General features: G+C 44.8%; 3 protein-coding genes and 1 pseudogene across 3 annotated transcripts; 1 reads left to right on the top strand and 3 right to left on the bottom strand.

The window, feature by feature from the left end:
* The window catches only part of LOC128470948 (myosin heavy chain, skeletal muscle-like), an 11,228-nt pseudogene extending 3,386 nt beyond the window's left edge, over positions 1-7,842 (top strand).
* A 1,736-nt stretch (positions 7,843-9,578) lies between these two features.
* Positions 9,579-21,367, bottom strand: LOC128471198 (myosin-1B-like). The gene is made up of 39 exons (XM_053453075.1): positions 21,159-21,367; positions 20,919-21,062; positions 20,412-20,568; positions 20,203-20,230; positions 19,935-20,043; positions 19,621-19,713; positions 19,428-19,491; positions 19,248-19,346; positions 19,032-19,135; positions 18,785-18,923; positions 18,497-18,615; positions 18,243-18,392; positions 17,962-18,132; positions 17,485-17,794; positions 16,613-16,680; positions 16,430-16,517; positions 16,213-16,330; positions 15,983-16,106; positions 15,691-15,827; positions 15,355-15,610; positions 14,836-15,078; positions 14,554-14,730; positions 14,217-14,362; positions 13,989-14,079; positions 13,523-13,912; positions 13,298-13,424; positions 13,085-13,203; positions 12,746-12,942; positions 12,389-12,572; positions 12,044-12,209; positions 11,762-11,886; positions 11,374-11,682; positions 11,088-11,291; positions 10,865-10,990; positions 10,520-10,690; positions 10,309-10,413; positions 10,119-10,214; positions 9,873-10,004; positions 9,579-9,714 (listed from the first exon to the last, which is right to left on the bottom strand). The coding sequence occupies exons 1-39, from the start codon at positions 21,357-21,359 to the stop codon at positions 9,700-9,702; spliced, it is 5,802 nt and encodes a 1,933-aa protein (XP_053309050.1). The 5' UTR covers positions 21,360-21,367; the 3' UTR covers positions 9,579-9,699.
* Positions 21,368-30,321: 8,954 nt separating this feature from the next.
* LOC128471200 (myosin-1B-like) lies at positions 30,322-43,057 on the bottom strand. The gene is made up of 39 exons (XM_053453077.1): positions 43,019-43,057; positions 42,384-42,600; positions 42,143-42,286; positions 41,633-41,789; positions 41,182-41,209; positions 40,735-40,843; positions 40,507-40,599; positions 40,151-40,214; positions 39,967-40,065; positions 39,732-39,835; positions 39,472-39,610; positions 39,163-39,281; positions 38,909-39,058; positions 38,628-38,798; positions 38,157-38,466; positions 37,962-38,029; positions 37,780-37,867; positions 37,545-37,662; positions 37,221-37,344; positions 36,999-37,135; positions 36,663-36,918; positions 36,230-36,472; positions 35,965-36,141; positions 35,737-35,882; positions 35,411-35,501; positions 34,667-35,056; positions 34,447-34,573; positions 34,076-34,194; positions 33,798-33,994; positions 33,441-33,624; positions 32,895-33,060; positions 32,664-32,788; positions 32,253-32,561; positions 31,963-32,166; positions 31,741-31,866; positions 31,481-31,651; positions 31,164-31,268; positions 30,947-31,042; positions 30,322-30,471 (listed from the first exon to the last, which is right to left on the bottom strand). Exons 2-39 carry the CDS (start codon positions 42,585-42,587, stop codon positions 30,322-30,324), a joined length of 5,808 nt encoding a protein of 1,935 aa, XP_053309052.1. The 5' UTR covers positions 42,588-42,600; positions 43,019-43,057.
* A 6,954-nt stretch (positions 43,058-50,011) lies between these two features.
* LOC128471197 (myosin-4) lies at positions 50,012-65,272 on the bottom strand. Its single transcript, XM_053453074.1, has 39 exons — positions 65,241-65,272; positions 63,896-64,143; positions 62,595-62,738; positions 62,341-62,497; positions 62,182-62,209; positions 61,821-61,929; positions 61,593-61,685; positions 61,214-61,277; positions 60,833-60,931; positions 60,359-60,462; positions 60,054-60,192; positions 59,748-59,866; positions 59,408-59,557; positions 58,812-58,982; positions 58,342-58,651; positions 58,082-58,149; positions 57,772-57,859; positions 57,483-57,600; positions 57,131-57,254; positions 56,907-57,043; positions 56,469-56,724; positions 56,057-56,299; positions 55,739-55,915; positions 55,510-55,655; positions 55,019-55,109; positions 54,541-54,930; positions 54,246-54,372; positions 53,969-54,087; positions 53,561-53,757; positions 53,187-53,370; positions 52,615-52,780; positions 52,322-52,446; positions 51,911-52,219; positions 51,622-51,825; positions 51,408-51,533; positions 51,154-51,324; positions 50,872-50,976; positions 50,641-50,736; positions 50,012-50,285 (listed from the first exon to the last, which is right to left on the bottom strand). Exons 2-39 carry the CDS (start codon positions 64,097-64,099, stop codon positions 50,133-50,135), a joined length of 5,811 nt encoding a protein of 1,936 aa, XP_053309049.1. The 5' UTR covers positions 64,100-64,143; positions 65,241-65,272; the 3' UTR covers positions 50,012-50,132.
* Positions 65,273-70,616: the final 5,344 nt, after the last annotated feature.

The raw sequence follows: 70,616 nt of genomic DNA, 5'->3' as shown, positions 1-70,616 counted from the left end.
ACCCTCCTCTTCGTTCCGCCCGATCTTCGCGGAGAGCGCCGTGAAGCAGGTGGTATTTTTTTATATTAAACAATCACCGCCGTCTGCTGTACTTTGACGCTCCGTGTTCCTCATCTCAGTACATAAGTTCTGATCCGGGTGCAGAACACTAAATGTCCACCTGGGGGCAGCAATGAACAGCGAATGAATTCACTCGCCGTGAATCCGCCCATAAGGTTTATTATACAGACGACCTGTAAGGAACCCGGTCCATGCTGATGACTGAAAGGACCCAGCGCGCCCAAAGATGGCGTTCAGGAGTCATTGCGCGGTCGCAGAGATGGACAGGGCCTGGTGCGGGGCGACCGCACTCACCCGGGTGTTGAGTATCTAGGGCTGTGCAGCCAGATATACCAGCGGACGTAGTCCAGAACAAAGTGAAATCCTGCAGGCACCCTGGAACAGGCATGAGACATAGCACAAGACTCATGTGCGGGATGCTGCAGGCTGGGAGTGCGGAAGCTAAGCAGAGTATATTGCTGAAACATAGGGAGACCGGGCAAGAAACATAACCAGACAAGATATACATGTTACAGGGCACTACAGCGAACAAGACACAGAATAAACATAACCAGACAAGATATACATGTTACAGGGCACTACAGCGAACAAGACACAGAATAAACATAACCAGACAAGATATACATGTTACAGGGCACAACAGCGAACAAGACAAGGAATAAACATAACCAGACAAGATATACACGTTACAGGGCACAACAGGGAACAAGACAGGACACCCCGCTGCCGGCGATACAAGACAGGACACCCCGCTGCCGGCGATACAAGACAGGACACCCCGCTGCCGGCGATACAAGACAGGACACCCCGCTGCCGGCGATACAAGACAGGACACCCCGCTGCCGGCGATACAAGACAGGACACCCCGCTGCCGGCGATACAAGACAGGACACCCCGCTGCCGGCGATACAAGACAGGGCACCCCGCTGCCGGCGATACAAGACAGGGCACCCCGCTGCCGGCGATACAAGACAGGGCACCCCGCTGGCGGCGATACAAGACAGGGCACCCCGCTGGCGGCGATACAGGACAGGGCACCCCGCTGCCGGGGATACAGGACAGGGCACCCCGCTGCCGGGGATACAGGGCAGGACACCCCGCTGCCGGGGATACAGGACAGGGCACCCCGCTGCCGGCGATACAGGACAGGACACCCCGCTGCCGGCGATACAAGACAGGGCACCCCGCTGCCGGCGATACAAGACAGGGCACCCCGCTGGCGGCGATACAAGACAGGGCACCCCGCTGCCGGGGATACAGGACAGGGCACCCCGCTGCCGGGGATACAGGGCAGGACACCCCGCTGCCGGGGATACAGGGCAGGACACACACATAAATACAGGACTATAAGATAACTATTGGAGATCCCGTCACATCTTATGGCCATAGTATCTTTAGCCCACCACTACGCCAAAGCACTCCAATGACGGTGCGGCCTAACGCTAATCCCTGCTGACAGCGGCACTAAACACTCCAAACACGTATCAGAGAGACATACCTGCGGACAGCAGACAGACAAACAGAACACGCGGGAGGGGTGCACCTTATAAAGGAAACAGAGCTGACGCAAAGAGCAGGACTGGAAACAAGGAATGGGAGATCAGAACAGAGCAAACGGAAATCCAGGAACGGAGTGAAGCAAAACAGAGAAACTAACAAGAGTGAGATATGCAGCTCCGCGGCCTGGGTAGGATCATGACACCACCCATGTGGCCCTGTTTAGCTGTGCCAGTCTCTCTACCAAACCTCTATGTCCCTTTTTCCTCCCCTGATGCTCTTCTTTTCTAGGAGCTGGGTTTGGGGCATCACCGGGTTCTACAGCCCTTAAAGCCTCAATAATGTGTATAGAAGCGGCTTTGTGAATTAAACGGGGTAAATAAACCCCATTATTCTTTTTCTACATGCTTTGAATTTCCCGTTGCCTTCTTAAATTGCATTTAAATGGGGTATTTGTTATTTTTGGGGGGTTTCTCAGGAACCTTTGTGGAAGACAGAAGACTAAACTCGGGGCTTTTGTTTTCCTCACTTATGTTGAGATTTGTAAGAAAAAATGTGACATTTTTGTAAATGTTAGGAAATACTCTAAAGCTGAAGTTCCCATTAACTTCCTAAATAAACCCACATAAATCAGGCCGTGATTAATACAAAGCGTTGTGACAGAAGCCACTCTTGGCTGCTCGCTGACGCTTTAGTGTAGATGATGATAAGCGCTAATGCAGCTCCTGGCGAGCGCGTCGAGGAAGAGCTTATGGGGTAATCGCTGCAGCTGCCGCCCCGATCTGTCTCTTCCCCGCGTGTTCAGAACTTCTAAAGCCGGATCTGGAGCAAAGCGGGGCGGTCACCGTGGAAACCAGATCTGCTCCATTTTTGTTTTAATAAACATGGCTTTAGCACCTAAATGAGAAATATTTGGATTGGAGGAAACTTTCTGGATTCTCTTCTAGAAAACGAATCTGGAGCCGATTCCTTCGCTGATCTCACAACCCCGGGTCTGGCTTTAGGGGGCCGCATAGTCCAGAGATCTGGAAGGCTTGGGCTGGCTTTAGGGGGCTTCATGTCCTCTTTATACGGACAGCTGGCTCGGAGCTGGCTCCCCTGAGACCGTGCTGATAATCCCCCACTGATTGCTGGAATCCCGTCCAGGGGGGCCGTTTACACGGAAGATACCCCTCCTAGAGGCAGGTTGCTTACTGGGCTCCTGGCTCTGAGAGCGTAACTGGATCTGGTAATAAATACCCCGGTTTGGGACTGGCAGGCCCCGTACGTTGGCGCTCCATGTGCCAGCCCTATTAATACCGACTTTAGCACCATTCTGGGAATGTAACCGAGCGAGGGAGGCGCCAGCTCCTGAAAAACCTGTCCCTGCCGGACCCCCCTACGGCATTCCCCAAAAACAGCTCCGATGTTAGTCACAGGAAGAAAAATATAATCAGTCCGTTATAAGCAATTCCAGCCTGAACGCCACAGATTGAAGGTGGTAGATCAGTGGAACAGCCTCCCAGCAGAAGTGGTAGAGGGTAATACAGTGAGGGGTATTAAACATGCATGGGATAGACATACGGCTCCCGAATCTAAGACGAGACCAACGACTGATTAAGGTTCCATGGAAACATTTAAATACTTAAAGGAAATGAACACGATAAACAAAGATAATTTATTGAAAAGAGGAAAACCGGAACAACTAGAGGACATAGTCTTAAGCTAGAGGGCCAAAGGTTTAACATCAGGAAATTGTACTTTACTAAAAGGGTAGTAGATGCATGGAATAGCCTTCCAGCAGAAGTGGTAGAGATTTATACAGTAAAGGCGGTTTTGCTTGCAGGTCGTTACTGGTCGCACACTGGCCACCCATAACCCATCACACAAGGGCCACCCATTACCCATCGCACAAGGGCCACCCATAACCCATCGCACAATGGCCACCCATTACCCATCACACAAGGGCCACCCATTACCCATCACACACTGGCCACCCATTACCCATCGCACACTGGCCACTCATTACCCATCGCACAAGGGCCACCCATAACCCATCGCACAATGGCCACCCATTACCCATCACACAAGGGCCACCCATTACCCATCACACACTGGCCACCCATTACCCATCGCACACTGGCCACTCATTACCCATCGCACACTGGCCACCCATTACCCATCGCACACTGGCCACTCATTACCCATCGCACACTGGCCACCCATAACCCATCGCACAAGAGCCACCCATAACCCATCGTACACTGGCCACCCATTACCCATCGCACACTGGCCTCCCATAACCCATCGCACACTGGCCACACATAACCCATCGCACACTGGCCACCCATAACCCATCACACAAGGGCCACCCATTACCCATCGCACAAGGGCCACCCATAACCCATCGCACAATGGCCACCCATTACCCATCACACAAGGGCCACCCATTACCCATCACACACTGGCCACCCATTACCCATCGCACACTGGCCACTCATTACCCATCGCACAAGGGCCACCCATAACCCATCGCACAATGGCCACCCATTACCCATCACACAAGGGCCACCCATTACCCATCACACACTGGCCACCCATTACCCATCGCACACTGGCCACTCATTACCCATCGCACACTGGCCACCCATTACCCATCGCACACTGGCCACTCATTACCCATCGCACACTGGCCACCCATAACCCATCGCACAAGAGCCACCCATAACCCATCGTACACTGGCCACCCATTACCCATCGCACACTGGCCTCCCATAACCCATCGCACAAGGGCCACTCATTACCCATCACACAAGAGCCACCCATAACCCATCGCACACTGGCCACCCATAACCCATCGCACAAGGGCCACCCATAACCCATCGCACAAGAGCCACCCATAACCCATCGTACACTGGCCACCCATAACCCATCGCACAAGGGCCACCCATAACCCATCGCACACTGGCCACCCATAACCCATCGCACAAGGGCCACCCATAACCCATCGCACACTGGCCACCCATTACCCATCGCACACTGGCCACTCATTACCCATCGCACACTGGCCACCCATTACCCATCGCACACTGGCCACCCATAACCCATCGCACAAGGGCCACTCATTACCCATCGCACAAGAGCCACCCATAACCCATCGCACAAGGGCCACCCATAACCCATCGCACAAGGGCCACCCATAACCCATCGCACAAGAGCCACCCATAACCCATCGTACACTGGCCACCCATAACCCATCGTACACTGGCCACCCATAACCCATCGCACAAGGGCCACCCATTACCCATCGCACACTGGCCACCCATAACCCATCGCACAAGGGCCACCCATAACCCATCGCACAAGGGCCACCCATGTGACTTTTCTAGTCAGCCTCTTAACGGCGCGTTGTGTTTTTACGATGTGGTTTTATGTAGGGAAGCCTGGAACGCGAAGGCGCGAATGTCCTGCGGATTGAGCTGGAGCTGAACCAGGTGAAATCAGAGGTTGATAGAAAAGTAGCGGAAAAGAATGAGGAAATCGAGCAGATTAAACCCAACAGCCAGAGAGTGATTGACGCCCTTAATAGCTCCCTTGAGTCTGAAATCAGAAGCAGAAAAGATGCCCTCCGTGCCAAGAAAAAGATGGAAGGAGACCTTAATGAGATGGAGATTCGGCTGGGTCATGCCAGCCGCCAACTGGCAGAGTCTCAGAAGCAACTAAAAAGCGTCCAGGCTCAGCCGAAGGTTCGTCGTGCCCCAGCATGGATGTAGCCATATTAACCCATACGTTCCCCCAAAAGCCTGCCCTCGTTCCCACCCTTCAGGCCGGTGAGTCGTTGGGTATGGGATGCCATCGAGTGATTTATTCATAACCCAGTAAGAGATTGTTATTTGTGGTCAGGTTCATCCTGCTGTCAGGGATGGCTTCGTTTAAATTGGGACAACCGGTTCCTCTCCAGACCTTCAGCTTGGGTTCTATATCACTGTGAGGTCCCGTTTAAAGACCCCAAACCTTGTTCCTTGAGCCTTCTTTGCTTGCCCTCTGTGACTGCCTGTGACCCTCTGTCTATAGTATATACCACCCTGCATGGGTGATTTTCCTGATTTTGATGCATTTATTTTACTGTTGGGAAGACCAGGTGATGATTGCAGACCTGACTCGTGCCAATGAAGATCTGAAGGAGAATCTAGGTTTGGCCGAGCGCCGGAATCTCCTCCAACAATCCGCGATTGAGGAGCTGACGAAAAGGCTCGCAAACTGGCGGAGCGGGAGCTCCTCGATGCCAGCTAACGCGTGCAGCTCTTACACACGCAGGTGCTTTCACTTATTAACACCATTAACGGCTCCTTCCATGGCACGACCGCTTTACGCGCAGCGGCTGGGGATGACGTTGGCCTCGAAGCAGTCCCCGGCGCCGGCTAAGGATTCAAGTCAGTCGCCAAAAGCATTTGATGAAACATTTTTGTTTTTAAGGATGGTAGAACAGCGGCCTGAAAGTGACGAATCCCACCTTCAGTCCGAGGTGGAGAAACGCCGAAGGAAACGCCAAGAAAGCCATTACTGACGTCAGCTGTTTATATGTTGGGGAGTGCGATCTATGAAACAAACGTACGGCTTTCCCAAGAACCTCGCTGCACAGAAAAAAATGGGGGAGAATCACACAATAAACATGAAAACCGCTTCACGCAAATTTACAAACCAAATCCGCTTTAAGTGCTGTGAAAAAAATAAGGTTTTTTTCCTTCATATCGGAGCCCATCGCAGGCCTTGTCCTGTTTGCTCTCATTCTGTGGATTTATGAAGAGCATTAGCGGGTCGAGCGTTCCCTCCGAGGCCGCGCGTATTACATTTCTCCTGCCACCGCGTCGCTCGGGATGTTTGTATCGCTCGCCAAGTCGTCTGGGACGTGCTGTACGGAGCGCAGATTTCACACGCTGCAAAATTTAATGGCCTCTCCCACCGGGGTGCCTCGTTGGTACTTTATTTAATGTTTGCTCTCTAGACTTATTATCCCGCCTGTCCAAAAGTAACAGTAAAGGCTTTAAAGAAAGTGTTTTGAATGATTCATGTTGCTTTAGGTGTCCTGTTGTGATGTAAACCATTGGTGGTCCGAGAGTTGTGCAAGTTAAACACCTCCAAAGGTCTGAGAAACGACCTTAAACTGGAAATAAATGGTAATTTTTGGATTATTGAATTTCTATTCCACTTTGTAAAGGGCGCCATGATGTCCGAGGAGCTGAAGAAGGTGCAGGACACCAGTGCTCACCTCGAGAGCATGAAGAAGAACCTGGATGAGACCGTGAAGGATCTCCAGCACCGCCTGGATGAGGCCGAGCAGCTGGCGCTGAAAGGAGGCAAAAAGCAAATCCAGAAACTGGAGGCCAGGGTGAGTTCGTTGAGAGTGTGAGTGTTCCTCACGTCCCAGCCAAGACGTCAGTAATGCAGCCTCCTTTCCTATTCGCTCCGATGCATCTTTAACCCTAAACTTCTGTCCACCTGCGCTCAGAGCCGCTCTCGGGCAGATTTTGTAATCGTTTCAGGTACGTGAACTTGAAAACGAGCTGGAGGCCGAACAGAAACAGAATAATGAAAAAGTCAAAGGTTTCCGTAAAGTGGAAAGAAAACTCAAAGAACTAACGTATCAGGTGGGTGGCGACATATCTGCGTGTCAGGTTTCCTAAAACATCATCGGAAATTCCTTGCGCACCAAGATCGACGCCGTATATGTACGTCCGGAAATTCTGGTGACGTTCGTTTGTCTCTCCTCTCGCAGTCAGAAGAGGATCGGAAGAATGTTTTGAGACTGCAAGACTTGGTGGATAAATTACAAGCAAAAGTCAAATCTTACAAGAGGCAGGCTAAAGAATCGCTAGGTATTGGGGGAAATTGACGTACATCGGCCAACCAGCTGCTTCAGTCGAAGGGCAAGAGGGCAAAAGATCCTAAAACATATTAACACAAATTAAGTCATTCGTTGTGTATCCAGAATCAGAATCAACTGCAAACCCCAACCTTTAGAAAAGGTCAAGAAATAAAAGAAAAAGAATTCTGTGCTTCACAAACTGATGCTGCTATGGCAACAGGAAATGTTTCCAATAAAGTGTAAGCAGTATATAGCAGTATATATTTAAGACAGCGTGGTTTCCCTTTTAGGAAGAACAAACCAACGTTCATCTTTCCAAACTGGGGAAACTTCAGCACGACCTGGACGAGGCCGAGGAACGCGCGGACATCGCCGAATCCCAACCGAACAAGCTCAGGGCCAAGAGTCGGGACTTCGGTGGGAAGAGGAGCGAGCTGTGAAAACGATGAGGGTAAAAAAAAAGCCAAAAAGGGTGAGTCTTATTCCAAAATCCTGCTGCACAGAGTCTGTCTGGTTGGATCAAGGCTGCTGTTAGATTTGCTTTGCTACGTGTTGGTCCCGTTGACTATTGCGCATGTTTTCTTGTGCCAGAATGCGGGCATTCGTTCATCTAACAGATCTGGTGTTTTTGCACGGAGGCAGCTTTGTTCGGCCTTCAGTTTTTCTCATCTTGTTCTGCGCATGGTTTCATGGGTAAAGCCTCTGCTGGAGGCCGGCTGCTTGTCCTTCAGACTTTGTGACTTCATAACGCGACAGGGAATCGGGTATGTGGCGGTTGGGTAACCCGGCGCGTTTTCATGTCCCCTCACAGGTTAAAGGTGAAGCTGAATTTGCACTGGCGTGGCTGTGGTTCCAGAAATTATTCGTTTTTTTGAATGTTTTTGTAATGTGAAATAAAGCTGGATTTGTTCAGTGACATCACGCGCTATTTGATTGTGAGGTGCGACACTCCTTGTGATTGTTTACATGGGAATACAATAACTTCTAGAAGATCACACGTCACGTGTGAGCGGACACCGTGCGCTGAAAAGGTGTGAAAGTCGTGTTTTTACTATTATTTTATTTCCCGCAGACACCGAGGTCGGTGTGCAGACAGAGCGGTTTCCGTAGGGCCTCTGAAAAGAGCACTGTGAGGGACCAGACAATATCAGAAAGAGACACCCAATTATCAGCAGAGAGCGACCACAAGAAAAGAGAGGTCCTCACCAAAGAGGAATATATATAGGAACGTAAACAGCCCAACGGTTACAGTTGTTTTTTACATGTGTGTTTCCTGATCACACGCCAACACGTGAGAAGTCTCCTGATCACACACCAACACGTGAGAAGTCTCCTGATCACACACCAACACGTGAGAAGTCTCCTGATCACACGCCAACACGTGAGAAGTCTCCTGATCACACGCCAACACGTGAGAAGTCTCCTGATCACACACCAACACGTGACAAGTCTCCTGATCACACGCCAACACGTGAGAAGTCTCCTGATCACACGCCAACACGTGACAAGTCTCCTGATCACACGCCAATACGTGAGAAGTCTCCTGATCACACACACCAACACGTGAGAAGTCTCCTGATCACACGCCAACACGTGAGAAGTCTCCTGATCACATGCCAACACGTGACAAGTCTCCTGATCACACGCCAATACGTGAGAAGTCTCCTGATCACACACACCAACACGTGAGAAGTCTCCTGATCACACGCCAACACGTGACAAGTCTCCTGATCACACACCAACACGTGAGAAGTCTCCTGATCACACGCCAACACATGAGAAGTCTCCTGATCACACGCCAACACGTGAGAAGTCTCCTGATCACACACCAACATGTGAGAAGTCTCCTGATCACACACCAACACGTGAGAAGTCTCCTGATCACACACACCAACACGTGAGAAGTCTCCTGATCACACACCAACATGTGAGAAGTCTCCTGATCACACGCCAACACGTGAGAAGTCTCCTGATCACACGCCAACACGTGAGAAGTCTCCTGATCACGCTCACATTCCCCACAGGCTCTTAGTGAAACAGATTTTTGACTTGCTGATGGCTTTAACCTTGTGCAGATACTTTAAACACCCATGTGCTCAGAGGGCAGCCATGTTACCCCGCGTGCTAACCCTTAGAACCCCTTTAGAAACTGGAAGAAAAGACATGACACCAAGGACACCGTCTGCTAGAAATTTATTTGCGTCTAGAGCCTAGGATGCCACATGGCGTGTTCCCTATTTACAAAGCAGGACATATTTTATGAACATCCTTTGTAAATCTCTCCACCTCGATCCGCTTCACTCTTCTACTTTCTGAAAGTGAAAAAACAAATAAAAAATAGAGTTAAAATAAATCCGACACAACATTTGGTGTTTGCACTCTCTCCCCAGCCTACAGAGACTGGTAGAAGCATTAAATAGACAGATGTTTGGGGTTAGCCATCGGAGACATCCGAGACAAAGCATCTCACCTTGCCGATGTCCCGGCTCTTGGCTCTCAGCTTGTTGACCTGCGATTCTGCGATATCCGCGCGTTCCTCTGCCTCTTCCAGCTCATGTTGAGTCTTTCTGAATCTGGACATGTGGACATTAGCTTGTTCCTCCTAGGAGATAGTGGGGAGAGCAGAACGATTGACGGCATTCATGTCGATATGAGCCTTAATCTCCCAAGCAATAGATAAATAATGGGTTAATAGACCTCAAAATATGATACTTACCGACTCCTCTGCCTGCCTCTTGTAAGCCTTCACCTTCAGTTGCAATTTGTCCACTAAGTCTTGCAACCTAAACACGTTCTTCTTGTCTTCTTCAGACTGTAAGAAATAAATTAGAACATGTGAGTGTTCAAGGGCAGATCAATTGCTTCTAAAGGCGTTGTGTATGTATGGAAGGCTGGATCTTATGTACCTGGTAGGTCAGTTCTTTGACTCTTCTCTCATACTTTCTCACGCCCTTGATGGCTTCAGAGCCTCTCTTCTGTTCAGCTTCAAGCTCATTTTCCAATTCACGCACCTAGGATAATAAAAAATCTAGTATCTGATACAATTCGCGAGCTTCAGTAGCCATTTTACTATTTTTCTACATTCCACGTTTTATAAGCCACAAATTTGATCCATACCCTGGCCTCCAGTTTCTGGAGCTGTTTCTTGCCTCCTTTCAGCGCCAGCTGCTCGGCCTCATCCAGCCGGTGCTGGAGATCCTTCACGGTCTGATCCAGGTTCTTCTTCATCCTCTCGAGGTGAGCGCTGGTGTCCTGCTCCTTCTTCAGCTCCTCGGCCATCATGGCAGCCTGGTATATGAAACAGTCACCAGAAAATCCATTAGACATTCTACAGAGCATTTTTTTTGAGTGAATAGTTAGAAATTAGGAAAATAGTTTTGTTCTAGATATAAATCTATGGATTTAAACTCTTCTTTGAATAGACATTTAATATCGTTTGATTAAAAGAAAAGCTGTACTTACATCTGTAATTGCCTTCTTGGCTTTTTCATCTGCGTTCCTTGCCTCCTGGACAGCCTCTTCTACCTCATTTTGAAGTTGAGCTATATCAGACTCAATCTTCTTTTTGGTGTTTATTAGGCTGGTATTCTGTTTGGTTAAAACAAAATAAAAAATAGAATTGTTTAGGGCTCAAAACTATTTTTTTTAATAGTAATTCATGACTATGCAATCGAGCGACGCTCACCTGGGAGTGGAGAAGTTGGACGCGTTCAGAGGCGTCCAGAAGCTCGTGTTCTGCCACCTTCCGAGAACGCTCCGTCTGTTCCAGGGCAGACCTAATCTCCTCGATTTCTGCAGTCATGAGATTGTTGCGTCTTTCAACGATGGCCAGCTGTTCCTTCAGGTCATCGTTTGCCCTTTGAGAATCGTCCAGGTGCAGTTGGGCATCCTGCATTCAACAAAAGTCATGAAGTCATCAAACCAGTTTAGATATAAGGCGCTACAACGTGAGGTGTTTTCTGCCAGAATACCTTAAGTTGTCCTTGCACGTTTCTGAGCTGCTTCTGGGCTTCTGCGGCCTGACGGTTGGCATGGCTGAGCTGGATCTCCATTTCGTTAAGATCTCCCTCCATCTTCTTCTTTAGCCTGAGGGCATCATTCCTGCTCCTAATCTCGGCATCCAGAGAACTCTGCATGGACTCCAGAGCCCTCTGACTGTTCCTCTTCAGCTGTTCAATCTCTTCATCTTTCTCTGCAATTTTTCTGTCCACTTCAGACTTGATTTGATTTAACTCAAGTTGGATACGAAGGATCTTGGCCTCTTCGTGTTCCAGAGAGCCCTTGATGGATATTGATATTTAGAAATACCGGATAATTCTGTGCTTTTTGTGTCTTCACCATTTTTAATGCTACACTTACCTCTGCCTCTTCCAGGGCTGACTGGAGATCAGATTTCTCCTGTTCCACCTGCTTCTTAGACTTCTCAATTTCATGAATGGCTTTGCCTGTCTCAGAAATTTGTTCGGTCAGGTCAGAAATCTCATCTGGAACACAAATGAAAGACGGATTATGAAATTGTAAAAATGCAGATGATCTTCCTTTAGATCTTCTCTAAGGCTGCAATGCAAGCTGCAGTATGGGTAGTAAGTGGTTCCTGAAAAAAAGGCAGACAGCTCATTAGCTAATCTTTCCCAAACTTACGTTGCAGGTTCTTATTTTCTCTCTTGATAGTCTCCAGATGATCCAAGGCTTCTTCATAGGAGTTCTTCATCTTGAAGACCTCGGTGCCCAGAGCCCGAGCCTCCTTCAGAGAGGCCTCCAGCTCCGCCTGAGCTTCCTCGTACTTCTGCTTCCATTCAGCCAGGACCTGAGCAACAAAACCCATGATCAGCACAACTGGAATAAGCCCATGAGGAATACACATGTGCCTTGCGTCAGTGGGATTTTACATAAAAAATATCTATATTACGGAACTTTTAAGGACACCCTCTACCTCACGTTTGTTCCTGACTAACTCACGGTTATGTGTTTGTGTTACGGACAAACCTTGTCAAAGTTCCTCTGTTTCTTATCGAGGGCCGCGCAGGCAGAGTTAGAGCGCTCTACGTCCACCATCAGATCTTCCACCTCTCCTTGGAGCCTCTGTTTTGTCTTCTCCAGAGACGCACACTTGGAGTTGACGGCCTCAATTTGTTCTTCGGCGTCCTGGAGGCGCTGGGCAAGTTTCTTCCTGTTATATTAAAGGACAGGAGGTAATCTCATGATATAATCACAAGCTATAGTTCTTCTCAATATACAGTATGTCCTTGGGCGGCAGTACAGAAATTTCTGGTCTAATAAGAGGAAGCAAACCAACTAGATTAAGCAATTAGATCCAAACCTAGATTTTTATGGTACACATACTTGGCTTCCTCCAGTTCCTCTGTGCGCTGAATAGCGTCCGTCTCGTATTTCGTCCTCCATTGGGCGACTTCTCCATTGGCCTTGGACAGGGCTCTCTGGAGCTCGGCCTTGGCTTCCTGCTCCTCCTCATATTGCTCCCTGAGCAGATCGCAGTCGTGGCGGGCAGATTGGAGACCATGAGCGAGGGCGTTCTTGGCCTAGCGGGTGATAGCACCATTAGAACTATCTTCATGAATATTCATTGATTTAGCATTAGTATTTCAACAATGATAGGGAAAAATATTATCTTTGCTTATATGGTTGTCATTTAGTGTGTGGTCTTTGTCTAATTGAAAATACCTTTACTTCCTCTTCCAGGAGCCGTTTCAGCTCCTCTGTTTGTTGAGTGAACGCCTGTTTTCCTCTGGAAAGCTGAGAAATTAAAGATTCCTTTTCCTCCAGCTGCCGGGAGTATTCACCTAAAAAAAAAAAAAAAAAAAATACAGTAAAGTATTTAATTCGCTCTCCGGTATGCATCAACCGCCATAGAATTACGCGCAGTACAGCAATTACCGTTTTCTGTTTGAAGACGCGCTTTCTGAGCATTTAAGTCGTTAATGACTCGAATGTGCTCATCCTCCTTAGTCTTCACTTCATTGTATTGGTCCTCTAGTGCTCTGCACATTTTCTCAAAATTTGACTATTGAACAGTAAAAAAAAAAAAACAGGTCAGTAGTTTGGACTAGCCTTTTTCTGGGTTGAAGGATAATTGATCTGTTCTATGTCATTTTTACGCACTCTGGCTTTGGAAACAGACTCCATGTTGCTGGCCAGGTCGTCGATCTCCATCTTCAGCTCGCTCTTCTCCTTTTCCAGCTTCTGCTTCACACGCTGGAGGTTATCGATCTGTTCTCCGAGTTCCGCCGAGCTGTCGGCATGCTTCTTTCGGAGAGCGGCCGCTGTGGCTTCGTGTTGTAGGGTGGCCTCTTCCAGATCACGGCGCATTTTCTGGAACTCGGCCTCGCGCTTCTTGTTCATCTCGATCTGAGCAGAGGTTGCTCCACCGGCTTCCTCCAGACGCTCGCTGATCTCCTCGAGCTCCCTGGAGAGGTCTGAGCGCTGTTTCTCGGCCTTGGCTCTCGCTGCCCGTTCCGCCTCGATTTCCTCTTCCAGTTCCTCGATACGGGCCTAAATGCATAATAATCTGATTAATAGATGTCCTAAATCATTTATAAATCTACCATAAACATTGTAAGCTTTTAACCTGAAGCTCTTTGATTTTCTTGTGCAGCTGAGCAGTGGCAGCTTGTTCATCTTCAATCTTGCTTTGCAGTTGGTTGACTTCAAATTCCTTCCTGTTTAATAAGAAGTTATTACATATAATGTCCTTATTTATACTCGGATATATGTACGGCGTTTGACACCTGTTTTCTGACCATAAGAGCCTCATGTGGTCTCTATGCATTCACTGCACATAAAGGTCTTTTCTTACTTTTTGACTTTTTCATCCAGTTGCTGTTTGTCGTTTTCCAAGTCCATAGTAGACTCCTGGGCCAGCTTCAGATCACCCTCCAGCTTCCTCTTGGCTCTCTCTAAATCCATGCGAAGCTTCTTCTCTTGCTCGAGAGAACCCTCCAGCTGTTGGAAGATTGAACATTTAATGCATTAACGGTTGCACATACCACCTATATTTTCCGCATTTACAGTGAGGCTAAAATACAAAAGAGAAGACTTAGATTTGATCTTTTGTCCACCTGAACACTCCTCATGTGGCATCATACAGCAGAATTGGGACATTCCGTTTAGAATATTGCAATGTAAGTACGTACATCATCCACTTGTTGCTCCAGCTTGGTTTTGGCTTTGGTGAGAGTGTTGACTTTGTCTTCTTCAGCTTGCAGGTCATCCAAGGTCTGCTGGTGGGCTTCCTGAAGGGCTTTCTTCTCCTTGGTCAGTTTGGCGATGCTCTCGTCCAAAACAGCCATTTCTTCTGTTAGATTTTTCACCTACGTTAGAAGACATTTAGATTAATTTAACCTAAAATATTATATTACATAAAACAATGATCCTTGAATCTAGCATATTAAGATGTAACCAGGAAGATGCATTACTTTGTTCTCTGTGGCGTGTTTCTCCTTCTCAACCTTGGCCAAAGTCAACTCAAGGTCGTCGATGTCTTTCTTCAGTTCAGAACATTCGTCCTCCAGTTTCCTCTTCTTAGCCGTCAGCTCGGCGTTGGATTCCTCTTCTTCTTCAAGCCTCTCATTGATCTCTTTGACTTTTGCTTCAAGCTGAATCTTGGCTTTGATGAGGCCTTCGCATCTTTCTTCAGCATCTGACAAATTTTCTGATTCCTGCAGACATTTTATTTACAGAATTACTATAGGTTTGTCCAAAAGAATGGCGCAGTCAACAAGTAAATGGACAATCGTTATGCTGAAGTTTTTCCTGTAACTATTTTTTGCTTATTTTTAATGATACTTTCGGCTGATGAATTTAATAGCAATCTGCCTGTCATTGGAGCATTTATGGAGAAATGGACCTGTCTCCAGCACTTTTCTAAATTATAGTATACATTTATTTAAAAAAAGCAGTTGGGGAATATTATCTACTCATGATAACAAACTCACAGATGTAACTTGAAGCTGTAGGTCATTCTTCTCTTGAAGAACGGAGACCATTTTCTCCTCAAGCTCCTTCCTTTTAGCTTCTGACTTTGCCAGAAGCTCTTTTGTCTTCTCAAACTCTTCCTTCATGTTTTGCATCTCCTTCTCGGACTCGGCGCTCTTCAGGAGAGGCTTGATCTTGAAGTAGAGCTTCATCCATGGCCAGTGCTTGACGTTCATGAAGGCGCGGACGTTGTACTGAATGCAGAAGACGGACTCCCTGGAAAATGAAATCAAAGTTTATTCAGCATTCTCTCCTAGATGTGTTTCTATGTGATATTCATCTCATAAGAAAAGTACCTCCTCTCCATCATCTTTTTGAACTCCACTCTCATCAGGAACCCACGGCACATAGCCTGAGTGCGAGTGATCAGCTGAGCTAACTTCTCATCTCGCATCTCCTCAAGGGTACCCAAAAGACCGGCTTTGAAGAAGACCTTTTTAGAAATAATGGTAAAATGTTTGTTGTAGATTTTTGTCAGTAATTCTGTGATGTGCTTTGTAATATTAATAAGAATCTCTTCACAGTCAGTACATAATTTAGTAAGCAAGTTATAAATAATATTTCTATTTTGTAAATCTCGTGCCTTACCTTAGTGTGACCGAATTTGTACTGAGTATGGTCAACATCAATAGAACCCAGAAGTTTCTCTGAAGCCTTCTTGCTATCAATGAACTGACCATCGGGGATAGCGCTGGCATTAAGGATCTTGTAACTGTAGAGGAACCAAGATTAATTTGATATAATCCTTGGTGTAACATGAGTCACAAGACTGCTACAATATAAATAATACATCGGTTATATGAAGGAATGACCCATACCGCTGTTTGAAGTCACCGTAGAGGATCCTGCTGGGGAATCCTTTCCTGCAAATCCTGATGCCCTCCAGCACCCCGTTACACCTGAGCTGATGCATGACCAGGTAGTGATCCATGATACCTAAATAGAAATATATCAACAGTCATAATAGTGATCAGTACCTTAGACCATTCCATGGATACCTTTCCTCAATTTAAAAAAATGGTCGTCGTAACTCACCGGGGGTCTTCGTCTCATTGGGAATCAGACAACGTACAAAGTGAGGGTGAGTGCTCCTCAGGTTGCTCATCAGTTTGTTCAGATTCTCCTGTAAGATGTAAATACAGAAGATGTCACCTTCACCTAATAGCAACATGAACTTAAAATGAGGAGTAGAATTCTCTCAGAACAGGTTTTTTTTACCCTGAAAAGAGCAGACACGGTCTGGAAAGAGGAACCCTTCTTCTTGCCACCCTTCTTGCCACCAGAATCTACAACAGAGTAAATGTTTAAAGCAGTGGCAATAACCTCATTGAATGAATATGATGGGGAGGCAGGTATATTAATTATGTTTTTACATCATCTCTTAACAATGATTTAGTGAAAAGAAAAAAAAGAAAAAATGTCGGTGCGCTAAGCTAGTCTCAGGCTCAAATAATACAAATTTATAATATGAGGCCTACCAAACAGGTGTAAGCATGCTGCAAAAACAGTGAATTGGCTGTACAATGTATACAAAAAACAAAAACTGTCTGCGCTTCTTACCCTAATAAAGTTGGCAACAAATATATAAACATAATATAAATGAGAGGTTTTGGTTATATGAATTGGCCAAAGCATAATTAAGCTCACCCGCCACGTCAAGGCGCACTCTCAATAGGGTGAGAACCTACTCTCACCTCCTACATAGGGGGCACACAAAGCAGTTTATACGGCTACCAAAACCTTATTAATGTGTTGGGGGAGGTGCAATTAAACCTCCTCCCTATTAACCCCTGGACAGCCAGCTGCAACCAGACTGATGAGGAGCCAACAACCTCAAATATGTGCAAACAGGGAAAAGAAAAAATGTCGGTGCGCTAAGCTAGTCACAGGCTCAAATAATACAAATGTATAATACGAGGCCTACCAAACAGGTGTAAGCATGCAGCAAGAAACAGTGTATTGGCTGTACAATGTATACATTGGCCAATTCATATAACCAAAACCTCTCATTTATATTATTTTTATATATTTGTTGCCAACTTTATTAGGGTAAGAAGCGCAGACAGTTTTTTGTAACAATGATTTAGTACCTGCGTCTGTTGCAGAATATGCAGAATAAAGGAATGACAGAAGCTTCACAGAAGACTTCTGGTAGAGCCCAATGACGGTTTCATTCAGCGGGTCCTTATTCTTGTCGAGCCACCCAGAGATGTTGTAATCCACCGTCCCGGCGTAGTGGACGAGGGAGAAGTGAGCCTCTGCCTTGCCTTTGCCTGGTTTTGGCTTCTGGAAGTTGTTGGATTTGCCGAGATGTTGGTCATAGAGTTTGTTGGTGAATGAAGTGTCTGTTGCCTTGGGGAACATGCACTCCTCTTCAAGGATGGAGAAGATGCCCATTGGCTATCATGCAAACAGTGAAAACGTTAAACAATTGGAAAGCTGGCTATATATCTATACGTCAGAATATCATCAAAACGAAACATAATATAAAACGGTTCCAGTAACAGCCAATGCTTCTATTTTTCTCTTATGTCTAATTACAACTTGTATTGACATGTATTCGGTACCTTCTCAATGAGCTCGATGCAGGCGGCCAAGTCCATGCCGAAGTCGATGAACTCCCACTCGATCCCTTCCTTCTTATATTCCTCTTGTTCCAAGACGAACATGTGGTGGTTGAAGAACTGCTGCAGCTTCTCGTTGGTGAAGTTGATGCACAGCTGTTCCAGGCTGTTGAACTGTTTTTGGAAAAGTCCAGATTGTTCAGATAAATAAGAGATTTTATGTCACATTATACACCTTCTGTGTCGGTTATGGGTTATTTCTTTGTTATTGTGATGTTACTTACGTCGAAGATCTCAAAGCCGGCAATATCCAAGACACCGATGAAGTGTTGTCTTGGTTGCTTGGTGTCCAGCTGCTGGTTGATACGGATGACCATCCACAAGAACATCTTCTCGTAGACAGACTTGGCCAGGGCACCAACCGAGTTGTTTACCTTTTAATTAATAATAATTCAGAGCTCATTAGAAGCCAGACTCAGAAAGCAGGTTTGGGCTGAGCAGATTTCAGTAAGGGAGGGAGATGTTGCGTTGGGATTACCTGTTGCACGGTTTGACCTTTGGTCACAAATTCATTCCCGACTTTGACTCTGGGGTAGCACAAGGCCTTGAGCAGGTCGGCCGAGTTCAGACCCATCAGGTAGGATATCTTGTCAGCCACTGTCAAGCAGTTTGAGAATATTGTAAGCAGTGCTCTTGAAGGAAGAAACCACCATCTTCTCTCAGTAAGTGATATTTGGCTAGTGCCAAAAACTCAAACCCACGTGGTTAACTTTGTATGTATTGCTGATCTATTGAAGACCATTCTGCGAATAGTGTGTGGACTCACCTTCTGTGCCGTCGGGCTCAGCCTGCTCCTCTCTTTGCTTCTGCTTGAACTTCATGTTGCCGTAGTGCATGACGGCGCCCGTCAGCTTGTAGATGCCAATTTTTTCATCTGAATTGAACCCCAGGATGTCAATGGCTTCCTGCAAACCACAATGTTTCGTCATATGGCATGGAAGGCACGTGTCCAGTCAGAATATACGGTCAGTTTGAGGGACAATGTATCTAAAACTGAGTAAGCGAAGACTTACATCAGTGGCTATCAGCTCCTCTTGGTCATCAATGCTCGCCACAGTGAGTTCACCTTGGCTGATGAATGGGAAGTCGTAAGGGTTGGTTGTAATCAGCAGCTGTTCTGTTTAAAGAAATTTTAAAAAAAGGATAGTCATCTTTAGATGTTTCCTTGAGCTTGGCGTCCCGCCAGCACAATGCTCCGTTTAGAGTGGTCTTTTTCTACGCGTGCTTACCGATCAGCTCCGGCTTCTTGTTAGACATGATCTGATAGAAGATGTGGTAGCTCCTCTCTGCTGATAACTGGAATGTTACTCTAGATTTTTCCAGAAGATCTAAACAAATGAATGTGGATTACTGACATGTTTGACATGTGATATTTCAGGTTACATCATAATCTTACGTATTAAACTCACATGTTTCGATATCAGCAGAGGACAGTTTGCCGGTGGTTCCAAAGTGGATCCTGATGAATTTACCCTATGGTTTAAAATATGAATAAAGTCCATGACTTGTGATTAATAACACTTACTGCTGCCTACGTTGAAGTATTCCAAAAGGAAACACTCTGAGTTCTCAGTCTGATTCAGACGGTTGGAGCCAACTTACGAAGCGGGACGAGTTGTCGTTCCTCACGGTCTTGGCGTTACCGAAGGCCTCCAGCAGAGGGTTGGCCTGGATGATTTGATCCTCCAGGGTGCCCTAGAAAGATGATATTTTGAAGTTTGTTTGTGGAACTATGATCTTAGAGGAAACATATCACAGCTGAAAGGCTGAACTGCCCGTGACAATGCTTGGATGAACCGGTGGGATCAGATGATTTGATTGTCCTTCACTCAATATGACATTATAGTGAATAATAACCCATGATGGAAAGATATTCATTAGGGCTCTGCTGGTGCGCTTAAGTCTCGGAGACCAACCTTGCTCTTCTCGGCTTCTTTCTGCTTCTTGTCTCCGGTAGCTGCGATTGTCGCAAAGTACTGGATGACACGTTTCGTGTTCACAGTCTTTCCGGCCCCGGATTCTCCGCTAGGGAAGAAATTAGATGATTACTTGTATTACCAGCGCCCCACCTTAAGGATACAAGTTATTTGAAGGCTTCCATACATTCAAAATAAATCAGGGCTATTTCTGCGTTATGGAACTATTTGGTAACATTTACAGATATTGTCAAAGGTTTACACTTACGTAATCAGGACGGACTGATTCTCACGATCTGTTTAAAAGGAAAAAAAGAATGATGTCTCTCGAGCATGTCTTATATTTATGTATTTACTTGACTATATATATTATTTTAGTTATTACATTAGATAAGCAAACAATGTTTCTTATGCATTTTTTCCTTTTAGTAGTACAAATTAAATATGCCCAGAATGTTAGGTCCAGAAGAAGCTCACCGGTTAACATGGCCTGATAGGCGTTATCAGAGATGGAGAAGATGTGTGGTGGAGCCTCCTGGCGCTTCTTGCCCCGGTAAGCGTTCACCACCTCCGGGTTGTAGACGGGAAGCCACTTGTAGGGGTTCACGGTGGCGCAGAACAACCCGGAATAGGTCTATAAGGAGGATAGTTGGACAGTAAGAAGAACCACCTCACTTAATAGGACGTTCAGAGAAACGTTCTCCTAGATGACACGGCTCAACATGAGTTTAAATAATAATCAACAAATATACTATTCATGCAAATGAAGCTGGGTTGTCTACACAGCATGTGCCTCATGTCCTAACGCTTAACAGACAGCATGGCAACGTAACCATTGTAGTGTACCCTGTATTCACGTACACAAGTCTTCTGTAATTAGGCATAAATCCACCCTGTATGTTGGCCCCGGGGCAGTTGCTTAGAGAAGTTCTGCGTTTTGTCGACACAGAAGCCAAAATTGGTTCCACAGGAGCTTAAACTTACGTAGATCATCCAGGCTGCGTAACGCTCTTTGAGGTTATACAGGACGGACGGTTCGTTCAGGTGGGTCATCATGGCCATGTCTTCAATCTTATCATACTTGGGTGGGTTCATGGGGAAAACCTCATCGTCCTTCACTGTTACAGTCTGCAAAACATTACCAAAGATTATTAGATGTCAGTTCCAGCCTCTAGTTAGAAAGCCGACTCTTCCCCCTTTTTTGTTGTAAAACCCCTTCCTTACGGTGTTGTCTTCTTTCTTGACGGTGACTTTTCCGCCCTCTCGGCTCTGAATGACACCCTTCACATACATCTGCTTTGGGTCTACCACAAAGTAGCAGGTTTTGGCGTCGAACGGTCGGTTCTGGGCCTCAATCCTCTCCTTTTCCGATTTTCGGAGGAATTGGGCGGCCTCCCCAAATGCAGCCATCTCACCGTCCCCCATGGCTGGTTTTTACTGCAGAGAAAGGAGCAAATGAGTAGAATAACCCGGAGATTAACCCCGGAGCTGCCATAAAACTACACGGCAAGTTAATCTATGGATCCTAAAAACATATGGCTGATTAGAGAGGTTAAACATTCAAGATTTACAAAATGTTACTACAGTAAGATCTCACGGAAAAGCTTCTTCACATTCAGAATAATTAAAATTATTTTTCTCTAAGTCCACTGTGGCCCAAACGGTTAAATTGTCCTGGACTTTGGGGTCACATGTATAGTAATTTAAGCGTATAATATTGAATTTACAGAAAGATCCTTTTTTTGTTCCATGGAAAATTAATACAAATTCAGTTTTTTAGGATATTCATTTTTTTTAGTGGGATACATCAGACAACTTACCTTTAGTATCCTTCCCAGGTGGAAAAAATGTAAAAAGGAAGAAAGCTGCGGAAAAAAACAGGTTGTGTTAATTTTATTAAAATGGTGACAGTTGTAAAAATTAATTATTTGAAAACCCCAAATAAAAATGCCTAAGGCTCGGTTGCTGGAATGAATATTGTGTTAATCCTTAAATATTTTTATTAGCGTTCCTGAGCGCACCGATATCTCGCTGGATCTCCAAGGGAAAAGAGCTGCCGCAGCTGCTGACGAACACGTTTCATGCGTATAATATAACATATAAAAAAATATACCTAATTCAAACTACATTTCTGGATATTTTTGAAAAGCTGAAATTAAAGATTGAAAAAAAATTGAAGATTGAAAAAAAATTTAATTTAAAGATTCATTTTTTGCACAGAAATCCAACACAAAACGTTTAGAGTTCCAGAATAACCCTTTCATATATACCTAAAAAATTTATCTACGCATCTTTCTATTTTACATTTTTACGTTTGGATGGGTTTTTAATGGGGCGATCATTCGATTCTTCGATCTGATTTGGCGCTTCAAACATTATCGTCTTCTATCTAAGCTTTGAATATTTAATATATTAAAATTACACTATTTTACCTACCCCAACTTAATTTCCCTGCAAAAAAAAAAATATCATTCAAATTTTAAATTTGAATTTCCCAAACTGGGATTTTTGTTTAAAAAAAAAAAAAAAAATGTAATTAAATAAAAAAAAAAGTAAAAAAAAAAAAAAAAAAAACCCTAAAAAATAAATACAATTTTTAAAAAAAAATGTAAAGACTTTGGCGCTGTTGGTCTTCTGGTCCTCAAGAGACACGGACCCCGTGGGACTAACTTACCTCTAGACGCAGAGCGAGTGAAGGATAGAGGCTCTCTGATTCCTAATCGCATTTATACCGTAACATCTGCTAATTCAGCAATATCGGCCCCTTTATTTGGGCATTAATATTACGAGCCCTCGGTTGCTAATTTGTCGATGCTATAATTTCACCCGCGTCGAACGCTGGATGATATGAGATACGGCCGGTACCCCCCGGCCATATGGAGGAACCATTTTTGTTGTGTGAAGTTTTTATGTCGATGATCCCAATATAGAACTGCGATTTCAAGCAGAACTGAATCTCGATAGAATGTTTCTGCGGACGAGAAGGAAATTCCATAATATTTCCAGTGTACGTTTTCTCCAAATTTATTAACGCTCCGTTCAGGGTATCGTTTTCCGCTGCCGAGGAACAGATGCCTGCGTGTTGACAGTTGCTACGTATAAAATATCTCGCCTGCAATCGCCCAGAAAAAAAACGATAAGATGTTTAGAACATGCAACCCCATCGCACCATTCGCCGCGCTATTCAGTCTTTACTTTCACAATATTAGCTAATTTTAAATTAAATTGTTAGGAAGCAATAACAAAAATCACCACTGGGCACTAGACCAAGCAGTGTTTGGATATATGGATTTTCTTATATGTAACTAGTGACATTTTTGGTTTCATTAACCCCTTCACGACAAAGATTGTACATGTACGGGCTCACAAGGCATTGTCATTTAATGGGTTTAACTCGTTGTCCATAAGGGGTTCAAATTTTAATTTTGCTTTCAGATTTGTTCCCTTTATGACTAGGAAAGAAATAAATTATAATGCACAATATTATAATTCTAAGATGCCGTTAGATCAGGATTTAAATAAATGACGGCCCCCACAATCGTCGCTGAGATCATCTGGTGCCGAGTATTCCATGTGAGAAGGAATTAAAGATATTATTTTAGTTTATGATTTTACCAACAAATTTTGTTGCGGAATCGACAACTTTTTTTTTTCCAACTACATTTGTTAAAAATTCCATTAGGGGATTTAAACACAAATAGGACAGGAAAACGGTTACCCTGAATCTAAAAGAAGACCAAAGGACTCATTAAGGTTTGATGGCCGACTAGATGGGGTGAAGGGGTCCGATCTGCCGGCGGATGGGCTTGGTGGTCGTGTCGTGGGGTTTTTTTTCTCAATTTTTCCGGTTTGCGTTTTGCTTCTCCGTGCTGTTGGGTCACTCGTCAAGGGCGTTCGAATTAACATCTGCTAAACATAGGCTCCAACATGCAGTCGGAATTAGATCGGTTTAAGTGTTAATTGTACTTGTTGACCTTGAAGTTGGAACTTAAGAAACTTTATTTTTTTCTTAAATATGTTCGATTGTCTCTGTCTTTGGTATTTTATAAATAACAAAAATAGATATTTTATTGCAACATATTTACATTTATTTTGACTTTATGAATATATTATGTTTGTACTCTTCTGGTGATATCTTTTACTTTTTTATATATATATTTGTGATTTTTTTTTACGTGTTTATTAAAAACATGGAAAATGATGCATTACATTAGAATCTAAAATGTCTTTTTCAGGAAGTGGGTTAAGTCAGGACACGAGCTTCTGAAATCTAACACTCGGGCTTCTCCGACTGGTGATCTGTTCCATGTCAACACTATGCTCTAAGTGATATGGAGACCATCACTCAATAGGCAAAAAACTATTTGCTGTTTTTCAGTAAACTGTGCAAAGTAATCGCCCTTACGCACTCCCTAAGTGAGCAGCAAGCAGGAAGCGGTGTTAGGATCCAACAGGAAGTAAGTGTTGCAAAGGGAAACTGCTTCCCCCAGTCTAGGGAAACATGCTAATGCCATTTTACATCGATTTACTTCTTATGAAATATTCTTTAAATCTCTCTGGCTGACAGGGATAAATGGGGACGCGCGTGGGGGTCGTTTTATTTATGTATTTTGTATCTGGAAAGCGTTATTGCCAAGCAGGAGAGATGGTGATAATCTTTCCACTGAGCTACCAAGCCAGGCGCTCCCCTGCTTTCATACTTCAGACCGGCGTGTATAAAACTCTCTGCCCAGCGTCCACGTCTACTGCCAAGATCATTAAGCTCTCACCGAGCAGCTCGGAAGTTTGCCTCCAGTTACTAAAACCAGTAGCTTCCAGTTCATTGTGGGCTTTGGTGCCACATACTGGCCACCTCTCCACCTGTGCGCCATTACAGTATTTACCCCCTTGTTATCTTAAGGGTTAAAGGGTTATCTGCAAAGGATGCATTTCTCATTATATGAAAATTAGCTCATTTTAATATCGGCCTCTCGGTGTGATGAGAAGAATAATCTTTTTATATTAATATTATTATTATTATGGATAATATTACTATTATTTATCGCGTATATCTGCGTTGTGCCTGAGGGCTATACATCTGCAGCTCTCTACGAGCGCGGTTAACCAAATACTGTACTTTTTTTATGTGATACAGTCTGTTTGCTCAGATCGTGGCCCCCCCGGCCCCCAGTAACTCAGCCCACCAAAGCCTTTAGAGATTTAATAGCGTCGATAAACTCATTTTGCATCACGCCAACCGTTTTAACGCGCATTAGTAACATATAATTTGTCGCCTTCTCGAATGTGCTTCGATTCTCCATATGTCTGCGTCTTAACTGCCAGCGCATCAAATCGGACGGCGATCAACAGCAGCGGGACTGCCGCGTCGGCACATTCCCAGGTGCGTCCCTTTAGTGATATTCCCCAAATATAGATGGCTAGATTGCTGTATTTGCGAATCGTCGCCGTATATAAGAAGTCTGGATACACAATGTTATTCCCTCGAGGTCTCCCCGCTGGACGAGGTAAGCTTGCCAGAGAAATCATCGAAATGTATATTATGTGAAATGCGACGGGAAAACCGATCTTTTATTTTTTTACTTTAGGAATTTAAAAAGTTTTAGTGTGTGATAGAATCCAATTCCAGAGCCAACTGGTATAAAAAAAAAAAAAGAAAAAGTAGGAAAGAAGCTCACGAAGAAATTTAATTTGTTTCATTAATTACATTTTCAATATTTGGACAAAATAGACCAAATAATTCAATTTGTTTCAGAATAATTTCTTGTGAAAGCAATTTCAAGCAGCTTTTTATTTTTTATTTTTTTAAGTGCGGGGGTTAAATATGTACCAGAAATGTTAGGTATTTATTTGGAAACAGCCTGCGATTTTATAATCTCAATTTAAATAAAATAAAATAAATACATATATATATATTTAGTGCTGAAATCCATGGTTTTCCAATATAAAATAAGAGGAGCAAAAACATGAAAAACATTGCATGTAGAATTTTAGAATGGTGATTCGTGGTATATTGTTTGACGCTTTTATACGTTCTATATGAGCCTCAGTGATTTATTTCCGTGTTTACCTGATAATCTGTACATCGTGGGAATAGTTTGGTTTTTTAATTAATCTGTCCGTTCATTAAAGCGATTTGTTAATTAACCATTTTTTAGATGCTAATCTTATAATAATGTTGTCCAAATTTTGGTGAATTTTGTATGTTTTTTGTTTCTGATGGGGGGGAATTTTTCCCAATAATCCTAGAAAATATTTGATAAATAATAATATAAGTAGCATAAATCTGTATTTAACTCTGAAAACCGTTGAGGAATCAGAATTTATGTTTGTTTTACGAGGGCGAATACGTTTATTGGGACGTTTTGGCGTTTGTAGCGACTTCCTACCCGGATCAATGAACGTTGAAGGCTCGGGCTGTAAATTTGCATTAATCTGGGACCGCTTTACACCCCGGGACCGCGTTCTGAGCAGGATAAACGGGTTATTTTGTTATGGTGGAAAAGCCACTTCTTTTATAAATTCGCTGTTAGATTGTCTGGCGATTCACGTGGATTTGGTGACATTTAAAACGTTCATGTTTTGGCGTATTGCTTTAATGTGGACATTTTTACAGGGCGATTTATTAAAGAAAACAGTTTCTTGGTTAATTAGGATTTTTGTAGCCGCTGTGTGTTCAGTGAGAGGACGAGTGCGAGTGTGTGCTCAGTGAGAGTGGGAGTGTGTGTTCAGTGAGAGGACGAGCACGAGTGTGTGTTCAGTGCGAGTGCGTGTTCAGTGAGAGTGCAAGTGTGTGTTTAGTGAGAGTGCGAGTGTGTGTTCAGTGAGAGTGCGTGTGTGTGAGAGCACTAGTGTGAGTGTGTGTTCAGTGAGAGTGCGAGTGTGTGTTTAGTGAGAGTGCGAGTGTGTTCAGTGAGAGTGCGTGTGTGTGAGAGCACTAGTGCAAGTGTGTGTTCAGTGAGAGTGCGAGTGTGTGTTTAGTGAGAGTGCGAGTGTGTGAGAGCACTAGTGCGAGTGTGTGTTCAGTGAGAGTGCGAGTGTGTGTTCAGTGAGAGTGAGAGAGTGAGTGTGTGTGCGCGTGAGAGGACGAGTGTGTGCGCGTGTGAGGACGAGTGTGTGCGCATGTGAGTGCGCGCGCGTGAGAGTTTTTCTGTTTCTGGCGGCTAAAGATTTGAGAATTGTGAATCGGGAAATCTCGGCGTCGTTGCGATGATTTAAATCGCCGGATAGAGCAGCGCATTCTTCTCTGATTGGTCTCGTTTTACACTTTTCTTTTCTTGGTGTTAAATATATCATTTCCCCCGAGACGCGGCTTTACTTATTTTGCTCTTATAGTTTAATCCAATATCAGCATTTTTATTGTCTTTCTATTAATTAGCAGTAATGAACGATAAGGCGGTTAAATGAGATGCCGGTTTTTGGACGATCCTTTGTGTGCCTCGTGTTGGCAGTTTTTAGGAACGTTTTTAATAAAGTGTATTATCCGTATTAAATTGACATTTATGACCGATGACATCGATAACTTTCTGATAGTCCGGATTGTGTGAAAATAGCTTCCGCTTTATAGTCTTTTATCGCCCCTTTCATTCTGCACCGGGAGAGGGTCCGGGCTCTCCATTTACCCGCCGAGCGTTGTGTAGAGCGCTATTGACGGTCTTTGGAGGACACCTTATGGTGATAACTGGCACCGCATGGCATTTCCTAGCTGTCCTGCTGACCCATTGTACAGCCCTACGGAATATGATGGTGCTATAGAAATCATTCAATAATAATCCTAATTAAACGAGATCCACGGGGGGGGGGGATTCTTACATCTGATGGGGTCCAGAAAACTTGGCCTGCCGAGGGAAGTTAAAACCTCTGCTCTGGAATAATTCAGCATTAGATTCTAAAATAATTAACTCTTTCAGGAGGCGTCACTTAAGAGATGCAAATATCCCATTAGACATCAAGGGCCCCAAAACATTTTAAATAATTGTGTATTTTTTTAATCAGATTGCCCGTTATAAAATGCGTATTAACATCTATTTGTATGAACGTAGTTGTGTTTTTTGTTTTATAGAGCGGTGTTTGTATTTTGTAAGTTTATATACATTTTATCAGCTGCTATCGCCATATATATTCATAATTGCGTATCGGGGTGCTAATTCCCTGTATCACCGGATCTGACTATGTTGCGGAAGAGAATGAACGCGCTCGTAGAGTGAGGAATCATTTAAATAAAATAAAACGTCACACGTAGCGTTGCAGCTGCGCGGTTTTTATTATTGCACTTTGATCTATACACAAGCTACATACATACAAAGGCTTTCAGTTACACGGAGAGTCCATATTGTATGAACGTCCGCGACGTCCGTCTTCTCGTTACTCTTCTGCTTTCTGCTAACAAAAAAACATTGAGCGTCCGTTAGTGGCGCCGTCACGGAAACCACAAGAAAGAAACCCTGGAGTCATAGGCGTATACCCAGGAACATGACCCTGCCAGCACTACAGGACGGTGCACGCGGTATTAGGGCAGGAAAGGGTTAACCCAGCAAGGGTTAGCAGGAGGTGAGAATGCACAGGGAACGAGGGGGAAGTCACAAGGAACGTGACTGTAGGGGGAAGGGGACAGGGCTATAAAGCCCCTCTAAGCACACGTGCAGGGGGCAATTACTGAACACCACAGGAGCAGTTTCCCGCCCTCCCTCCCCTTTTGTTTTTTGGCTTTGTGTTTCCATGTTGGCTCTGTGTTTTCTTTCCCCCTTTCCCTCTCTTTTTTCTTTTTCGCGGGATCCGTTTTCTTTGCTGTGGCGGAGGAGTTCCCTGGAGAAGTTTGAATGATAATGGGAGTGGCAAGTTGATGGTTTTGGTTAGAGGTTCGAGTTAATGCCCTCCCTGTACAGGATTAACCAAAGCGTTAAGGTGGAGCTCCCCTATCCGACCCGCGGTCGCTTGGGCGATTGTGGTATCCGGCGGAGGGGGTAGTGTGAAGCCATTGTTTTGTGTTTAGGTTGGGAACCCTCAGCTGTTTGTACACAGGTGTACAGAAGACTGTATAGTATTTATACAGAAGTTATTATTAAAGTGTTTTTTACAATAATTTATAAGATGTTAAATAAAGTTATGTCGAGACATTTGTTAAATAAATGTCTCGGCCTTTTCTAAATCCAATCCTGCTGGTGTCTGTCTTTTATTTGGGGTTTAGGAAATGGGGGACCTCCTGGGTATGGGCAGTGCAAGGGTCAAGTTGTACTTCTTAATGTAGCGAAAATAACTTATCATAGAAATAATGGATTGTTAATGGTGCGTGCGGGGGCTGCATTCTCTGATTTCTGTAAAATAGTTTGTTGTCATTTGTCGGTTGGCTACCATACCGCCATATATCTTCCGAGCTCGGTTATATATAATCAGTAAAACAAAATACATTAAAAAGCACATTCTATGTATTTTTATTTAGCAATTAAGATATTGGTAAAAAAAAGAATTGGTAACGTCATGGCGATTTAATTAAATAGGTTTTTATCCGAGAAAATGATCGTTTTGTGGCCAGAGGAGCAGCGCAGCTTAGCGGAGCAGGCCTTGACAGAGCTAGGAGGAGGGCTTGTGTTATGCCACTAGGTTTGGGGTTGGTTGCAGGGTTTAGTAGGTGGGGCCTTTCTGGTGCTATAAATGGGCGGACATTTTAGATAACGGTCACTTTTAATTTGAGCCACTTACCTGCTTTTGTCCCACCCTCCCTCCCTATTTTGGTTTTTCTTCTGGCTTCGCTTTGTCACAGCGGCGGTGCCGGTTTGGTTAGGCGGGGTAGAATTGGGATGTTTCGGTTAATTTTGGTTTATTGGTTGGTGGTGTTGGTTGGTATGGTAGGTTTCGAGCTGGTCTGTGGCTCAGAACCTGGGGGTGTAGGGGTGTCACGGTTTGCCCCTACTGTTGGTTTGGTAAGGTATTGTACCTTAAAAGGTATGGTGATGTTTATTGTTAGATCTGTTATCTTGGGGGTCATTGTCTATGTGTTTTGACAGGTGGGAATGTGTAAGGGGTTTTCATTGTTATCATGTTTGGACAATGACTTATTGTTATGTTTTGATATGTTTATGTCATATATATATATTATATTTAATTCTGTGGTTATAATAAAGCTATGGACAATATTTTTTCCAACATATATGGTGTGGTCTCAATTATTTGGTCAATGTTTGGGGGGGGGTTTATCGGTTCCTTTAGCCCTAACTGGCCTGTCATGTGTTTGTAGATGTTGAATAGGTGGTAAGGAGCGAGCTTTGTCTTTGTAAAATGTGATTGGGCCGTTTCTTCCCATTCACAAAGTCAGTTTATTGTTAAAATGATAAATGTTCAATGCGTTTTCGATCACATTTTTTGTGGTGTGTTTTACCCCCTATGGTGGCTATTAATCGAGAGCGGTTACCTTGCCGATGTCCCGGCTCTTGGCTCTCAGTTTGTTGACTTGTGATTCTGCGATATCCGCGCGTTCCTCGGCTTCTTCCAGCTCGTGTTGGGTCTTTCTGAATCTGGAGAGGTGGACGGTGGATTGTTCCTCCTGAAACCGACGGATTGGGGTACATATCAGGCCTGTAACTTACTCTAAAATATCGGGGTTCTCAAAACAACCTGGATAGTATTTCTAGCAACCAAAACCACTGATTGGACGAAACAGGACATTATTATTCTTAAGCATTTATTACGATAATTCCGATTTTATTAAATACTTTTGGGGCTGTATGTGTAAATATTTATAGCATGAAATGCCGGCGATCCAATTTATTATACTCTTCCTGATTGTAAACTAAGGTAATTTATTTCGTCAGTCTTGAGGATAACGAGTAAAGGGCTTGGATAGATACTAATTCATCATTTCAGTTACTATGGTGAAGGCTAAAAGAATAGAAACTTCTCGATTTATTTGATCGTGAGATAACCGGAGGAATATCACATAATGGAAGTTTAACTTTGTGAATTGTAGCGGTGTTTTGAGAAAGGTCTAAGGTCCGATGGGGGAAGAGTTTAATACTCACGGTCTCCTCCGCCTGCCTCTTGTACGCCTTCACCTTCAGCTGCAACTTGTCTACCAAGTCCTGGAGCCTGAACACGTTCTTCTTGTCTTCTTCAGTCTGTGAATTTTGCAAACAAGTTATGGAGCGGAATTCCTTTATCCATGTATAAAATTCAGGCGACTAACCTACGGTCCGTGTATTTTACATTATTACCAGCCTTTTGATGAGCTCAACCCACCTGGTAACTCAGTTCCTTCACCCGCCTCTCGTACTTGCGCACACCCTTGATAGCATCACTTGATCTCTTCTGCTCGGCTTCCAGTTCGTTTTCCAGTTCGCGCACCTACGTCATGGGGTGGAAAAATACAGAATGAAATTAAGCAACACTGTGGGTAAGAGCTTGACGTACCTCTAGAATACTGTGTGTTGCCATAATAAACGAAATCCATCTTATGTATTAAGATCTCTTGTGATGAGTGTAATTTGTTCGGTTTTCTAGATTAATTTATAAGATGTAAATTTAAAAAGATTGCCCTTATAGAAGTCTAGACTCACCCTGGCCTCCAGTTTCTGGAGCTGTTTCTTGCCTCCTTTCAGCGCCAGCTGCTCGGCCTCATCCAGACGGTGCTGGAGATCCTTCACGGTCTGATCCAGGTTCTTCTTCATCCTCTCGAGGTGAGCGCTGGTGTCTTGCTCCTTCTTTAGTTCTTCAGCCATCATGGCAGCCTAATGAAGTCAAGAAATGTTTCAAAAGGCCATGTCCATCTATCTATGTTAACAAGGTGAGGCGTGAGACAAAGGGTGCCTAAACTTACGTCTGTTATTGCCTTCTTGGCCTTTTCTTCTGCATTTCTAGACTCTTGAATGGCCTCCTCAACTTCAGATTGTAGTTGAGACACATCCGACTCTAGTTTCTTCTTGGTGTTGATGAGGCTGGTGTTCTGTTGGATGAATAAAGGTTACAATAAGATCATAGGTTTCCCGATAAAGTCGTATGTCAGAAACGTGACCCCCACCGATGTTTGATCCATCCTCACCTGGGTGTGGAGAAGTTGGACGCGTTCAGAGGTATCCAGAAGCTCGTGTTCTGCCACTTTCCGAGAACGCTCCGTCTGTTCCAGGGCAGACCTAATCTCTTCGATTTCTGCAGTCATGAGATTATTACGTCTTTCAGAAATGGCCAACTGTTCTTTTAGATCGTCGCTGCATCTAAGAGCATCATCCAGGTGCAGTTGGGCGTCCTGCATAGAACAAAAGCTATGTAGTCATGGAGCTGGTTTTCACATGAGACATAACATCACATGGGAGCTGTTTTATACCAGAATACCTTAAGTTGTCCTTGCACGTTTCTGAGCTGCTTCTGGGCTTCTGCGGCCTGACGGTTGGCATGGCTGAGCTGGATCTCCATTTCATTAAGATCTCCCTCCATCTTCTTCTTTAGCCTGAGGGCATCATTCCTGCTCCTAATCTCGGCATCCAGAGAACTCTGCATGGACTCCAGAGCCCTCTGGCTGTTCCTCTTTATTTGATCCATCTCTTCATCCTTCTCGGCCAACTTTCTGTCGATTTCAGATTTAACCTGAGTCAACTCCAGTTGGATACGGATAATCTTTGCTTCTTCGTGTTCCAATGAGCCCTGTACATGAGAAACATTTTGGAAAAATTATTTTAAAAGTTCTCTTTTTTCATTCAAACAGGGGTGGTCGTTGCATGTCAGAAGTAAAACCATTCTACTTGCCTCTGCTTCTTCAAGAGCTGCCTGGAGGTCAGACTTTTCCTGCTCCACCAGTTTCTTGGCTTTTTCCAGCTCGTGAATTGATTTGCCTGATTCTGCGACTTGTTCAGTGAGGTCTGAGATCTCGCCTACCGAAACACAAAAAAACCCCCATTAATTTAAATATTGCTGCTTTAACAGAGCATTTATAAATGAGAAAGCAGTCACAGGATCAGCTGGTCATTCTGTACTTACTCTGGAGGTTTTTATTCTCTCTCTTGATAGTCTCCAGCTGATCCAAGACTTCTTCATAGGAGTTCTTCATCTTGAAGACCTCTGTGCTCAGAGAACGAGCTTCCTTCTGAGAGGACTCCAGCTCCGCCTGAGCTTCCTCGTACTTCTGCTTCCATTCAGCCAGGACCTGAGCAATGTTATTATCAATATGAGTGTTACTAAGGCTCCACAAGGGCAGAACACTGATATAATAATGTTTGGAAGTGAGCAATCACATTGCCCATTGGCCTCCATATTGAACAGGCATAAATATGAGTTGTACCCATTGGTAAGGGTGGATACTACATTAATTTCTATGGTCAGGAGGACCTGGAGGACGATAGGATATACCATGATTGACAGCAATTAATCACGATCAGCTTGTTGATGTGACCATCCATTTGCAGTGGACACCTTAATTTCTCTTTCTGTCCAAACGAGTATAACGTTGCATGACAGGAAGATTTTTTTTTCTAACTGTCCCATCCCAGCCTGTCCCTCACATAAGTAATTACAGAAAATATAAACCTTGTCAAAGTTTTTCTGTTTCTTATCGAGGGCCGCGCAGGCAGAGTTAGAGCGCTCTACGTCCACCATCAGATCTTCCACCTCTCCTTGGAGCCTCTGTTTTGTCTTCTCCAGAGACGAACACTTGGAGTTGACGGCCTCAATTTGTTCTTCAGCGTCCTGGAGGCGCTGGGCAAGTTTCTTCCTGTTATATTAAAGGACAGGAGGTAATCTCATGATATAATCACAAGCTATAGTTCTTCTCAATATACAGAATGTCCTTGGGCGGCAGTACAGAAATTTCTGGTCTAATAGGAGGAAGCAAACCAACTAGATTAAGCAATTAGGTCCAAACCTAGATTTTTATGGTACACATACTTGGCTTCCTCCAGTTCCTCTGTGCGCTGAATAGCGTCCGTCTCGTATTTTGTCCTCCATTGGGCGACTTCTGCGTTGGCTTTGGACAGGGCTCTCTGGAGCTCCCCCTTGGCTTCCTGCTCCTCCTCATATTGCTCCCTGAGCAGATCGCAGTCATGGCGGGCAGATTGTAGACCATGAGCGAGGGCGTTCTTGGCCTTTATAAGTGTAACACAACATAAGTCAGATTGTTAAATGTAGAGTTTTAATGGAAACCATGTCATAGGAGTTGTATATACCTTTATCTCCTCTTCCAAATGTCTCTTAAGTTCTTCTGTCTGTTGCGTGAAAGCCTGTTTAGCTCTGCTCAGCTGAGAAATGAAGGACTCTTTCTCCTCCAGTTGGCGGGAGAACTCACCTGTGTGATAAAAACAGAAAATTAGACCAAAAATATATGTTGATACCTTTTTTTGGAGCCATTATGTATAATCATATAAGCTTTCTTCTTCAAACAGGGATCCCAAAAGCTTGTGTGGCCCAATAAACAATATCTACTAAAGACTCATGTTCTCTTAACCCAATATGGACATCCATTTCCCGTCTATATTTATATATGGTTCTGGACAAGCTAATCAGCCAGACAGGTTTGTTACCTATCGTTAATCATTACCATTCTCTGTTTGAAGACGGGCTCTCTGGGCATTCAAGTCATTTATTATTCTAATGTGCTCATCTTCTTTAGTCTTCACTTCGTTGTATTGGTCCTCTAATGTTCTGCATATTTTCTCTAGATTTGCCTGCGATGAGACATAAACACGTTATATATGTCATGTTACTCTTATCTCTCTGACTTCTTCCTACTCGATAGAACATATTTGATTGGTACGCACTTTGGCTTTGGAAACAGACTCCATGTTGCTGGCCAGGTCGTCGATCTCCATCTTCAGTTCGCTCTTCTCCTTTTCCAGCTTCTGCTTCACACGCTGGAGGTTATCGATCTGTTCTCCGAGTTCCGCCGAGCTGTCGGCGTGCTTCTTTCGGAGAGCGGCGGATGTGGCTTCGTGTTGTAGGGTGGCCTCTTCCAGATCACGGCGCATTTTCTGGAACTCAGCCTCGCGCTTCTTGTTCATCTCAATCTGAGTGGAGGTTGCTCCACCGGCTTCCTCCAGACGCTCGCTGATCTCTTCGAGCTCCCTTGAGAGGTCTGAGCGCTGTTTCTCGGCCTTGGCTCTCGCTGCCCGTTCCGCCTCGATTTCCTCTTCCAGTTCCTCGATACGGGCCTGTAGAGTTGAATATGGAAACTTATTTAGTCAACAGTTCACAGTTTGTTTATAAATATGGACACCTGGTATAAGGAAGCAGGAAGGCAAACAAACGATTTAAGTCATATTCTAGATTTAACACAAAAAGAAAGGAAGCATTATCAATTATCTACTCCGCCAGCAGTGACTCGAGCAGAAGCTCCATCTGCACCATTGAGTATTGCTATTTCTGGGCAGTAGATGGTGCCATACATCTTTTGCATTGAACATCTAGAGGACACGATTTGTGTTTTGGTACAAATCCTGAGCTGGTTATTGTAGCTTTTCTGAAGGAATGCTTAGTGTCTGGTCACTGGAAGTCCATGATTTTACCTGAAGCTCCTTAATTTTCTTCTGTAGCTGGGCAGCCAGCGCCTGCTCGTCCTCTATCTTGCTCTGCAGTTGGTTGATCTCAAATTCCTTCCTGTTAAAACACAAGTATTCAAAGAATCGCCCATCATTCATTTTGTTTATCATAGAGAGAGAATTGTGAGAGTTTAATGACATCATTATGTAGGAAAAAGCACGTTGCTGCATGACAACAGCCACCTGTGATGTTAATATAGACCAGGTTCAGGTGGCTGTGGCAAATAGTTCATTCTATTTAGGGCTAGACAGGTCATCAAAAGGTATTCTCTATAAAAGGTGTTACTTCGTACTTTTTGACTTTTTCATCCAGTTGTTGTTTGTCGTTTTCCAAGTCCATAGTAGTCTCCTGCGACAGCTTCAGATCACCCTCCAGCTTCCTCTTGGATCTCTCTAAATCCATGCGGAGCTTCTTCTCTTGCTCGAGAGAACCTTCCAGCTGTTGGAAGATAGGAGGATTAGTTAACAGAGATGCAAGTTCATTCTCCTAATTTCCTGTAAAGTTACAACTATGTACGTACATCGTCCACTTGTTGCTCCAGCTTAACTTTGGCCTTGGTGAGAGTGTTGACTTTGTCTTCTTCAGCTTGCAGGTCATCCAAGGTCTGCTGGTGGGCTTCCTGAAGGGCTTTCTTCTCCTTAGTCAGTTTGGCGATGTTCTCATCGAGAATAGCCATTTCCTCAGTGAGATTTTTCACCTATATTTAGATAGCAATTTGGTGAATTTATCTGAAATGTTATAATATAAAGAAGTGTAAGTATGTGTAACAGGCAAAGACCAATTACCTTGTTCTCCGTGGCATGTTTCTCCTTCTCAACCTTGGCCAAAGTCAACTCAAGGTCGTCGATGTCTTTCTTCAGCTCAGAACATTCGTCCTCCAGTTTCCTCTTCTTAGCCGTCAGCTCGGCGTTGGATTCCTCTTCATCTTCAAGCCTCTCGTTGATCTCTTTGACTTTTGCTTCAAGCTGAATCTTGGCTTTAATGAGCCCTTCGCATCTTTCTTCAGCATCTGCCAAATTTTCTGATTCCTGTGGAAGATTTATGTAAATATATTTTACTCATATATTTATTGATTAATATTTCACTAGGTCTTATTATTTCTCTTTCTTTTAGTATATGGAGTAATATAAAAGCCTATGTGTCTCTATTCGTGGTAAGCGCCACATCTAATACATTTTTCAGGTTTGTCTTCCTTTAGACAATATTTTGGTCACTCACAGATGTAACTTGAAGCTGTAGGTCATTCTTCTCTTGAAGAACAGAGACCATTTTCTCCTCAAGCTCCTTCCTTTTAGCTTCTGACTTTGCCAGAAGCTCTTTTGTCTTCGCAAACTCTTCCTTCATGTTTTGCATCTCCTTCTCGGACTCGGCGCTCTTCAGAAGAGGCTTGATCTTGAAGTAGAGCTTCATCCATGGCCAGTGCTTGACGTTCATGAAGGCGCGGATATTGTACTGAATGGAGAAGACGGACTCCCTAGAAAATTAAGTGGATGTTAATTCGGCATTCTCTCCAAGATGTGTTTCTATGTGATATTCATCTCATAAGAAAAGTACCTCCTCTCCATCATCTTTCTGAACTCCACTCTCATAAGGAACCCACGGCACATAGCTTGAGTGCGAGTGATCAGCTGAGCTAACTTATCATCTCGCATCTCCTCAAGGGTGCCCAAGAGTCCAGCCTTGAAGAAAACCTGTAATCCAAGATATTGTCCAGTGTAATTAGGAAATCTACAACACTGACACTCTGAATTTAAAGTTTATTTAAAGAGGCAATACCTTGGTGTGCCCAAATTTGTACTGAGTATGATCAACATCAATAGAACCCAGAAGTTTCTCTGAGGCCTTCTTGCTGTCAATGAATTGACCCTCAGGAATAGCGGCGGCATTAAGAACCTTGTAACTGTAGAGAAAAAGATAAATTGATTTACTGTCTGTATCTATATAATTTATTGTTTAGAATACAGAATCTGCCGGTGCTCCGTAAATCAAATGTCATTTTAAATCTCTTGATGCAACATCAAGAATTGGTCAAAACAAAGTTGGTCTTTTAACCAAAACCATACATTTGGTTATAGGTGACTCTGAAGGAATGACCCGTACCGCTGTTTGAAGTCACCGTATAGGATTCTGCTGGGGAATCCTTTCCTGCAAATCCTGATGCCCTCCAGCACCCCGTTACACCTGAGCTGATGCATGACCAGGTAGTGATCCATGGTACCTGAAGAGAAACAAATACAATGCAGGCTTTCATTAGCAGAACATATTTTACAATATTAGGGATTTCTAAACTATGAAAATGTCTGTTTCTTCATTAGACATGGTTGTCGTAACTCACCGGGGGTCTTCGTCTCATTGGGAATCAGACAACGTACAAAGTGAGGGTGAGTGCTCCTCAAGTTGCTCATCAGTTTGTTCAGATTCTCCTGTAAGATGTAAATACAGAAGATGTCACCTTCACTTAATAACAACGTGAACGTAAAATGAGGAGTAGAATTCTCTCAGAACAGGTTTTTTTACCCTGAAAAGAGCAGACACGGTCTGGAAAGAGGAACCCTTCTTCTTGCCACCCTTCTTGCCACCAGAATCTACAACAGAGTAAATGTTTAAAGCAGTGGCAATAACCTCAATATTGTATACAATACTAGGGAGCGATGATGGGGGGCAGGTATACTGATGATGTAAAAACGTTATCTCTCAACCATGATTTAGTACCTGCGTCTGTCCCAGAATATGCAGAATAAAGGAATGACAGAAGCTTCACAGAAGCCTTCTGGTAGAGCCCAATGACGGTTTCATTCAGCGGGTCCTTATTCTTGTCGAGCCACCCAGAGATGTTGTAATCCACCGTGCCGGCGTAGTGGACGAGGGAGAAGTGAGCCTCTTGCTTGCCTTTGCCTGGTTTTGGCTTCTGGAAGTTGTTGGATTTGCCGAGATGTTGGTCGTAAAGCTTGTTCTTGAATGAAGTGTCTGTTGCCTTGGGGAACATGCACTCCTCTTCAAGGATGGAGAAGATGCCCATCGGCTAGAAATCATAATAGATAATGCAAATGGACATTGAAAAGGGTGGATTATATAATAAACCAAGTCATTTTGCTTTTCTTGTATGACAATTTCATAATTCATTTTGCAATGGATCTGCCCTGGGACTTTATTGTGTGGACTCCATTGGCATTTGTGCAGTACCTTCTCAATAAGCTCGATGCAGGCGGCCAAGTCCATGCCGAAGTCGATGAACTCCCACTCGATCCCTTCCTTCTTATATTCCTCTTGTTCCAAGACGAACATGTGGTGGTTGAAGAACTGCTGCAGCTTCTCGTTGGTGAAGTTGATGCACAGCTGTTCCAGGCTGTTGTACTGTTTTTGGAAAAGTCCAGATTGTTCAGATAAATAAGAGACTTATTGTCACATTATACACCTTCCATGCCGGTTATGGGTTATCTCTTTGTTATTGTGATGTTACTTACGTCGAAGATCTCAAAGCCGGCAATATCCAAGACACCGATGAAGTGTTGTCTTGGTTGCTTGGTGTCCAGCTGCTGGTTGATACGGATGACCATCCACAAGAACATCTTCTCATAGACAGACTTGGCCAGGGCACCAACCGAGTTGTGTACCTTTTAATTAATAATAATTCAGAGCTCATTAGAAGCCAGACTCAGAAAGCAGGTTTGGGCTGAGCAGATTTCAGTAAGGGAGGGAGATGTTGCGTTGGGATTACCTGTTGCACGGTTTGACCTTTGGTCACAAATTCATTCCCGACTTTGACTCTGGGGTAGCACAAGGCCTTGAGCAGGTCGGCCGAGTTCAGACCCATCAGGTAGGCAGCCTTGTCAGCCACTGTGAAATAGTTAGAGAATATGGTAAGCAGTGCTTTTTGAAGGAAGAAACCATTGCCTTCTCTCAGATTTACGGCTTGTGTAGCCCAACTGGTCTTCACGTATACAAATTCTTGCAAATCTCAGATATATAAATCGGGAGAACCTCTCCTTCATTCACAAAGCTATTCATGAATCATACATCATCTCACCTTCTGTGCCATCGGGCTCAGCCTGCTCCTCTCTTTGCTTCTGCTTGAACTTCATGTTGCCGTAGTGCATGACGGCGCCCGTCAGCTTGTAGATACCAATCTTTTCGTCTTGGGTGAAGCCCAAGATATCAATGGCTTCCTGCAGAACAAACACAATGTTAATGTACACCTTTGTGTACTTCAACGGATCAGACAACAGTTATTCAAGTGGCATATGAGTAGGTGTGCCTGGATCTACCAAACATTGGATGTAAACTTACGTCGGTAGCCATTAGCTCCTCCTGGTCATCAATACTTGCCACGGTGATCTCTCCTTGGCTCACAAATGGGAAGTCATAGGGGTTGGTAGTGATCAGAAGGATTTCTTAATAATAAACAAAAAAGTGTAATCATATAAACAGTTCCCATCATCGCGATACCACCGAAGGACGACATGTAAGAGTCAAAGGGGACACGGCGCAGGAATTGTGTCCAATAGCAAACGGTGTCTCTTACCGATCAGCTCCGGCTTCTTGTTAGACATGATCTGATAGAAGATGTGGTAGCTCCTCTCTGCAGACAACTGGAATGTTACTCTGGATTTTTCCAGAAGATCTGTTGATGTAAACACAAAGCATTAAGACACATTATCACTGCCGACCGTACATGCCCAAGTCCTTATTGACGGCGTGAAACTTACATGTTTCAATGTCGGCAGAGGACAGCTTTCCTGTAGTGCCGAAGTGAATTCTGATAAATTTACCCTAAGCACAAAAATATATACGTTAATATTAATTTGCGGAGAATATTCAGGTGTGTTAATATTTAAATATATTACAGCTTATGTATAAAAATTGATTCTGCTGCAAGGTTTAAAAACTGATCTTATTGCCATAGCAGCAAGTGGAATGTCCCAATCAACAGTAAAATTCTATTGGTTGCTATGGTGATAAGACCGCAGTATTATCATTGTAGTCCGCATATTAAACGTATTGATTGAAGGTATGACACCGCATATGACCGGTTTCATGCTTTTGTGAATGTTTGGTAACTCACGAAGCGGGACGAGTTGTCGTTCCTCACGGTCTTGGCGTTACCGAAGGCCTCCAGCAGAGGGTTGGCCTGGATGATTTGATCCTCCAGGGTGCCCTGCGGTGAGAAATGAACCGGTTAACGTCTGGGCTCCACGTAGCGGCCGTACGCTCGCGGCAGACAACGGAACGGCTGCAGAACGGCTGAACCATCTTATCGCAGAAGACGAGTCCCCAGACCCCCGTCTCCTACCTTATTTTTTGAAGCCTCTTCCTTCTTCTTGTCACCGACGGCTGCGATTGTCGCAAAGTACTGGATGACACGCTTGGTGTTCACGGTCTTTCCAGCCCCGGATTCTCCGCTGGGGAATAAAGTGCATTTTCTCTTATAGGCTTGTCACATCGTAGTAAGCATCTCCCTAAATTATGTTTATTATAAATCCGCTTGTTAGAAAAAGTTAATTCAGGATCTCAAGAGTAATTCTGAGTAACTGTCCAGATAAATCATATCATATATCAACAAGATACCCCTTTACTATCTCAGCATGGAACAATGTGAAGACGGGTCCGTTCATTTCCCCAGCATGGGACATGCTGCCCTAATACCCCTTGTGTAGGCCCTCTTGCAGCTCTATACAGCCCCGCGGATGACATGCTGCCGCGGATGAATCGTTAGAATAAAAATCCAAACTTTACGTACGTGATCAAAATAGACTGGTTGTCCCGATCTGTAATAAAACAAAAGAAAAGCGTCTTATTTCCATGATTAGCAGAACAATTATTATAAAATTAACCTGAACTCCAACCCTTATACTGAGCATCTAAAGATCCAGTAAGTAGCGTTACCTGCAGCTATCCAAACCCAAGACGCCCACCATCAATGGATAAGCCAAGACACATTGGGGCCGTTTTTCTAAACAGCAATTCCTATGCAACATTCTGTATGTGGAACATTCATCATGAAGACCATTGGCGTGTTCCGGCTGATGGGTCTACACTTGGCACCGAGGACTGGAACTGCTCTTTATACATAACTTGCCTTGTATTGTACAGTTATATAAACATATGGAATATTCCAGACTATACAGTTAGTTTGTCTATGTAGCTGGTGCTGTGATGCCTGATGATACTGCAATTATAGGATAACTCACCGGTCAACATGGCCTGATAGGCGTTATCAGAGATGGAGAAGATGTGTGGTGGAGCCTCCTGGCGCTTCTTGCCCCGGTAAGCGTTCACCACCTCCGGGTTGTAGACGGGAAGCCACTTGTAGGGGTTCACGGTGGCGCAGAACAACCCGGAATAGGTCTATAAGGAGAATAGTTGGACAGTAAGAAGAACCACCTCACTTAATAGGAAGTTCAGAGAAACGTTCTCCTAGATGACACGGCTCAACATGAGTTCACATATTAATAATCAATAAATATACTATTCATGCAAATGAAGCTGGGTTGTCTACACAGCATGTGCCTCATGTCATAACGCTTAACAGACAGCATGGCAACGTAACCATTGTAGTGTACCCTGTATTCACGTACACAAGTCTTCTGTAATTAGGCATAAATCCACCCTGTATGTTGGCCCCGGGGCAGTTGCTTAGAGAAGTTCTGCGTTTTGTCGACACAGAAGCCAAAATTGGTTCCGCAGGAGCTTAAACTTACGTAGATCATCCAGGCTGCGTAACGCTCTTTGAGGTTATACAGGACGGACGGTTCGTTCAGGTGGGTCATCATGGCCATGTCTTCAATCTTATCATACTTGGGTGGGTTCATGGGGAAAACCTCATCGTCCTTCACTGTTACAGTCTGCAAAACATTACCAAAGATTATTAGATGTCAGTTCCAGCCTCTAGTTAGAAAGCCGACTCTTCCCCCTTTTTTTGTTGTAAAACCCCCTCCTTACGGTGTTGTCTTCTTTCTTGACGGTGACTTTTCCGCCCTCTCGGCTCTGAATGACACCCTTCACATACATCTGCTTTGGGTCTATCACAAAGTAAGAGGTTTTGGCGTCGAACGGTCGGTTCTGGGCCTCAATCCTCTCCTTTTCCGATTTTCGGAGGTATTGGGCGGCCTCCCCGAAAACGGCCATTTCAGCGTCACTACTCATGGTGGACGGCTTCCTGCGGACAGACAGACGTTTACTGAGTGACCGTTTCAAATACAGATTCATGTAATTAAAGCTTGGAATTTCTAGAAGTTTTATGGTTATCGTGGATCTTCACAGTGAGGACTATACTGAGGTGTCCACCTAATCTCGAGTAAGGGGACTTAGACTGTCCACCGACCCAACGGCACGGGTCGTCGCATGGACCTCCTCGCCCAGGAAGATACTCTGTACAGGTACCTCATACATAACTAATTACACAGCAGCAATTACTCCACATTGTTACATTTCTTCATAAAATTAAATCCATCTCATCTCTAGATTTCTAGCTAGAAGACTGTAGTAAATATTAGCCCCTTCCCGGATAATAACAACAAATGTCCTTTTCTACATCTCACAATGTTCGGTACGCCCGTTTCGAGCTGACGTTTTACCTTGAACGCTCCTTCAAGATGTAACAACTTCAAAATGATGAGAAAACGGAGCTGTAAGACAAGAAAAACAAACATTCTATGTTACCCAAAAACTATTGCTCTATGGACATAAATTAGCGTCATAAAAACAAAAAAGCAGCTCGTAGAACACAAGTGGAAACTGGTTTCCATCTTGCCTTAAGAGGCAGCCATGTTGTGATAGCACATGGGTCAATGTGGACAATATGGCCGACCCTTGAGGAAGACATTTTGTAAAAACAAGATTGGATGGGTGTTGATAAAGCCATAAATATCTCAATTATATTTGGGATGGGCAAAAAGTGGTTAACCGATGGGAAAAGTGAGAGTTTGGGGTTTTTTTTTTTACTTATTTATCAGAAATGATAATTTCTATACAGGTAACGGAGGCTTCACTCCGGCGGTTAAAGCATGAAAAGGAGTCACAACCTGCGAGATAACTAACCCGATCTATATAAAAAAAGGAAATGCAATAAAATGAATCCAAACCCTGCGGGAACTTTGTAACCAAAATATAGAGGAGGCGATCCAGGGGTAAATTGGACCCCCCCCCGACTCACAACAGCCACTTACCTCTCGATGCAGAGCCGGTGAAGGATAAGGGGGATCCTGCGTCCCAAACTGCTTTTATACCCCCACATGTGCTAATGCAGCAAATTCACCCGCTATATTTGGAAATTTTTATATCAAGCCGCAGCTGTAGGATCCTCCGGGGGGGGGGGGGGGTCGTTTTGCGTGTCATTGGCTGCCCGGCCCACGCCATATGGACAAAACATGTTTCGGATGGAGTTTCAGGTCCCGTTAATTTGTCAGGGAAGCGACCTGGAAGCGCGACCGAGACCCTCGGCTTCGGTAATTACCCCACAAATCTCCCAGGCAACGGGGCACATTATATTAGGAATGATAGAAAAAGGGGTTATTTATTTTGTTAAATGCTATATTTCTAAAAAAATGCATTTTCTTGAATACGACGCGCAAGTCCGATGATTTAATAGACGCCTGTTAGTATTTTTATCACATTAAATTAACGTATAATTATAACATATTTATTATATCTTTATATTATCTGCGTATTTAATGATCACAGCTTTATTTTTAATTGGAAAGTCCTGTTAATTATGGTTTTTTTTCTCTTCTAATAATTTCTGATTTTTTTCTTTCTTTCAGGGTTTTTTCGCCCCCCCCCCATCTCCTGATCTCCGGGGCGCTGATAATTTGAAGTATTCAGGACGCAGCACCTGCTATCAGCACCCGGGTTCATTTACTAACCGAGGTGAGATGGAGCGAGAGGAAACATTTTACGGCCCCGATTTAACCCTACGGTAACCCCTAAATTAACTCCTGAGAACCCCGTTCTCAGGAGTTAATGCCCCGTCACAAGTCACCCACAGAGAATTGTAGAATAACTACCCCCTTCTCGTTACCAAACACACATTGGGGGTCTTTCATGCCCACGCACATTCTATCGCCCTAGACACTGTGTCTGCGTTTGCTGTCAGGGACACGCATCGTTCTGTTACACACGCTCCACGCTCAGAACATGCTCTTCCTTCACACAGCCTGTCTCGCTCCCCTCTCCCTCCCTCGCTCTCCTCGCCCTCTACCTCCCGTCTCGCTCCCTCCCTCTCTCCTCCAAACACACACACTCGTCCCCTCTCTTCTCCTCTCTCTCGGACTCTGCCCCGATAGAAAGAAATCCCGAGACGCCGGAGAGAAAGGTCAGTAACCGGGACCCCTTCTATCTCCATTCACAGAACTCCCTGCGAGGATCTTTTAGAGAGGGGAGAAGAGTTTGGGGTTCACGCTATGACCTCATTAACAGGCGGATATTATAATTATATATCAAATAATTACTTCTAAGAAAAAGTTACATAAATGTTCAGGATCTCACAGGAAGAAGAGACCCCCGAGGTTCTTAAAACTCAAGTAACTTTCCACCTTTTTCTTTGATGGCCCAATAAGAAGGTATCAACTCCAGCTAAAAAGTCTCCGGGGCAAATGTGGCTTAATAACTACCTCCTTTGGTAACGCAGACCTTTCCCTCTGCCCGCTTAGGATAAAGAAACTATTGAGGGGTAATAGAGGGGTACATATTAATTTAGACGTTAATTAGGGAGCGTCCCTCGAATAAAAGACGTGATTTCTACACCCAAAGCGCGGAAAGACCCCCATAAACCAATACTTTTTAAACCCCAAGATATGTCTCCGGTACAGACCTGCAGGAAGGGCTCCCGGCGCCCCGCTTCCCCATCATTTCTCCGACTCTCTCCTCGTAACGTAAAATCTAATAATTCCCATTTTTCTTCCAGGACACGCGGTGACCCCCGGTGTGTGTTCAGCAGCAACATGTATGAAGAAAACACGCTACAGCAGTCTGAGCTTCCTGAAAGAATATTATATGTATTACTTACTGTATCCCGATAACACTAATATTTACTTAATACTATTACTTATCCAGATAGCACTAATATTTAATGTATTAGTAATACTATCAGTTACTGTATTAATAATACTATTAGTTACTGTATCCCGATAACACTAATATTTACTTAATACTATTACTTATCCAGATAGCACTAATATTTAATGTATTAGTAATACTATCAGTTACTGTATTAATAATACTATTAGTTACTGTATCCCGATAACACTAATATTTACTTAATACTATTACTTATCCAGATAGCACTAATATTCAATGTATTAATAATAATAATATCAGTTACTGTATCCCGATAACACTAATATTTACTTAATACTATTACTTATCCAGATAGCACTAATATTTAATGTATTAATAATAATAATATCAGTTACTGTATCCAGATAACACTAATATTTAATGTATTAGTAATACTATCAGTTACTGTATCCCGATAACACTAATATTTACTTAATACTATTACTTATCCAGATAGCACTAATATTTAATGTACTAATACTATTAGCTACTGTATCTAGATAGCACTAATTTTCAATGTATTAATAATAATAATACTATCAGTTACTGTATCCAGATAACACTAATATTTACTTAATACTATTACTTATCCAGATAGCACTAATATTTAATGTATTAATAATAATACTATTAGTAACTGTATTCCGGTAACACTAATATTTACTTAATACTATTACTTATCCAGATAACATTAATATTTAATGTATTAATAATACTATCAGTTACTGTATCCAGATAACACTAATATTTAATGTATTAGTATTATTATTGTATCCAGATAACACTAATATTTAATGTATTAATAATACTATCAGTTACTGTATCCAGATAACACTAATATTTACTTAATACTATTACTTATCCAGATAGCACTAATATTTAATGTACTAATACTATTAGCTACTGTATCTAGATAGCACTAATTTTCAATGTATTAATAATAATACTATCAGTTACTGTATTCCGGTAACACTAATATTTACTTAATACTATTACTTATCCAGATAGCACTAATATTCAATGTATTAATAATAATACTATTAGTAACTGTATTCCGGTAACACTAATATTTACTTAATACTATTACTTATCCAGATAACATTAATATTTAATGTATTAATAATACTATCAGTTACTGTATCCAGATAACACTAATATTTAATGTATTAGTATTATTATTGTATCCAGATAACACTAATATTTAATGTATTAGTAATACTATCAGTTACTGTATCCAGATAACACTAATATTTAATGTATTAATAATACTATTAGTTACTGTATCCAGATAACACTAATATTTAATGTATTAATAATACTATTAGTTACTGTATCCAGATAACACTAATATTTAATGTATTAATAATAATACTATTAGTAACTGTATCCCGGTAACACTAATATTTACTTAATACTATTACTTATCCAGATAACATTAATATATAATGTATTAATAATACTATCAGTTACTGTATCCAGATAACACTAATATTTAATGTATTAATAATAATACTATTAGTTACTGTATCCAGATAACACTAATATTTAATGTATTAATAATAATACTATTAGTTACTGTATCCAGATAACACTAATATTTAATGTATTAATAATAATACTATTAGTTACTGTATCCAGATAACACTAATATTTAATGTATTAATAATAATACTATTAGTTACTGTATCCAGATAACACTAATATTTAATGTATTAATAATACTATCAGTTACTGTATCCAGATAACACTAATATTTAATGTATTAGTAATAATACTATTAGTTACTGTATCCAGATAACACTAATATTTAATGTATTAATAATAATACTATTAGTTACTGTATCCAGATAACACTAATATTTAATGTATTAGTAATAATACTATTAGTTACTGTATCCAGATAACACTAATATTTAATGTATTAGTAATAATACTATCAGTTACTGTATCCAGATAACACTAATATTTAATGTATTAATAATAATACTATTAGTTACTGTATCCAGATAACACTAATATTTAATGTATTAATAATAATACTATTAGTTACTGTATCCAGATAACACTAATATTTAATGTATTAATAATAATACTATCAGTTACTGTATCTAGACGAAGCCAGACCACCCGCAGGGTGCATTCCCTGTGGGGACAGAAATGTTTTTTATGATATTAAGTAAAGAATTGCGGGTCGTTCCTTAAATGCAGGGCTTTAAATAACTCACTTTAAGGATAGCTTACGGTGTTATTTTTGGGGGGTTATCCAGAGATCAGCTCCCGAGGGCCGGGCCCCGTGGAGGTACAGTGTAGCGTTATTTATAGCTTGGGACTAAAACTGGGGGGTTTTCAGTCTCACATGTTTTGGTAAATCTAGTTTGTGTAAAATAACAGGTTTTCTGTAACTGTCATGTATATCCTGTTTAGATTGTAAGCCCAGTGGGCCAGGGACTGTGTATTACTGATGTGTACACCTCTCTCAATGTACCGCCCCACCAAGTATACACACTGGCGGATATCACGGATTGTAAGCTCCTACGGCCAGATTCTACACCTGTGATATCATGAAGTGTTCTACCCTTTGTACAACGCTATGGACTGTGTAGGCGTTTCAGAGTAAAATGGTTTTATCTGTAAATAAATAAATCTTTATAAAAGCGTTCTGGTGTCTTTTCCTTGAATGAGAACGTTTAGCTGTAAATGTTCGGGTGCAAAGTCCAGCATCTCACATGGCTAGAGGGGCTACTTTTGTTTCAGGGGGTGTGGTTATGGGTGTAGCTGTGGGCGGGGCATTTCAAAGAAGAATATTGGTGTTTCTTTACCCCGTTTAATTTATAAAGCTGTTTCTATACACATTATCAGGGCTTTTATGGCTGTGGAACCCTGCGATCCCCTCATACCCAGCAAACATTCTAACCTCCTAGAAAAGAGGGGCATCGGAGGGTGGGACTGGACAAACAAAACAGGGACGCATATATATATATATACACACACACACATATACATATATATATATACACACACACACACATATACACATATATATATATAACACATCTTAGGTTATTAGACATACAAATAAGGTGAACTTTGATTCACACAGACACTGCAGCCCCCCCTGTCACTGTCTGACCCCCACAATGACAGGGCAGCCCCCCCCCCCACGCTGTCTGACCCCCACAATGACAGGGCTGTATCCACGGAGAACAGATGCACAGGGAGATTACATTGGGAGAGTGTAAAGGGTTAGTGCGTGTAAAGGCAGGGAGTGTGAGTGAGGCAGCACCAGCCGGTCCGATTAACACGGCCATAAGAGAGAGACAGCTACTTATAGTACACAATCTGACACCTATAATCTGGTAACGATACCCTGACCAGGGAACGCGCGGCCAGAAAGTGACACCAGCAGGGGTGAGATCACCGACGTATTAAAGCCGTGGCCTTTAAAGATTTTATTTAAGCCATCATATAAGACGGAGCGCTCGCTGCTAGAAGTGACAGTAAGTGACGCGATTAAACAGGACGATAGTGAAATCGCTAATCCAGGAGAGACGAGCGGTCCCGGCCCTATAAGAAATCGTTCCCCGTGGACCTGAGTGGGCATTTAATGAACCCGTGACATGGAACCTACACAGAAGCCACATCTCCCCCTGAATGCCCCCGGCCGAGGTATTTACCACCACATCTCCCCACGAAAGCCCAAGAGACACGATCTTCCCGTATACCTAAACGAGCTCGGTGCACGGAAAATACAAAACGTCAGAACGTATAACCCGATCCTTCTCAGACCCGTGTGATAAACACATACACGGAAGACCGTAAAGCCACCAGCACTCAAAGGGTCGGATAGTTCTGGAAACCCTTCCAGCCCCGATACTCACATCCGTCCAACTCACTCACTTTCGGCATTTTCAGCTTCAGATGCAGCTTACCGATCATTTTATAAAAACTGCAATAATCACAAATTACAGAAATCATAAGATCCAGACAAAAAAAAAAACATTCGTTTATAATCCACACACCAAGCCCCACCAAGTGTCGTGTCTCCGGACCACCAAGTGTCGTGTCTCCGGACCACCAAGTGTCGTGTCTCCGGACCACCAAGTGTCGTGTCTCCGGACCACCAAGTGTCGTGTCTCCGGACCATCAAGTGTCGTGTCTCCGGACCACCAAGTTCTGGTTACCAGTAGAACACAAATGGCCGTCCCCATGTCCATCACAAAATATTTAAGATAGGGTGAATCAGTTGTGGTGCAAAGTAGGAAGAGTGGTGCCCACACCCAAGTCTGGCGATAATTACAGTATTCGGGGGGGTCTCGGTCTGCTCGCTGGTTTACGCCTGTGACAGGTCTTCTATAGACACCACCCCATTTTTTTCTGCAACCAAAAAGTTGTTCACGAGTCGGAAAAACTTTTTTAAAAGACTTTTCTTCCCTAACTTTTTTGGGGGGGATTTAGCCCTCACCAGAATTGTGTCTTACTGTGAAAACAGAGAAATGAAAACAGAGATACTCGGGTTCTTGCAAAGGTCTACATTTTTATTACTGAAAACTTAAGACTTTTTTACGAAGAGCCACGTGACAGAGAGAGGGCCACATTTTGTGCCCCTCTACGGTCACCTGGGGGCTCAGGACTCCTCTATTCCTCGCTTTTCACGATCTTGGTGACTTCGCGGGTCTTCACCCGGAGCTTGTTGACCTGAGACTCTGCGATGTCGGCGCGTTCCTCGGCCTCTTCCAGCTCGTGCTGAACTTTGCGGTATTTGGTCAGATTCATGTTAGACTGCTCCTCCTGCAACGACAAGAAACGGATAACCGCTAACGGCATGAAACCCACCGGGTCGCTGGGCCGGAACATTCTAGATCAATGTTTTTCCTCATACACCTTCTAGATCGCCTGATTGCTTTCTCATTTGATGGTTTTTACAGATATCCTCGCCGTGTGTCTCTGTAGACATGGGGGGGGTACATCTATTGAATAGATGGATAGGCCCGAAACATGAAAAAGAACCTTTAATAAGTTTTGGAGTTTTGGAAATCTGATTTAAAATATCGATCTAAAACTAATTTAGGCTTCGTCCTAATTTGCTGGGTTAACTTAATATAAATAATTAAATATTGCCCCTTCGGCCTGAAGTATTACTTACAATCTCCTCGGTCTGCCTCTTGTAAGCCTTGACTTTCATCTGAAGTTTGTCCACCAGATCTTGCAGCCTCATGACGTTCTTCTTGTCTTCTTCAGACTAGAGAAACAAGCAGATGGTGATCTGTTAACCGCCATCAAAGACTAAGCCCCAGCCAATAGCATGCGCCCCTGACACGAGAGGGATCTACTACTCAGTATCTGAGCCTAGTGGCAAACGGAAGAGTTTGAATACCTGGTACGTGAGTTCCTTTACTCTTCTCTCATATTTACGGACACCTTTGATGGCTTCAGAGCTGCGTTTCTGTTCTGCCTCCACTTCATTTTCCAGTTCGCGGACCTGGAAACAATGATCGAGATCAGAGTTAATCAATAAATATTGATTTTAGGGGTTCCCACAATATGAAATAAGCCTCATTTAGACCCCCTGCTTGGGAGAAGCAGGGGGCGAGGAGAGTATTTTTTGAATGCATCTGTGACGGTCTCATCGCGAGGAAATGAGTGTTGTAATCCTCACCCTGGCCTCCAGTTTCTGGAGCTGTTTCTTGCCTCCTTTCAGCGCCAGCTGCTCTGCCTCATCCAGACGGTGCTGGAGATCCTTCACAGTCTGATCCAGGTTCTTCTTCATCCTCTCGAGGTGAGCGCTGGTGTCCTGCTCCTTCTTCAGCTCCTCGGCCATCATGGCAGCCTAGAGGTTAAACATTTTAGATTTCATGCCAGGATGAACCGCTGCGTTGAAAACAAGGTCAGGAGCATAGAGAAGGGACTCACGTCAGTGATTGCTTTCTTAGCTTTCTCTTCTGCGTTGCGGGCTTCTTGTATGGACTCTTCCACCTCTGACTGCAACTGAGCGATGTCTGTCTCCAGCTTCTTCTTGGTGTTTATCAAACTTGTGTTCTGTGTGTTCACAATTCAGTGGTCAGTAAATATGGAAACATCTGAAAAACCACCATTTGGGAGGAGGACATAGACCGAAGCACGTTACCTGAGTGTGTAGGAGTTGGACGCGTTCACTGGCATCCAGCAGTTCCTGTTCAGCCACCTTCCTGCTCCGTTCTGTTTGTTCTAGAGCGGCCCTCATTTCCTCAATCTCAGCCTGCATCAGGTTAGCTCTGCGCTCCACAATGGCCAGCTGTTCCTTCAGATCTTCTTGACTCCTGAGAGAGTCATCAAGGTGGATTTGGACATCCTGTAGAAAGAGAATACAGATTAACCTCTGCCCATCAACTGCCCCACCGCTGCGTTACACGTGATGATGCGTTGGCACAATTTACCTTAAGTATTCCCTGGACATTCCTCAACTGCTTCTGAGATTCTGCGGCTTGGCGGTTGGCATGGCTGAGCTGGATCTCCATTTCATTGAGATCTCCTTCCATTTTCTTCTTTAACCTCAGGGCATCGTTTCTGCTTCTGATTTCAGCGTCGAGTGAGCTCTGCATGGACTCCACCACTCTTATATGGTTTCTCTTCATCTGATCGATTTCTTCATCCTTCTCGGCAATCTTCCTGTCGATTTCGGATTTCACTTGGGTGAGCTCGAGCTGTATTCTGAGAATCTTACCCTCTTCGTGTTCAAGGGAGGCCTAGAGAATGACGAAATCCCACATTAAATCCCACATTAAAACATATAAAAATTCAATATTAGCATGTTCTTCACTCTAACCACACGTCATATGTTGGGATACCTCTGCTTCTTCAAGGGCAGACTGGATTTCACTTTTCTCCTGCTCGATCTGTTTTTTGGCCTTCTCCACTTCATGCAGACTCTTGGCGCTTTCAGATACTTGTTCCGTAAGATCGGAAATCTCCTCTGTTAAGAAAAAAGTTTGGAAACTGATATAAACCCCCCAAAACATTTAAATCAATTATAATCATATGTAGTTTACAGACATGGACGTCCATTTGGGTGTCCCTGAAGGACCATTTTGGTCCATTATATTTCCATTGGTATCCATTCAATCTTAATTCAAGAACTTACGTTGTAGATTCTTATTCTCTCTCCTGACGGTCTCCAGGTGATCCATAGACTCCTCGTAGGCATTCTTCATCTTGAATAACTCTGTGCTGAGAGATCGGGCTTCCTTCAGGGAAGCTTCCAATTCTGCTTGGGCCTCCTCATACTTCTGTTTCCAATCTGCAAGAATCTAGAACAAGGGGTACCATCTTACTCAAGTAAACGGGAAGAGACATTTGTTTGGAACCTCAAAGTTTAAATCATGGTAAATACCCAGAAAAATATTTTTTATACGTAGCACATGGCCAAAGAGGACTTCTTGGGGGTATTTTCCTATCGGTTCATTATATGTTGATTTGGCAAACTGTTTGAGAACTTCCTGCCGGATTTCCAGGTAAAGATAGAATCCTATAATAAAATAATGTGATCCATTGTTTGAAAAAAAGATTTAGAAAATAAGGCTAGTCAGGTGGTTCTCACATTAGTCTCCAAGAACCTAAAGATCCAGGCTTTTCAGATATGGCGGTTTGAACAGAGTTCTGGGCAGGGTTGGCCAGGTATCCATCACCGCCATCGGTCTAAATTGGAGTTCATACCTTGTCAAAGTTCTTTTGTTTCTTATCCAGAGCGGCGCAGGCGCTATTCGACCTTTCCACGTCCACCATAAGATCCTCCACTTCATTCTGCAGTCTGACTTTGGTCTTTTCAAGCGAAGAACATTTGGAATTCACCGCCTCAATTTGCTCTTCTGCGTCCTGTAGACGTTGAGCAAGTTTCTTCCTAGTTTTGAGAAACATAAAACATGACATTTAAAAGCAAGAATATCGAATAGGAGACCAAGGTGCTTCTGGTCAACAGATCGTTCACTGTTTTTGAAACTCATTGCCAAGTTGTTCCTTTAGAACACCAAAGACCGATACATCTAAGCATAGGACGGTAGCAAAAGTCTTCTACTTTTCATTTCACTCACTTGGCTTCCTCCAGTTCCTCTGTGCGCTGAATAGCGTCCGTCTCGTATTTCGTCCTCCATTGGGCGACTTCTCCGTTGGCTTTGGACAGGGATCTCTGGAGCTCGGCCTTGGCTTCCTGCTCCTCTTCATATTGCTCCCTGAGCAGATCGCAGTCATGGCGGGAAGATTGTAGACCATGAGCGAGGGCGTTCTTGGCCTATGGAATAAAGACCATCTCAGTCTGAGTGTAACCCGTATCCACAACAAATATATAAAAACTATTTGTAACTTTGTGAAGGACCAAAAACACAGCGCAGGGGCATACTGCCAAAAACACTAAATATCAGACACATAAGTGCTGCTTTTTGATGTTTGTGGCATATAAATGATATAAATGTATATATAAATACGGGCATCTGACTGCATACCTTAGTCTCCTCTTCTAGCTGTCTCTTCAGCTCCTCAATCTGTTGGGTAAAGGCTTGTTTGCTGCGAGACAGCTGGGAGATTAAGGTGTCTCTTTCTTCCAGCTGTCGGGAGAATTCCCCTGTTGGAAAAAAAACATTCAATTAGTAAAAATATTATAATTAAACAGAATGTATTTTCTATACGTGTATCAGAAGCTCTCCATACATGCGGTTGGTTTGATTATTTATTAGCTTGTTTATTTTTTGAGGAGAAACGGAGAAAGTGACCGGAATTTACCGTTTTCTGTTTGCAGGCGCGCTCTTTGCGTGTTGATTTCATTGATCTGGCGCTGGTGCTCCTCTTCCTTCGATTTCACTTCACTCAGCTGATCCTCGAGGGTGCGGCAGATCTTCTCATAGTTGGCCTGGATTTAAGCAATTATTATCAGTATCTTAGAAGTTTGACTCCACGAACCGAGCCTCGATACAAAGAATTCTCCAGAGAAGCAGCGGAACATTTCTGGCTTCCAGTTACACAAATGGCGGGCAGACGGACGCGTTTTATTGGGTTTTCTGGAATTTGGGAGAAATACCTTGGCTTTTGATACAGTTTCCATGTTGCTGGCCAGGTCGTCGATCTCCATCTTCAGTTCGCTCTTCTCCTTTTCCAGCTTCTGCTTCACACGCTGGAGGTTATCGATCTGTTCTCCGAGTTCCGCCGAGCTGTCGGCGTGCTTCTTTCGGAGAGCGGCCGCTGTGGCTTCGTGTTGTAGGGTGGACTCTTCCAGATCACGGCGCATTTTCTGGAACTCGGCCTCGCGCTTCTTGTTCATCTCGATCTGAGCAGAGGTTGCTCCACCGGCTTCCTCCAGACGCTCGCTGATCTCCTCGAGCTCCCTGGAGAGGTCTGAGCGCTGTTTCTCGGCCTTGGCTCTCGCAGTCCGTTCCGCCTCGATTTCCTCTTCCAGTTCCTCGATACGGGCCTGTTTTGATGAAGAAACATAAGCACTTGGTAAAAATGTCTTTGTAATGGCTAATATCAAATTACAGAATACGTCATACAAACCTTACCTGTAATTCTTTAATCTTTTTCTGAAGTTGAGCACCAAGTGCCTGCTCATCCTCGATTCTGCTCATAAATTGGCTGATTTCAAAATCCTTCCTGTTTTGTAAAATACGGCAGGTCAGTCCCTCTGATACGGGATACAGATCAGGTACGACAGAAATATATCTGCAATCTGTTATTTCAGTAACTATTTTTTGAGCGAAGAGTAAAGGAGTAGTTGTAGCTTGGCCGGCCACTGCCCTAGGCCTGATCCCAGCTTCCCTCTACCGCTTACCCCTGTGGCTGCCGTCCTCTATGCTGATCCCCGGGATCTGTGTGACATGAGCAAGTCCACTATGGAGGCTGTGCCAGTTACTACGGCGATCTCACATGGCACACCGACAGCCTCAATTGTGCGGCAGTCGGGCTACTTGCCCCGGAACCGTCGGCCTAGGCCAGAATAACCCACTGTCATCGCCATAAACCAAGGCGATTGGAGTCACCGCGGCACACCTACTTCTTAATTTTCTCATCCATTTGCTGTCTGTCATTTTCAAGGTCCATGATGGTTTCCTGGGCTAATTTAAGATCCCCTTCAAGCTTCCTCTTGGACCTTTCGAGATCCATGCGCAGTTTCTTTTCTTGTTCGAGAGACCCCTCAAGCTAAATGGATATAAATCATATTAGTATTTTTTGTTGTTTAAGATCTTTCGAGTAAGTCGTAGCGTTCACACATCTCCACTCACGTCGTCCACTTGCTGTTCCAGCTTGGTCTTTGCTTTGGTCAGGGTATTCACTTTGTCTTCTTCTGCCTGCAGGTCATCGAGAGTCTGCTGGTGGGCTTCTTGAAGGGCTTTCTTCTCCTTGGTAAGTTTAGCAATGTTTTCATCCAAAACCGCCATTTCTTCTGTAAGGTTTTTTACCTTTAAAGCAAAAATTGGAGGAAATGTTTCACATAATTTAAATATCAGTTCCTAATCTAGATTTTCCATACGCGGCATCATTTTTGCTCTTTGCCATGGTAACCATCAACTCACAATACAAGATATTGAACAGTTACTTACTTTGTTCTCTGTGGCGTGTTTCTCCTTCTCAACCTTGGCCAAAGTCAGCTCGAGGTCGTCGATGTCTTTCTTTAGCTCGGAGCATTCGTCCTCCAGCTTTCTCTTCTTGGCCGTCAGCTCGGCGTTTGATTCTTCCTCATCCTCCAGCCTCTCGTTCAGCTCCTTGATTTTGGCCTCCAGTTGGATTTTGGTTTTAATTAATTGATCGCATCTTTCCTCCGCGTCCATCAAGTTCTCCGATTCCTGGATACAAATAAACCATGGAGAGGTTGTAAAAGATATTGTGGATTTTCAGACTAGCAATAATTCTTAATATTACGCTGGTCAGGAACCTCCTAAGCAGTTGTGCAATATAACCTACGGAGGCTGCATCTAGTTTGGGGGTTCTGGATTTTATGGAGTGGAGACTCACAGACTGGACTTGAAGAGTGAGGTCGTTCTTCTCTTGGAGAATTTTAACCATTTTCTCCTCCAGCTCCTTCCTTTTCGCTTCTGACTTTGCCAGACTTTCCTTTGTCTTCGCAAACTCTTCTTTCATGTTTTGCATCTCCTTCTCGGACTCGGCGCTCTTCAGGAGAGGCTTGATCTTGAAGTAGAGCTTCATCCATGGCCAGTGCTTGACGTTCATGAAGGCGCGGATATTGTACTGAATGGAGAAGACGGACTCCCTGGAGAGGAAACGTTATATAATCGGATAAAATTAGGGCATTTGTGTAAAATAAATAAATACGCCGATTCCTGAACGAAAAATAAAGTCCGTTATGAATGGAATTACTAAACATGGATGACGTTGAGACGGTTTAGTAGTTGAGAATTTGTACAGAAGATTAGGATTGCGCTTGACTCATACCTTCTCTCTATCATGCGCTGGAACTCAACCCTCATCAGGTATCCTCTGCACCTGGCTTGGGTTCGAGTGATGATTTGTGCCAAGCGTTCGTCTCGCATCTCTTCCAGCGTACCCAGGAGACCAGCTTTGAAGAACACCTTTGGGGGTAATAAAATAATACATAAACTTCGACCAGAATGACAAATACTGTGAAAATTACAAATATAATTTAGCGTGTAATATACCTTGGTGTGCCCAAATTTGTACTGAGTATGGTCAACATCAATAGATCCCAGAAGTTTTTCTGAAGCCTTCTTGCTGTCAATAAACTGGCCCTCGGGGATGGCGCTGGCGTTAAGGATCTTGTATCTGAGCGACACAAAGGTTACATATTTTAGTTAAATGTACGGTCCTCTGGATTGCTCACCCTACGGACTCGATCAACATTAGCTAAAAGAAATTACTAAAAGGGGCTAGAAAAAGAACTTGGCGTGAAGCCACCAGCCAACGCCACCCTCCCGGAAATAACAAATCGCTACATAAGAAGTTGGCGAATGAGTTTAGATGAAGACAGAACCGCGCTCGCTCGCTCTCTACCTCTGTTTGAAGTCACCGTAGAGGATCCTGCTGGGGAATCCTTTCCTGCAGATCCTGATGCCCTCCAGCACCCCGTTACACCTGAGCTGATGAAGCACAAGCGCATGTTCCATTGACCCTTAAAAGAAAAATATTCAAAAAGTTATCGCCCGGAGGAGGCTCATTGAATTGTAGCAACATTTTATAACCGGCGCAGGAAACAGGAAGAGGCCGAGTGCCCGAAGAAGTCTTACAGTATGAACGTCTTAAAACATTTTTAATAAAACTCTTTGCTGTTTGAGATCCTCACCTGGGGTTTTGGTCTCATTGGGAATAATGCAACGGACAAAATGGGGGTGAGTTGTCCTAAGGTTGCTCATCAGCTTGTTCAAATTTTCCTGCAACACGAGATAAAACAGAGCAGACGCTCAGCAACCGAGATTCTCGGCACATTGCCGTCTCAGCATGTTAGAGAGATGGAGAGAAGTCCTGGTTGTGAATGCGATAGCAGCGTGAGAACCGGCTGCCATGATGTCCTCTCGATATTTAGAGCTTCGCTACAGAATTATACAAATACCTGGAATCACTTTTATGTTGGCAGAATTCTTTGTTGCGCTTACCCTGAACAGAGCGGACACGGTCTGGAAAGAGGAACCCTTCTTTTTGCCACCCTTTTTGGCTCCCCCCTCTGTAAAAACAGAAATAAAAAAAATATTTGGCCATTTATGATACAGCCCCTATACAAATCTTCTTATTTTATCCTGTTACTGTGTGTAATGTGGCCCTCTGGGGGCCAGACATATATCATATAACTGATGTCAGTTTCTATTGCACCAACACCTCGGTGGATGCGCCTCTCCTCTAGGTGAGTGCGGATTACCTGCTTCTGTTGCCGAGTAGCTAGAGAACAGGTGAGCCAGTGTTTTCATGGAAGACTTCTGGTAGAGCCCAATGACGGTTTCATTCAGCGGGTCCTTATTCTTGTCGAGCCACCCAGAGATGTTGTAATCCACCGTCCCGGCGTAGTGGACGAGGGAGAAGTGAGCCTCTGCCTTGCCTTTGGCCGGTTTCGGTTTCTGGAAGTTGTTGGATTTGCCGAGATGTTGGTCGTAAAGCTTGTTCTTGAATGAAGTGTCTGTTGCCTTGGGGAACATGCACTCCTCTTCAAGGATGGAGAAGATGCCCATCGGCTGGAGGTAATCACAGGGATGAAAGCAGGTCAGCATCTCTACATTTCAAGAGATCCTACGAAGCCTGCAGCATAAACTAATCTAGAACGTTTTAGTGTGAAGAACCCACTTAGATCTTCACCGTATCCAATGAAATAACGATAGAAGACGCGTGCGTTACCTTCTCGATAAGCTCGATGCAGGCGGCCAGGTCCATGCCGAAGTCGATGAACGTCCACTCGATCCCTTCCTTCTTATATTCCTCTTGTTCCAAGACGAACATGTGGTGGTTGAAGAACTGCTGCAGCTTCTCGTTGGTGAAGTTGATGCAGAGCTGTTCCAGGCTGTTGTACTGAGACACCAAAAATATTTTCACCATAGTGTAGATAAGTAACCTAGAACACACTATATACTGTCGCTGGTGTACATTGTAAGGTGTGCCTAGAACATTTGATGTTCTGAAACGTTCTAGAAATACTTGGACAAATGATTATGGTTGGAGAGCCCTCAGTAGCTGTTGAGGCGAGTCAGAGAGATATTACGTCTGGCAAAGTTATTATATCGCTACAAATATTTTACAACGTATTATGGGACCAGATCACAGGTTTTAATCATTTGACAGGATTGAAAAGGTCATTTGTGACCAACAACTTTTGGTGGACGAAACCTTAACATACACTATTCTTTCATCGATGACTTGTAAGGGATGCCAAGTACATTTTTTTTTTTTTTTTACCAGGCATGGGGATCGGGAAGCAAAAAAAGTAAGGAAATTACATCGAAGATCTCGAATCCGGCGATATCCAACACACCAATGAAGAACTGACGTGGCTGTTTTGTGTCCAGCTGTTCGTTAATACGAGTGACCATCCACAAGAACATTTTCTCATAGACGGCTTTGCCCAGAGCACCGACATTGTTGTAAACCTGGAAGACACAAACCATTAAAATACTGCTGTTTGTCTTCTTGTTTCATATCGGGTATATTGGGTATGAAACAATTCACGGCTTTAAGGTATGGTGAGCAACGGACATATTGGTTGAGATGGTAAGTGTCTGAGGGATGGTGGCAGCTTCTTTGTCCACACGGTGATCCACCATTTACAAGGCCCCTTACCTGCTGCACTGTCTGCCCTTTGGTGACATATTCATTTCCGACCTTGACTCGAGGGTAGCAAAGAGCTTTAAGCAAATCCGAAGAGTTAAGGTTCATCAAGTAAGCGGCCTTATCAGCAACTGAGGGCAGAAAGAGGAAAAAATCATGGTTCTCATGATGTCTTCACCATGACATACAGAGAGCAAAATTATCTTCTGGAACGCTAGTTGAAGTCGGAGTCAGCATGAGACAACTCGGACTCCAGGAGGTCAGGCCAACGATGGAAATAAGACGCTAAACTCTGCCTCACAGCTGGCATTTCCATACCTTCTGTGCCGTCGGGCTCGGCCTGCTCCTCTCTCTGCTTCTGCTTGAACCTCATGTTGCCGTAGTGCATGACGGCGCCCGTCAGCTTGTAAATAGCCACCTTCTCATCTGAGGTGAAGCCAAGGATATCAATGGCACTCTGTGGAATAGAGTATGACCGATTCACAAAAACATCTCAATTACTTCAGAAAAATCCCCTTAAAAAAAAACATGTTAATATGCACATAAGAGCCACCACGGGCAGCAAAAAGCACCAGGAAGAGCGGCCTTTTTGGGGCTTTCCTTCTTTCCCACCCAGGACTTACATCGGTGGCCATCAGCTCATCTGAATCATCGATACTCGCCACCGCGATTTCACCTTGGCTGACGAAGGGAAAGTCGTACGGGTTGGTCGTGATCAGGAGCATTTCTGTTAGAAGAACAGGGTTGAAGAATGAAAATGTCCACTTGTGACGTTTTTTAAAGAGTTATCGCTCTTTACAACAAAAGCACGAGGAGCTCACGTGAACTCCTCAACGATAATTCTGAGAAGGTGAGAAATACTCGGCGTTTCTCTCATTATAATAAAAGCCGAAAGCTTATGAAAAACTCATTTTGTTTTCTAAGTTGGCCGGATAAAAGGTCGTTTTGGGAGTTATGTACAAAGAGCAGACCTGGTGCAAAGTTTCAAGAACGGTCTTATCACCATAGCAACCAATGGAATGTCCCTGAAACCTGGACCAGTCCATTAGTAGCTATTTCTGCAGTTCCTACGGGAACGCGACAGATTGGACTCGTACCGATGAGTTCCGGCTTCTTGTTGGACATTATCTGGTAGAAGATGTGGTAGCTCCTCTCGGCCTTCAGCTGGAAGGTAACCCTAGACTTCTCCAGCAGATCTGCCCAAAAAAAGGTCATCAAAATTAATATAAAACAACATTTTAGTTATTATTGCAAGAGACGGTTCTGAATCTGGCTTAGCTCAAGGTAATATACTTTTTATGCTCTATGGCAACAACCTATCAATGTCTGCCTTTGTGTCACATGACAATTAAACAGTTCCTTCCTAAATCAAAAGGCAAACGCCTGCACGATTAAATCATTCTTGAAGTAAATCTTTAGGCCCCAATGAAGGAAAACGTAACATTTCTGTAGGAAAGGGTTGGTTTTTTTTCTCTTACATGTTTCAATGTCTGCCGAGGACAGTTTCCCGGTGGTGCCGAAATGGATCCGAATGAATTTACCCTGCAAGGTGAATCCGTTAAATGCATTTTAGAAAAAAATCCATTTTGCTTTTATAGATTTTTTTTGTTTTATAGACACATAAAATAATTCAGAGAATCTTCTCTCTGCCCCAACGGATCTCCTAAACGCTGTATCCATAGCTAGTATTTCCGGCCGAAGTCTCTCTTTTACCGATCGGTCTAACCGAGGCTGGCGCATGGTGAGTAACGCCGCCATTTATGGACAGTTACTGGAGTTGGGCTTTGAGAAGGACATCATGTCTTATGGCACCACCTGGATGTTGGGGGAGGGTGACTACAGAAACAGGTAACTCACGAAGCGGGACGAGTTGTCGTTCCTCACGGTCTTGGCGTTACCGAAGGCCTCCAGCAGAGGGTTGGCCTGGATGATTTGATCCTCCAGGGTGCCCTGCGGTGAGAAATGAACCGGTTAACGTCTGGGCTCCACGTAGCGGCCGTACTCTCGCGGCAGACAACGGAACGGCTGCAGGACGGCTGAACCATCTTATCGCAGAAGACGAGTCCCCAGACCCCCGTCTCCTACCTTATTTTTTGAAGCCTCTTCCTTCTTCTTGTCACCGACGGCTGCGATTGTCGCAAAGTACTGGATGACACGCTTGGTGTTCACGGTCTTTCCGGCCCCGGATTCTCCGCTGCAGAACACAGACAAAAACTCTTGATTTTCAAAGGAGCGCTGGATACTTTAATCCACAAATCCTTCAAATGATATCGGCCCCGATATCGGCCCCGATGTACTAAGTACGCATGCAGGAGATGCGCATAAAACATTCTGCTTCTCTCCAGGCCGTGGAGACGCGGATCAGTGGATGAACGTTCTACGCAGCAACGATAAGCAAGTCATTAAGATCATGGGTATCAAAAACTTATCAATAAAAGATACGTACGTGATCAGGATAGACTGGTTCTCACGATCTGGAAATATGAAAGAGACCGCGTTATTGCCGTATGAGACATCAAGAGACATTTTCCATCTTCCAAAGCTTTAGGAAACGGATTGGAGACGGAATCACAGAACGCAGCGCATTAGCAGTGGAGTAACTCACCGGTCAACATGGCCTGATAGGCGTTATCAGAGATGGAGAAGATGTGTGGTGGAGCCTCCTGGCGCTTCTTGCCCCGGTAAGCGTTCACCACCTCCGGGTTGTAGACGGGAAGCCACTTGTAGGGGTTCACGGTGACGCAGAACAACCCGGAATAGGTCTATGGTAAAAAAATGGAAAAGTAACAAGTCACCATAACATTATCCCCTCACTGGGTCCTTTCATCCCTCGATACTTTGCAACCTAAAAGTCCTTACGTAGATCATCCAGGCTGCGTAACGCTCTTTGAGGTTATACAGGACGGACGGTTCGTTCAGGTGGGTCATCATGGCCATGTCTTCAATCTTATCAAACTTGGGTGGGTTCATGGGGTAGATCTGGTCGTCCTTCACCGTCAGAGTCTGGAGAGCAAAAGGGAAATAGCAAAATCAAGGATCCCAAAGACAAACAATCGTGTCTGGGGCAAAACTCACAATAAAGAATAAAAAGAAATGATGGAAGGCGACACCTGATGCCACATCATATAATGGTAAATACAATGCCATGATGGTAAATACAATGCTATGATGGTAAATACAATGCTATGATGGTAAATACAATGCCATGATGGTAAATACAATGCCATGATGGCAAATACAATGCCATGATGGTAAATACAATGCCATGATGGCAAATACAATGCCATGATGGTAAATACAATGCCATGATGGTAAATACAATGCCATGATGGCAAATACAATGCCATGATGGTAAATACAATGCCATGATGGTAAATACAATGCCATGATGGTAAATGCAATGCCATGATGGTAAATACAATGCTATGATGGTAAATACAATGCCATGATGGTAAATGCAATGCCATGATGGTAAATACAATGCCATGATGGTAAATACAATGCCATGATGGCAAATACAATGCCATGATGGCAAATACAATGCCATGATGGCAAATACAATGCCATGATGGCAAATACAATGCCATGATGGCAAATACAATGCCATGATGGCAAATACAATGCCATGATGGCAAATACAATGCCATGATGGCAAATACAATGCCATGATGGCAAATACAATGCCATGATGGTAAATACAATGCTATGATGGTAAATACAATGCCATGATGGTAAATGCAATGCCATGATGGTAAATGCAATGCCATGATGGTAAATGCAATGCCATGATGGTAAATACAATGCCATGATGGCAAATACAATGCCATGATGGCAAATACAATGCCATGATGGTAAATACAATGCTATGATGGTAAATACAATGCCATGATGGTAAATACAATGCTATGATGGTAAATACAATGCCATGATGGTAAATACAATGCCATGACGGTAAATACAATGCCATGATGGTAAATACAATGCCATGACGGTAAATACAATGCCATGATGGCAAATACAATGCTATGATGGTATGATGGTAAATACAATGCCATGATGGCAAATACAATGCTATGAAGGTAACTTGGGGAGAGTAAATGTCTGGACTAATGGCTCTGATCAGCCGTGGGGGGGGCTATACATCTAATGCCATATGATACCTGTCCACCTTCTGTCTTCACCGTGGCTTTGCCACCCTCCTTGCTCGTAAGGGTTCCTTTCACGTACGATTCTTTAACATCGTTCACATAGACAGATGTCTTGGCGTCAAAGGGTTTATTCTGCGCCTCGATCCTCTCCTTCTCAGATTTCCTGAGGAACTGGGCGGCCACCCCAAAAACGGCCATTTCCTGATCGGAACTCATGGTTGCAGCTCACACCGGCAGTAGCGCAGCGACTGGACCAACCGCTGCCAGAAAACAAAAAGACAAAGATTGGTTAACGTGACGCGGTTTAACTCTGCGATTTATAGAAGGTTTAGCGATATCAGCTTCACAAAAAAAATCCAAAAACCTAACAAATTACTTAATAAAAAGGAGAAAGGGTTAAACGGCAGATGTTAGTGTTGGGGATGAATCCTTTCAGCCATCTGTGAAGTGGAGGGGAACCCCGGAAACGAAGAGTCCACTCGTTTTTTGAAGGGACTCGTCCAAATCTTCCAGTTGTTGGAGTTCCTGTCCATGGAGATCGCTCTCTTAATACGTCCATGGAAGCCCGGAGGATGAGGGTCGGATGACAGAGCGGACGCTGGAATGCATCAGCTGCTTGGAAAGTCACTTCGGATCAGCATGGAACGTCGCTGGTCCTTCCTAACCATCTTTAGTAAGGAACATCTTAAACACAAACCGGACGAGGCTCTTTGGGAACCAGAAGCCATCGCCTGCATCTCCCTTACAGAAAGGAGCCATAGTCCTTCATCTGGTCGAGAACCCGGAGGGTACGCTCAGACTCTGTCCGTTCTCAGGTGTCCATCAACGAGCCAGGTGGGTAATGAGCGTGGACCGGTCTTCACTAACGCAGTGAGAACTCCACGGGATGAGGTCAGGGGCTTCGCTATCCTCGGAAGTGAATTGTAGTTACCGGGAACGGCCGCCGCGCGTCCTCACAGCGGCATTCCAACCCCGATGCATTTTACTGACAGCCTCAGACGCTCTATTCCCATTCCCTCAAATTCGCCACAATTTATGAAAAGGTATCCGAAGCTCGGACTGTATTTGGGATTTATTATTAAATGATGTGATCGGTCTCGTGAATGAAACCAAAACGTTCCTTAGCATCTCATGGAAGGAGCGGTGCAGAACGGGTGTATACTAGGCCCTTCACACAAGTCACCGGGCGGTAGATCGTAAGCTCACAAGGGGTAGAGATACCTAAGGCGATATCACCTCAAAAACATGCAATTCATCTAATCTGATGTTACCCTCACAAATTAACTAACCCCCCCCAGTGTAAATCATGTCTCGCGCCTCCTCTGCATCCAAGGAGAACCCGAGGGAAGTCTCTTACCAGCAGTAGCCCTGGAGGAACGATCTTCTGTCTGGACAAAGCTGCAAAGAGAAATGGCAACATTGGATTGTTAGCTTATAGTACCCAATGGGTACCCATCCGTGGGCGAGGAGCTCCGGGCAAGAGGTCTCCTCCATCCCAAGCCCGCCGGTGCTCACCTGAAGTTGAGGATGGGAAGGACGAGGAGATTTTGGCCACGGATGCTTTTATAGAGTAGGGGATCAGGGCTGACCCGGGAGGAGACACCCTCGCTTCTTTATAAGGTCTAAACAATGTTGGCGCTGGCATAATATTTGAATGTTATGCGGCCGGATATTTTTAGAAATCTTTTTTCCCCCCTTCATCTGAAGCGATCTCCTAAAAATAATCCCACAAGGTGAAGCTCAAGGGGGCTTCGGCGATTGTGCCCTTTACAGAGAAATCGCAGACAATCTGCCAGTGGAGCTGAGACTTTAATCCGCATCGCTCTGTTACTGGATACGCGTCGCGGTCTAATTATACAAAGCAAACCGAGCGCTCCCCTCTTCCCGACGGCTAGACGGTCGCCGGAGGCTCGCGGCTCATTCACCGAGAACCGTTTAGTGGGATTCCCCGCCGCTCGGCAGCGAGACATTGTAGCCTCTTCCGTCCCGTTACAGATTAGACGCGGAAGGTAACCCCGGCTTCATTAACACGCTAATTACCCCGATAACCGCGGCCCCCCCGAGGGGCTTTATATTGCATGTTCAAGGTGTCAAACTGTTAAGGAAACACAGCTAACCCAAGAGCTGCAAAGATCAGGACCTCTGTGACTTATTGAGAGCTTGCCGGTAAGCGAATCTTCTGAGAGGGGCTCCGGTTACAGCCTCTGCCCTCCGCCGTCTGCAGACTCCATTAGCACCCAGTTAATGTGCCGGCCGTTTACTGTCGCCGAGGATCGCGGACCCACCAACTCCTGGAGCCACCTAAATGTTACGGGGGGCTTCGACACCCCCCCCCCCAGGGGCTGGAAACACAAAGTCAAGAAAATTCACCCACATTCTCGGAATTCTGGGTTTTGTTTGTTTTGTTATAAAAAAGATACTTTGGTTGCGATGAAGAGAACGGCCCGCGGCAACTATCAGTCTGCATTAGATTGCAAGCTCTTCGCCCTTTTCCCGGATTCGCTGTGTGTCTGAATGTTTTTCCTACTAGAAATATCTGCCGATCATTACTCGCACCCGGCTCAAGGAGTCAGGATTTTACCTTAACGGCAGCAGGCAGGACCCTTGGGAAGTCAGTCGTGCCGGGAGAGGGCAGGGAGAGTGCCGGGAGCGGGCAGGGAGAGTGCCGGGAGCGGGACCCCCGGGAGCGACAGAGAGATGGATGGGAGCGGGCAGGGGAAGCCCCGGGAGCGGGCAGAGAGATGGCAGAGAGAGCGCCGGGAGCGGGCAGGGGGAGCCCCGGGAGTAGTCAGCTGTTCATCATCTCCTATACCGGCACTGCGTCATACGGTGACCCCCCTCCTATACCGGCCCCGCGTCATATGGTGACCCCCCTCCTATACCGGCCCCGCGTCATATGGTGACCCCCCTCCTATACCGGCCCCGCGTCATATGGTGACCCCCCTCCTATACCGGCCCCGCGTCATACGGCAATCCCTCCTATACCGGCACCACGTCATACACCGACCCCTCCTATACCGGCACTGCGTCATGCGGTGACCCCCCTCCTATACCGGCCCCGCGTCATATGGCGACCCCTCCTATACCGGCACCGCGTCATACGGTGACCCCCCTCCTATACTGGCCCCACGTCATATGGCGACCCCTCCTATACCGGCACTGCGTCATACGGCGACCCCTCCTATACCGGCACCGCGTCATACGGTGACCCCCCCCTATACCGGCACCACGTCATACGGTGACCCCCCTCCTATACTGGCCCCACGTCATATGGCGACCCCTCCTATACCGGCACTGCATCATACGGCGACCCCTCCTATACCGGCACCGAGTCATACGGTGACCCCCCCCTATACCGGCACCGCGTCATACGGTGACCCCTCCTATACTGGCCCCGCGTCATACGGTGACCCCTCCTATACCAGCACCGTGTCATACGGTAAACCCTCCTATACCGGCACCGCGTCATACGGTGACCCCTCCTATACCGGCACTGCGTCATACGCCGACCCCTCCTATACCGGCCCCGCGGCATACAGTGACCCCCCTCCTATACCGGCCCCGCGGCATACAGTGACCCCCCTCCTATACCGCCCCCGCGGCATACGGCGACCCCTCCTATACCGGCACAGCATCATACAGTGACCCGGTGTGTGTGTGTGTGTTGTGTGCCGTGACCCACGTGTGGGTTTTTCTATTAGGTTTGTGTATCTCTGGCTGAGCGCATCTGGCTATGAACGGCAGGAATAAACTCACCGCGTCTCCAGCGGGCCCCTAGGGAACACGACCGCTGGGTCTGTCTCCTCCATGAGACCCACGACCGCTGGGTCTGTCTCCTCCACGAGACCCACGACCGCTGGGTCTGTCTCCTCCACGAGACCCACGACCGCTGGGACTGTCTCCTCCACGAGACCCACGACCGCTGGGACTGTCTCCTCCACGAGACCCACGACCGCTGAGACTGTCTCCTCCATGAGACCCACGACCGCTGAGACTGTCTCCTCCATGAGACCCACGACCGCTGGGACTGTCTCCTCCATGACACGCTGAGACTGTCTCTTCCCTCAGCACAGGCAGCTACACCCAGGACTCAGCTACTGGGATTAAACCACCTGCGCTCACTCAGAGACATCCAGAAAACCCGCACCGTGGGCCGTGGCCGGAGCCGGCAGCTCCTTACCGTCTCTTCATGCAGTCAGTAAATGTCCTGCACGTGGCTGTCATTACCCCGTGGGCCAGCGGAAGGCCGTGTCAGGGGGCCAAAGGGTCACCCTAGATGTGTAAGAAGCCACATGTATGTTTATGACGGCCACCACGTGCATGCGCTCTACCAAGCCGTCCACGGCAGCAATATGCGTCCCTTATTGTTTATATTGTTTTTATGCCACGGTAATAAAATTGCCTTACATACCCGGACACGGCGCGTGGGGCAATTACTGGGAAAGGGGACAACCGCGTGAAAAAAGAGAGAAAACACAAAATAACTCACGGAGCGTTCCGAGCCACGCGTCCTGGAACCGGCGTATACTATATCCACACTTTCTGCGGCTTATAAAGCAAGCAGGTGACCACGCCACGTGCCACACGGAAACATCACTCCGTGACGGATCCGGTAACGCTCCGGGAACTTCATCACTCAGCCTCGAGTGGGTGAGAAATACATCTCGGTCTGAAGCAGCCCCGTGGAAACCACAGAAGCTTCTGGGATGTAGAATTGGTGGAAAGCCACGTTTTCTGCCATTCTTTAGACTATAGCTTAACCCCTTCACGACAAAACCCCTACACGTACGGCTCACAATGCATTCTCCTTAAAGGGTTAACCCTTACGGCCGGCTCTACACGTATGTACGCGGAGAACGTGGCTGAACATGTACTGAGAGACCCTTCGTGTATTCTAAAAATTAGAGAGCCCAAAGTGCCCACAGCCACGCGGCCAATATATCCCAGCGGCTGCCGGAGCCACGTAATAGGAGCCGCCTTTTGGCTTAATGGGGAGGAATAAGGGGGGTATGAATACAGTTGAAGCCGTGGACCCCATTACAGGGTATTATTCAGCGCAGGGAGCGTGAGCCGCCACTAATTAAAACATCAGGGCAGAGTGTTAACGTTTATTGAATGCTTCCCTTTGAACATGATCCACGAGTCGCCCGACACTCCGTGACCTCCGTGACCTCCAGCATCCAACAGCAAATTCTCACTCAGCACCACGGGAGAAGCTCACATTCATGCGCTGAGAGAGCGAGAGAGAGAGAGAGAGAGAGAGAGAGAGAGACAGGGAGAGAGCGAGGGAGAGAGAGAGAGCGAGAGAGAGAGAGGGAGAGAGCGAGGGAGAGAGAGAGGGTGTGCTAGGAGGAGGAGAGAGTGAGAGTGAGAGGGCGAGAGAGAGAGAGAGCGAGATAGAGGGCGAGAGAGAGGGGGCAAGAGCAAGAGAGAGAGAGGGAGAGACAGAGAGCAAGAGAGAGGGCGAAAGAGAGAGCGAGGAGGAGGAGAGCGAGTGAGAGGGTGAGAGGGCGATAGAGAGAGAGCGAGTGAGAGAGAGGGAGAGAGAGCGAAGGGGGGGGGAGAGAGAGAAAGACAGAGCAAGCGAGAGAGGAGGAGGAGACAGAGAGAGCGGGAGCGAGAGAGAGGGTGAGAGAGAGGGCGAGAGAGAGGGCGAGAGCAAGAGAGAGGGCGAGAGAGACCGAGGAGGAGGAGAGAGAGTGAGAGGGCGAGAGTGAGAGGGTGATAGAGAGTGGGCGAGAGGGTGAGAGAGAGAGAGAGGGTGAGAGAGAGAGAGAGACAGAGCGAGCGAAAGAGGAGTAGGAGACAGAGAGAGGGTGAGAGGGAGAGAGAGTGAGAGGGCGATAGAGAGCAGGCGAGAGAGAGCGGGCGAGAGGGTGAGAGAGAGAGGGTGAGAGAGAGAGCGAGAGGGGGAGAGACAGAGAAAGACAGAGCAAGTGTGAGAGCGAGTGAGACAGAGCGAGCGAAAGAGGAGTAGGAGACAGAGAGAGAGCGAGACTGAGGGTGAGAGAGAGTGCGAGAGGGAGAGAGAGGAGGAGAGAGACAGCGTGGCCCCCGAGTTATCACCAGGATTTAGTAATGTCTCCAGATACAGAGCCTTGCGATGCCGCTGGCGGCCGTGGACGTCCCACGCTACAAAGTTTGTAACGGCTATCCGTATAATAGATTGCAAGCTTCTCAGACCAGCTCGGTCTCTTCTTCAGGCGTTTTGTGGACTTTAGTTAAATGATGTGGCCTAGAACGTTGAATCTAATGTATACTGAAAGGGTTAATACACGAGTGGCAGATGCGTGGTGCTCAGCTATGAGCTGATGACATGGGGTCACATATCACGTCACAAAGGGTTAACGGGGGGGGGGGGTGTTTGCAAACACTTAGAACCCTTATAACCAGGCGGCTTCCACGCCCCGGGGCAGAAGCTTAATGCCCCGGCCCCGACACGTGGCCACATTATAACAAAATCACGGCATATTCATCATATTGGGGATCACTGCGTTTTAAACGTGGCCGTATCACCGTGACAACCGGTGGAATGGTCCAATCAGCAGGGGCACTGGGGTAACGGGAAGTGTCACGTGTTCTAATCATACATGTTGCTCCAATGAAAGGTCTCACGGCCACCGAGGGCCGAAGCCTCGCATCGGGGGGCACGCTTTCTTTACAGAGCAGTGGTCCCAAGAGCTGACAATCTGTAAAGGCGGGCAGTGCGGAGGGAGCGTTCCACGGCTCTCCC

The sequence above is a fragment of the Spea bombifrons genome, chromosome 13 (genome assembly GCF_027358695.1).
Source record: "Spea bombifrons isolate aSpeBom1 chromosome 13, aSpeBom1.2.pri, whole genome shotgun sequence".
Lineage (NCBI taxonomy): Eukaryota > Metazoa > Chordata > Amphibia > Anura > Pelobatidae > Spea > Spea bombifrons.
The sequence above is the reverse complement of the archived record's forward strand: the minus strand, read 5'-3'. Positions and strand labels throughout refer to the sequence as shown.

Coding starts and splice junctions, on each gene's coding strand:
- LOC128471198 (XM_053453075.1), bottom strand. CDS start 21,359: ATGGGGGACGGTGAGATGGCTGCATTTGGGGAGGCCGCCCAATTCCTC. Junction 19,492..19,620: donor ACGACAACTCGTCCCGCTTC/GTAAGTTGGCTC, acceptor TTTAAACCATAG/GGTAAATTCATCAGGATCCA. Junction 18,616..18,784: donor TGAGCCCGACGGCACAGAAG/GTGAGTCCACAC, acceptor ACTGCTTGACAG/TGGCTGACAAGATATCCTAC.
- LOC128471200 (XM_053453077.1), bottom strand. CDS start 42,587: ATGAGTAGTGACGCTGAAATGGCCGTTTTCGGGGAGGCCGCCCAATAC. Junction 40,066..40,150: donor CTCTGCCGACATTGAAACAT/GTAAGTTTCACG, acceptor TTACATCAACAG/ATCTTCTGGAAAAATCCAGA. Junction 36,919..36,998: donor AGAAAGATGATGGAGAGGAG/GTACTTTTCTTA, acceptor TTAATTTTCTAG/GGAGTCCGTCTTCTCCATTC.
- LOC128471197 (XM_053453074.1), bottom strand. CDS start 64,099: ATGAGTTCCGATCAGGAAATGGCCGTTTTTGGGGTGGCCGCCCAGTTC. Junction 60,193..60,358: donor ATGAGCTGATGGCCACCGAT/GTAAGTCCTGGG, acceptor TCTATTCCACAG/AGTGCCATTGATATCCTTGG. Junction 55,916..56,056: donor AACACGCCACAGAGAACAAA/GTAAGTAACTGT, acceptor TTTGCTTTAAAG/GTAAAAAACCTTACAGAAGA.